Raw genomic sequence first — 72,089 nt, forward strand, 5'->3', positions numbered from 1 at the left:
GCTTGTTGGTCCAGCCTCAACAACAATAACTTGAGGTTTTCACTCCTTCAAGCAACGGATTTTGCTTGAAGATCCTCTCCAGGCTGCAGTTATCCTTGCTGCTGGTGCAGCTTTTCCTACCGCTTAACTTTATATCAATATGCTTGGATACAGCACTCTGAGCAACCAGTTTCTTTAGTGATGAGCTTTTGCGTCATTAACCGTCTTCTGGTCAGCAGATTTCCCCGCGGCTGTGTAGGAAATAACCTGTGAAGCTACAATCAAAAGAATTTGAAGAAATAAAGGTTGGAAATATGTCATGCTATGTGTAACAAATCTGAAATGAGTGAAAAATCTTTTTTCATATTTACATTTTCTTAAATGCACAGGTATATATATAGATATATCTGGGATACACCTTGCAAGAAAATGTCAGAGTGATGGACAGTTTTGCAAAATAACAGATTATGGGGCAATAGTTTTTTTTTTTTTAATTTATTTGTTTTACAAACCTCCGTGGACGGTGCAGTAAATCATCAGTGAACTGGCAGGTCCTAAAAATAAACACTGAGGAGCAATTTGTCATGTAGCCACATCCAGAGGATGCTTGGAGCTCTCATTGTAAGGTGCAGCCAAAGGAGTAGCTCTTTCCCCATGCTTCACCTTTTTCAGGGAATCAAAGAAGCGCCATATTTGTAGTACATCTCAAATTGATTACTTACATGCTCTAGCAAGCTCTGCTGCAGTACTACGATATCAGCAACAGAGGTAAAGCACTTTTTCTTTTTCTTCCTTCATGCCAAACAGCAGCACCACTGAGCACATTAAAATAGATTTTTTTTTCCTTCCCCCCCCCCTCAACTTTTCCAACCCCTCCAGCTCCTCTTCGGGCTGCTGCATCGTACCAGCCTGCTGTCACTGTGTAGTGCTTTTCCACTATATTTTGTTAATGTTTCAGTACAGCTGGGAAGTGTGGAAATGTGCTGATACAACAGCATAACCGTCCCCGAGTCCAGCCCACTTTCACAGGCTGCTGAGTGGGGGTTGTTCTGCAGCTGCCTTTGCTTGCACACGTATTTCCGAGCGCGCAGGTGGGAAAACATCTGGGAGCTGAAATTACACATGCAGTCGAGGCTGGTTTTAACGTTTTATGCTTTGAAGCAAAGATCTCCTGCAGTCGGCCTTTGTAAGCTGCAAGAAGATGAAGCCCAGATGCGGAAAACACGTTGCAGAAATGAAATCGCAGAGGAAAACTCTCTCTGAGGTCCTGATCTCTTCAGACGTGAAGTGAAGGTTTCCCCTCTGTAAACACAGGGCTGATCTATGACCGGGCCTCTATCATTGATTATCTGTAACCGAGGCTAAAAATAGAGCGAGCTAATCCACTGAACAGGCTTCAGATGGAGTTAACAGCGCAGCAGCATTCAGATCACGTTACAGCTCGCTGCAGAAGACACCGCACAACACGACACATCGCAAATCTATTTGTTTTTTTTACATCCGACACAGGGACCGACTCAGACGTCACAGTACAAACAGCTTTAATTATAAATAAAATCTGTAGAAATGATCAATCTTCTGATACGACAAACATTCAAGATTGTACCAGTCTCTTAAAGAATCAAACTAGATTAAGAGGTAGGGAGCTTAAACTTCCTCTGCTCAGTCATTCTTCATCCGACGCCTCCTGATCGGCCTGAGGTCCTGCGGAGCAGCTGCCCGCCGTTTTCCCATGTTTCTTCAGAGCTTTCAGGCATTTGTCGAGCCTCTTCACGCACAGCGTCACGTCGCCTCGGGTGATGCCCACGGCCGAGGCGGCGTTGAGGTACGGGCAGGGGTACGACTCGGAGTGCGACATGAATCCACGGAAGGTGTGACCGCTTATCGTCTGCTCCTTACCCAGCGGTATCACCCTGGAAACGAGGACGGGAGGGCAAGTAAATGATCAAATCCTTTGCAAAAAAAAAAAAGTAGGAATGTGTGGAGCCCCCTAGAGGCCGTGGGGGAAATCGTTTACTTTTGCGTTACTTTGCTAAAGTATCGCGTTCCCTTGCGATAAATGAGAAAATACAAGCTGGTCTACTTTGTATACAGGTAGTAAAGCCTATTAAATCTAAATAATTTTACATTTATCCATAAAATTATTTTTGTTGAACTGCACAGAACTTATTTTGAATTAATTGTTCAAAGCTTCAAAATGACTCATTTTTTACATCAATTTTTTTCAGCACAAGTGTGCGCGCTTTTTGTCCACTACACCAATAGCCATATGAGCGAAGCTAATGCTTCATTAAAAGTTATGATTCGAGGCACTTAGTGGTTTAATTTGGGGTTGCTTTGAAATGGTGTACCAAACTTTTAATTATTGCTATAGTGCAAAGGCTACTTTTAAGCCCTTTGTCTCACCTTCTAAACCAAACTCTGGCCCAGTGTAATGATATGCTTGCACCTCCGTCAGCACCACCAAGACTCACTTTAATGTTAAATCAATTAGGAACCAGCTCCTAACAACGATGAGAAACCATTATGGCGGAGAAATGCACTGTAATGAAAGGGTCGATGTGTGTTAATTGGTTTTTTTGGAGATGATTTGTGAGGAACAAAGAAGCTTCCCCTCAAAGTATTGATTCGGAGAATCAACTTCAGTCATTTCTGTGACTGTAAAACGTTATCCAAGGTGAGACAAGGGGACAAAAGGCCCCCTTGTCTCACCTTGGAAAGGGGCCTCAGACATTGTCCCCCAATGTCAGAGACGATGCCAATGTCTGACAGCTCTGACATTGGAAAACATTCCCAAGAACTGTTTGTGTCGATGCTTTCTTTCCCGGACGTCTTTCCGCTTTAAGCAGAAACAGTCCATTAAATTAGGCGCGGGCTCTGATAGAATGGACTGTCTAATCATCTAAAGTAGTTCCAGCTCATCCATTTACCCCAATCAGTGGCGTCTACGGGCCTGTGTTCTCATTCGTTTGGCTCATCCTAAATTCGTTTTAAAATTCAGACTTCTGTGTTAAAAAGCTCCACATCCTCTTTACTTTTCACTTCCCCGTTTTCCCCCAGTTTGTCACAGTACAGCTTTAAACATGAATGTATTTTGGGGACTTTTACTTTGTAGACCAACTCACGGAATAATTTTTGTGGGACTTAAGAGTTTTTTGTTTTTTTTACAAACCACTCTGTGGATATGTTCAAAATGTGGGATAATATTGGTTTTCAAGATGTAGTTTTTCTCACTAATGTTCAACAAACCTCAGAGGCCTTCACAGGCCTTCTACATTTATATCTAGATTAAGTTACACGTCGATTAATTATTAACTAGGCAAATCTGAAGACAAAAGGTCGCAGTGGATTTTATTTAGGAGTATCAGAGGAAAGGGGATCTGAATACAAAAACCTCTTTCAGATTAAATACCCTGAATTAAATCAAAGTTTGTGGTTGTAGTGCCAAAAACACAACAAAAAACAAGTGAAACAAATGGACAAAGGGGTGAGAATGTTTACGCGCGACCAGTTTTCATACCTCGCTCCCGACACCTGTCGGGTGAACAGCATGGAGCCGAGCTGAGTCACCGCCTGGTTGCTGGAGGCCTGGAGACCGTCTAGAGACATGGCTGAAGGAGGGGAGAGAGGTGCCACACCCAACACACAGACACACACAAAGGGTGACCCGGAAAGGTTAGAAACAAATTCTGACATGCTGGTTTGAGATCAGCACTTTGAACTTACCCAGAGATATGGGATTATGCGGGGTGTGAAGCAACCTCTCTCCGTGTGCAGAAGCAAGAGTCTTCAGCTCCTCAGCCAGGAAGGAATAAATCTCCTGCGGGCAGAAACATACAGACCATCAGGAAGCTATAAATATAGCAACAACCATGGCTTTATTTAAACAGCAGCAGCCTTTGGAGTTTTGTTTCCGTTTTCGATAATTCAGCAAATTTAGTAGCAACGGGCTAAATTCGTGTCCGAAATAAGTCTGTGTCCTCCCCCCCCATTCCCCCTCTTTCGGTTTCACTCAAGCCAGAGCGTCCACCGTCCGCCTCCTACTGGCTGGGATGTTTTGTTTGCATCACACTTCCACCTCCGGGATCAATTAGAGGAGCAGGACAGGAAGAAAGCATGCTACTAAACCGAGCACGTTTAAAAGATGCTGACAGAGTGTTTAGCACGGAGCGTCAAGCTGCTCCTGAAGGACCGAATCAGGTCGAATGGGTTCAGGACACCGAAGTTACGAGAACCAAACCTGCACAACAACGAGGCACAGTTTCCTTCCCCCCCCCCCCCCCTTCTGTTAGCATCAGAATACCTGCTGACGCTCTAAAAGGGCGGGTCGTCTGCAACCGCAGGCGTGCATCTGCTAAATCGGAGGGTTTTCTCCTTCAAGAGTCAAACACAAACAGTTCTTCAACCGCATCAAGGGTCCCCATGTGTCCCTTGTTCCTCAGGAACAAAGAGCAACTTTATTTTCCCAGGGCGGAGGAGGAGGGATGCAGCTGGCTCCGGCCGCCCAGACAATCTTCTCAGTGTTTGGGTCGAAAAGTTCCTCCGTGAAAACAACACGCCGGCCTCTTGGCCGTGCTGCGGACGTTTGCTAAATCAGTGCTACATGCGGCTTTAAGTGAACCTCAAAAGACTGAACGTCTGAATTATTTAAAGCTCGTCTCTCCCTCTGGAGAGAGGCGAGGAACTCTCCGGGATCTGCAGACACGATGGAAAAACCTATTTTGGACATTAATTATGCATTATGGTGGAGGAAATGGAAATCGATGGGCCTTAATGCTGCCGGGTCATACGACGGGCCAGAAGAGATTCAATTTTAAGGCTTTATGTTTCAGGACGTAATTACAAAAGATCAAATGGTCTGCACTGCATCTCGCAATTGAGCATGTAAACGTCAGATGAACCACAAAGCATCACATAACTTATAATTTGTTAATATATATAGTGAAACCTTACTATAATTAAAAAGAGGGCAAGAAACAAAAGTCATTTTAACTAAAAATGCACCCAATGGGAAATATTGAGATGACTTGGACTTGAATTTTATCGATGCAAAAACTAAAACTGTCATTAAGACAATCTCTCTCACGACTAAAAGAATCAAATTCTTCTACAACTGAAAACCATAACAAATAACTTTGCAATGTTTCAGAATAAAACAAATGCAAACTACTCAAAGAATCGCCATGCATTTTATTTTTTACATGGACAATACGGCTAAATGTGACATCCTCTCAAGTTCAGTCGCAGCATTGCGCCCCACTAATTACATTTACAAATTGTGCCATAAACGTGCACGTATTTACCATTTAATTCTTAAAGGTTTTAGATGTAGTTTCACAACTACTCCAAATCAAAGAGAGCCATGAAGGCACAGGAGTGGAAAAGCATCCAAAGCCTTGAGCATAAATGTCAATTTACGTGAAAGTAATAAAGCAGACTTAAATCGACAAACAAGCAGGAACAACAGTCACAAATGTGCTTCAAATGTTACCTTTAACCTATCAGAAGCCATGATGTCATCACCACCTCAGGTTTCCCTTTCCGTTTAAAGAGACAATAATCATTATATGTAAACTTCTGGTATCGGAGTCTTTAGCAATTAAATCTGAGACATGTTACTCATCTCATTATTGTGACATTTAGTAAATAGGAAATAATTTTGGTAATTCCGACTGACCAAAAACACATTTGGCCTAATTTAGCTTCAGACGGTGAAAAACAAAACGGTCTTTTCATTTGCTGTACGTACATTTCTGGTTTCAACCGTCTGTATTATTTTATTATATTACTTAGAGAAAATCCACAATATATTCAAGCAACTTATTGTTTGCATCCGACTTTGTATGATATAATACTTATTCCACCGAAACAAAGAGACTTTAAATAATTCATTAAAAAAATTATTTTAAAAAAGTGATGAGTTTCCCATAAGGAGTTTATGTAAACCTTTGATAAATACTGTACTTAAGAAGGTTGTCTCAGACATCGGCTTAGTTTTTGTTAACTAAATTATTCTCATTTCTAATGCAGTGTAGTTCATCTGAGGTAAAAATAAAATAAAGACAAATGAGGATTTTTAATCGTGTTAGGATACAGGATCTCATGCAAGTCACGTTTTTTTTTTTTTTAACCATAATGGTATATTTCTGCTACAAATCGAGGTGTCATAACTAAATCACTGAGTCGTGACAGTCTCCTGTGTGATTTTCTTTTTCTTTTTTTTTGAAGACATCATATAGTCTGCAATTTGTTTCAAAGAATATTCCTTCAGAACGACGTCAAGATTCCCATTTTAAGCGGATCTGTTGTTGCTGTTGTATTACGCGAGCTTGAAGGGAGGCAGATTTTGTTCAGCACATTTACAGCAGTGTGGAGGAGTGGGAATGCTGCAGTGCCTACGGTCTGAAGAGGGGGAATGCTGCATTGTGAGTAGCTCAAAAAGTTCTGGATCAATTTTATCTCTCTCCAGCACAGCCCTCCCTCTAACAAAGCAAAGTGCTTGCTCAAGACCAGAGTCCACACTTTCAGTCGGAGTGACGGCCAAAGCCACACGCAGCATTACAGCTGGAACTGGGCTCACCTTCTACAGGCTGAAGCAGCCATTTTAGATAAAAGTCAGCAATACAACATCAGAAACTAATTCATTCTATGCAAATTACTATTTCATTTACAGCTGCAGAAGTATTCACAACCCTTGAACCTTTTCATATTTTGTCATCTTTCAACTGTAAACTTCAATGTTTTTTAATTATGTGATAAAGTAATGAAGAATTTCTAAATCCTTTTACGAAGATTGTGTTAAAAAATTCTGAAAAGTGTGGCATGCCTTTGTACTTAGCCCCCACCAAGTCAACACTGTCCTGCAAAGTTTAGATGAATCTCTATTCCAGCAAACCTGAACCAAACGAATGACTCTTTACCAGGTCTCTGTAGAGCTAACCAAGATACTAATGAGGGATTTGCGTCATTTAATTCAGGTGTGTTGGAACAGGGATGCATCCAAAAATTAAAAGGATAGCAGATCTCGAGGACTTGAGAATCCCTGATCGAAGCCCTTCTATTGTAGCTCTGGCTGTATGCTCCAACTGGTTTGGATCCAGGATTTTTTTATCTCCATTTATCGTCATCTTTGACCAGGTTCACTTTTTCCTCCTGCAGTGTTTGGTCTTAAACACAAATAGTGTTTTGTCAGTACACTAAAAACCACCATAACCATTGGAGACTAAGCTTCAGGACAAGGGGTGAAATGGGATATAGGATGTTTGTTCACTAATTTCCTTTAAGAAAACTCTGAGACCTACATACTGGATTTAGACTGAGATTATATTACACACAACGACTATTTAAAAGGTTCATTCCTTCTGAGAAAAGTTGGCTGCACATGTCCCACTTCTCAGATTTTTATCTTGAGAAGGAAATTTTGCCTTGGCCTGTCACATACAATTTAAATAAAACTAATTTTTGTGGTTTCAACATGGTAACACGTGAAAAACCATTGATCTGTTGATGAAAATACTAAGAAGTCGTCCCACCTCGACACAAGAAGAAGCCAAGCTATTTTCAGCTTTAGAAAGGGCAGCGTCTGTTCTCACCTTTCTCTCCGTAAGGTACCTCTTGTAGCCGTTGGCTCCCAGAGTGAGAAGGGTAATGAGGACATCGAGGGAAGGTGAAGCTGACGCTCTACCTGGACGTAGGAACACCAGAGGAGGTTTGTGGGGCAGTTAAAAACAAACTAGGAAACAAACAAAATCTTCCCATAATCAGTTCCGATTTATGACTGGCATGTCAAATACTAAGAAAGGAAATAAACTTTATTTTATTTCTTGTTTGTTAAATATTTTATCTGTCAAATGTATAAGCACAAAGCATAATGTTCAGTTGTTTAATCAAAATAAAGCATAAACAAGTGATTTTCTTAACAATAACCGGGTAACGGATCAATACTGATCAAATGATTATAAAATAATTGGTATCGGTCTCCGACTGAACTCAAGTACTAGCATTTTTTTGTTGTCAAATGCTGATTTTTCCACCCTTCGCACTGTATTCTGTAATATCAACAAGTCCTACAAAAACTAAGTAAAGATGCTAGCATTAGCCTGTTAATTCAGCAAATTGCTCAGCCTGAAAAGAAATTTTTTTTTTTTTTGGACAACAGCTAAATGTGCCATGTTATACATATGATTAGTAACAGAAGACATAACTATGAATGTTCGGCTGACCACATGTTAGAGTATTACAGATCTGACCCGGTGTATAGAGGACAAAATTAGGTAAACAAAGAAATATGTAAAAAAAAAAAAAAAAAAAAAAAAAAAACATGGATCCTGTTAGGGAGTGAGCTATAACACTGACAGAGGTAAACGGGATGCAGACACATAAAACTAAACTATCCTCACTACCTCAAGTGAAGAAAAAGAGGTTAGCAATAATGGATAAGTTAGAAATCTATATGGGGTAAAAAGAATGGACATATATATAGATATATATATCTATATATATTACAGACAGACAGACAGATAGATATTTTATGTGAAATTCAGCTTTATCAAGAAAACTAGAGCGTGTATCTGTAAGCTTCTGTCTTAACATGGAAATGGGAAAGTCATCTTTTTAAAGGAAACACTTCTGAAACGAATCCTGCTTTATCAGCTGTTTCTGTAAGGCCATTCTGATTCAGATATGATTGGTTTGTTGCTCACCTGGGTACATCTTGCTTATCTCCTGCACAAAACACTCATCAAAACCTGCGATTATGGCGCCACCTACTGGAACCATAAAGTTCTTGTCCAAGCTCTGAACAAAGGCGTCGATTCTTCCCACACGAGCCCCCTGTTACAAACAGGAGACGTTCAAGACACAAAAATAACGCATGTTTCTAATTGGTAACGATTGAGCTCACAGAGTTCCATGGCTGTCAGATGTTAACATAAACACATATTAATAAATCTAAAAAAAAATTGGGCTTTTAATGATGCATTTAAGGTTTTTTTTTTTTTTTTTTGCAATGTGCAATGATGACACAACAAACACTATGTATAACAAAATTCTGGATTACACACACAGATTAAAATATATATAACACTTCACATCCCAACTACACGCGTTCCGTCACCACTAACAACTCCTGGCATAACTCTGGCTGAATATTCTACCCACTCTCCGTAGCATGATTTGTAAAATTCATGTGCACCACTGGCTTCTCTGACCTTTTAAGAATAATCCTTAAATTCCCAAAAGGGCTGAAGCTCTGCTTTATTCATTTCAAAATCTATTTTGATGTGCATTTATATCTCCATCAGATTTTCAGCCATCTGACGAGAGCTACCAACTTGAGGTGAAGATAATTTGGTCGATCAGGGTCAACACCAAGGCTCCAGTCTATAGTGAACTGGAAGAAACAGGAACACCCGTGTGACTGCACCAGGTAGAATGAGATTCACATCGCCATGGACAAGTCCAATGGCTTCTGGAGAAAAGAATTATCCTCAGACGAGGGAAAGATGGATTAATTGAACAGGAAGAAGATCTACAAGTCTGAAATTAAGACTTTCAAACCTTGAATATCGTACAAGTTTACTGTACCAACTGTCAAGCATGTAGGCGGAAGTTGTGGTGCATTGAATAAAGCAGATGGAGTTATAAAGGTGGAGGACATACCTCCAAATTCTTTTAAAGTGGAAGTTATTGTTGTATTGACCACTGTGTGGATTAGGGAATACACAGAGTAAAAATTACACTAAAGAAAATGTATTCAACTGCTTCACTCCCATCAAGTCTTAGCTGCTGATACCTGCTGTATAAGATGCATGCATTTGGACGACTGCACTCCGTACGCGTTGTTGACGATGTGAGGGATGTCATGTTTGGCGCACATAGTGGCCAGTTCTTCAAGCCTGGAAGACGGAACGAGACAAAAAAGATAAACAAAGCAGCGCTTTCTTTATTCACACTCTTGGAAAAAAAACTGAAAAGCTGGATATGCTTTGTCATGGAGATGCTGCAGAAGTTTGAGAGTACGACAAAATCTTCCACTAACCTGTCGGGGACCCGTGGAGCGAAGCAAGACGTTGTCGAATGAACGCACAGGATGTTTTCTGCTCCAAGCTCGTCGATCTTGCGTTGAACTGCTTCCAGGTCCGTTCGCAGCTCATCCCCCTCTGTGACGTTCTCCACAACTACGGGCTCAAATCCTGAAAACAAGAACCGCTTGTCATTAGAGAGGAATGCTGTCCCAAAACAGAGGTGGAGCAGAAGCAGGGTTTAAAAAATAGCTTAAATCAAAGATACTCTGTAAAGTAAATGGGAACTTTTCAAAAGGACTTGTTCGTTAAAAGGAGGTCAGGTTGCCGTGGATTTTGAACGCCGACCTGCTGTGATCATGGATTTGAAACACGACTTCTGGTCGATGCGAGGCCAGATGATGTAGCGGGCCTTGGGTCTGCGGTGACGGAGGGTCAGGAAGCACAGAGTCAGGCTCATTCCTGTTGCCATGGGAACAACAAAGCAGCTTGCCACACTGCGAACACCTGGAGTAGAGAGTAAGATTAGACCTTTCACACCGAAGACATTTTTAGACTTTGCTGCATACTGGAGTTTTTTCTCATCATCATCACAGGGACAAAAGTGTTTATTCTATAATCAATTTAAATTTATTGTTAATGTTAAAAAAAAAACACAACACAACATTTTTAATTCAACATTTTTTTATTATTTTTTTAAATGCTGCTGTTTTTATCTTGTTAAATGTTTTATCTCACAGGTTGACATTTCTCAGTGAACCTGCAGCATTCTCACCCGAAATCTTCAAGATGTCCAGAACAACAGAGTTTGTGAGCTTGTTGAGCAGACTGGATCCTGCGGCTTTGGGCTGAACGGCAGCGATGTCACCCGACCGACCGATGCCATGGATCAGCCTAAACGAAAACAGCAGCAGCGGACCAGTTAAGTTCACCAAGACTTATCCTGCTGCAGAGGCGCTGCTCTGTTCCGGAGTCAGCTTTGGAGAGAAAGCGGCATTTATCGATAGGAAAAAAAAAGTTTAACTCCCAACAAGATTTCACACATAGTGAGAAATTAGGGAAAAGGGAAACTTTTTGCACCGACACAGAGATTCACGCAAAACGTTGTGCAAAGTACACACTTAAATCAAATCTAAACTTTAAAAATGTCAGAGAAATATATCTCCACGCTTTGTGAGACTTTTTATCACTATGAATCCATATAAAAATTATATATATATATATATATATATATATATATATATATATATATATATATATATATATATATATATATGTATTAAAAAAAAGTCAAGAGGCATCAGGTCTGAAGAACAGTAAGATCTGGGTATTTATTTTGAAATATTTTCTGTCAGGGATCAGAAAAACTTCAAATTAACATCAAAATGCACATCTGGTAACCTCGGGAGGACTGGTTTGGACAGCTGGGTCTTTACACTCCTCACCTTTTTCAATGAACCTTCGGCAAGGACATAGAATGAGCCGAGAACTGCAGGATTTTTCATTAATGCGGTATCAAAATAACGATCAATGAGCAAGAAAAACTGTACTCAGAAAACCATCTTCACCTCACACCTCCCAAATATGAGCGTTTGGTCAGCTACGAAAGCGATCTGAACCTGTAATGTCTCCTCGCCACCAGGCTGGACGCCACGCGGCCCTCCCTCTCTCCGACACCGCAGTTGCCCAGGAAGTTGTTGCTGTCCATCACGGCCAGCTCGTTTAGGAACAGCTCCACAGTGCTTTCGCTCCATCCCTCCTCCGGACACTTGCCCTGCAGAAACACAATGTGAGAAGACGGTACAGCTGCAGCTGCAGCAAATGTATCTAACCCAACCTGGTCCAGTAAATGTCTGATGAGCTGTTCGTGGCCACGGCGAGCCTGAGAGCCCTGGCGGATGTAGGAGGACGAGACGGTTTTCTCGCAGAGGGTGACGTTTTCGCTGTTCATCCCTGGTGAAAAGCACATGACCTGACATCAGACTCACCATTTTATATCTTGGTTTTCTTTTGTATTTTGCGTGACACACAAAACTGATGTTTTGTCTAATAAAACTTTACCTACATACATCACTGATCTCCGTCTTTACATCTACAATCACTTGCCCAGACAGTGCAGGTTTTGGTTTAACCACAAAGCTGCAAAAATACTTTTATCCCAACAAAACAACAACAGTAAACGTGACACCCGTGACGAAGGCAGTATGAAAAGCAATGGGGCGTGGTGACCTGGAATCCTAAAATCATAATGTAATGTTTTTCTATAAAAGGACTATAAAAAAAATACAATGTACCACTTAAGCGGCTCTACTGAAATTCCTTCCTTGGAGCTAATCTATCCATCATCATTATGGTCTTTATGATGGAGGACAAAAAAGGGCCCATCTGTCTCACAATTCGAAGAGATTTGTATATCATGTTTTAGTAGTGTTGTTCTTTATTATTTATATTTTGATACTGACTCTTTTGTAGCTCAAGAAGAATAACACATGACCAAAAATAACTGAATAGTTTTTTTTGTTTTCATTAATGTTCACTCCCTGATTGCAGTTTTCTGGTCAATCGCTGATTACCGATCTCTAAAAACCGTGATCTGCCAATTCCGATTCTGGCCAACGGCAATTTTTCCCCCCGCAGAATAGGCAACAATGTGATGACTATTGATGACTGCCAGGTTGCAGACATGACCTAGTGGATGGGGTTGTCAGTCAAACCTCTCTCATGAGAGAGCAGAAGAGGACAGTGGCTGATTTTCAGACCTTTGCTGAGGTAGATGATATCTGCTTCACATGCAAGAATCAGCCGATCACCAATCTCCCAAAATTAAGGAAATCGGCAATAAATCGGTGCACCTCTACTCCAATGGTGCATCAATGGTACTCTTACGAAAACAAAACTGGAAAAAAAAGACAGGGCAGAAAAGTGCTCTTGGCAGCAAAATGAACCAGCACATATCAAACAAGGTTATCTAAATCCAACTGAGAATCTGAATAAAGAGATGGAAACTGGTGTTCACAGACATAACCTACTGCTTTTAAACTACACACTGCAAATAACGTGAAAACAACGCACACCACACTCTTCAGGTTTTGCAGAAAAATGATTGAAAAGCGTTCATTTTACTTCCAGATTTCTGCTACTCTATCACACAGCATTTCAAGTTAACAATACGCGCAGCTTTCCCGTACGTATTCCAAAAGTATTGAGCAACTTACCCGCAGTTGTGCATGCAGACCAAGCCTCTACTTAACACGTCTGGTTACAGTGTGGCAGACGGCTGCCTCATGCTTAGCTCAGCAGCAGGGCTAACACCCGCTGTTTGCTAAGCTAATGTTTACCCCCGTGAATCGTCACTTTGGTCACACTCTAAAAATGGCGCCCGCCTTATCGCGTCTTCCTCCTGAAAACCCTCTTGAGTTTCTGACTGTGAAACAAACCTCCTCACAATCTCAGGCGGCAGAGGAACATGTGCAACTTGTGCCGTGGTGGATAAAGGTTGAAGACAGAAAGCAGAGCACTGCTACGACAGGCCGTCACGTGACTTCAGCGCGCAGGTCACGTGATCACAGTTTGCCTGTCAAAGAAGCAAAGAGAACCGCAGGAGGTTTAAATGCGACTTTAAAATTCGTATTTTCTACAAACTGTCATTGTCACATTTTTACTTAAAAAAAAAAAAAAAAATTAATATATATATATATATATATATATATATATATATATATATATATATATCTGTAATGAAAACGTCGGATTTTAAACAAACAACAACATAACAGCAATGGGACAGTTTGCATACATGTCAGTCATGGTAATCCTATGATGAAATAACAGAAACACGAATTTATTAGTCTGAAGGCCTCGACAGCATTTCAAATTTGAAATCTAGATATTGACTGGACTCTTTCAGCATTACTGTCAGGCTGCCTTATATCACTTTAGAATACTTTAGTTATACAAGGGACTTAGTGGACTCAGAGGCTGCAAGATGCCCAGGTTCTGTGGCTGGAAAACAAGCCCAAATCATCACCCTTTCACCAGTGTTTCAACACTGATTTAGTCCCTTAAATCAAGACTAAACTTGTTTAGAGTTGACTTCAATTAATAACTGGAGCATCATAAATTGTAGTCAGTTATTGAACTTTTCACCACTTTGTTTTATTTTGTCGCTGTTGCTTGTTCGTTGTTTTATTTACTTTTTTTTTCCTCATTATGAAATTCACATTAAATTGCCCAGTTACTAAAATGTCCTGTACAAATCAACTTGGTTTCTCATTGTACTGGAAAATATCAAACTCATCTAATTTGCAAAAAAAGTACAAGATTCCCAAGGCCTTGTTGTTCATTTAGATGCAACTTTGCAAAAGTTGTGCAGCCATGTTAAATTTAGATCAAAGAAGATTCTTTTGGCAAATCTTCCAAAAATACAACCATTCTGGTCTTTTTCTTGTTAATATTTAACATGTCATCTCTGGATATTTCAGTATTCTTTCTGTTTCACACATCCAGCAAAAAAAAAAAGAAAAAAAAAGAAAAAAAGAAAAAAAAATATATATATATATATATATATTCATTTTGATAGATTAATATGATATATTTTAGTCCATCATTTTAGTTTCTTAACAACACTTATAATTGTCATACAAGAGGCCACGACACATGGACGTTCACATTCATCTTTTAATGTCAATTTCAAACCAGCCATTCCTAATCATCATTTAGCCTGGAAAATTGAAAATGTGACTTTTTAAATCCCTACTTATTGTACAAATCTATTCTAAGCAACAACATATATATTATATATATATATATATATATATATATATATATATATATATATATATATATATATATATATATATATATATATATATATATATATATATATATTTTTTTTTTTTTTTTGGTAAGTAAAAGTAACCATCTGTACCCTCAAACATGCGCTTACAAGCCTGAAAGAGCAAAGAACTTCAGCACAGTTTGCGTATTTTGATGTAACAGCAGGGTTTTACTGTTGTGGTTTAAACACTAATTTATATTGAGTAATTTGTTTAATGATTTGATTATTTCCTCCACTGAATAGCCTATTGTCTTATTCACAAAAGTCCAAAATCAATCCTACGAGTAAAGTCGACCACAAATACACAAATCTTTCAAATATACTTAAACATTTCTGTCTGATGAGGAGGCAAAAAAAGTTTCTCATGCACATTTTTTGAAAAACACATTAAAAACCATTACAAGTGCCCAGCAATTTAACCCCTACTTACTCCTCCAAACAACAACAACAACAACAACAACTGTATACAAGAATAACATGTAAATCAACACAAAATACAATACCACACAAAATGCTTGGAATCTTTTCGGGTCGCATACCCTGTTAGATTCAAAAGCCCAAAGAAAAATACTTTAACAGAGATTTAAATATGAAGTAACTCATAGCAACAGTGGACAGTTGATAGCATTAACTTGGTAACTTTGCATCAATTCTGTTTACCAAGCATGCATGTGTTTCGAAGTGGAAGATTGGCAAGACAAAGCAGACATACAAAGACACAAGCGATGACCCAGGAATATTCTGTTTAAAAACAATCTGAAGCGTTAATGGCAGCAGCACTTTCGTTTGGGGTCTTCATCTATTAGGAAGACAAGTAATATGAGCTTTGATTCAATAATAAAATCTACTGAACCAAAGGGCTCAGCATACTGTATATCAGGTAACCTTTAGCACATGCTAGCCCTATTTTGTCATTTTGACATTTTAATTTGGTCTAAATTTCATATTTTTGCCGAAACAAGAATTTGTTTTATTATTATTTTATAGCTAAAATAATAATTTTAGCTATAAATTTCACTTTGAAATTTCAGTGTGACACTCCAAGTTTCAGTGTGACACTCCAAGGTTTAAACTCTCTGGAACTAGAAAAAATAAATAAATAAAAGAACATATAATAAAAAACAAACCAAAAATAACAACAACAACAACAAAAAGCAATTTGAAATTATTTACATATAACTATTAAATGGGGGAAAAAAATGTTGTGTCAAGATAAGATGTCGTTTATATAAAAATACTGGAAATAATGTATAAAGCATTGAACAAAGGTTTTCCTTCTGGAATTCAGAAATTATTTAAGTTAAGAGAGAATAAATATAATTTGCGAGGTTTGTTTATATTTCAATGTGCAAAAGACAAGAGCCAGGTAAAATCAAGATGTGTTTCAGTTATTGGTGTGAAACTGTGGAATGAATTGAATGATGATTTTAAGTTATGTCCTTTCTTGGTGAGCTTCAAAGGAGCTCTAAAATATAAAATGACAACATCTTACGCTGTAAAGTAGATTTATAGATTTATATATGTATTGTTAAGATATCTTGTTAGGTTGTTGTATAAAATAGGGTAGAAAAGGATAAGGCTGGCTTCAGCCTATTCCTTCTTTGGTAAATTATGGGTTTGTTTATTGTTGTTTTGTTTGTGTCGTGTGTTTAATGTGGGTAATTTACCAAAATAAAGTATTGATTGATTGATAAGATTTTAGATAGTTTAAAAAAAACACACACACACATTGCTACCGCTTATTAACTTGTTCTGTCAGATAAAAACAAATGACTTTATTCTGTGATATGTTGACATTACACTGGATAGATAGATAGATAGATAGATAGATAGATAGATAGATAGATAGATAGATAGATAGATAGATAGATAGATAGATAGATAGATAGATAGATAGATAGATAGATAGATAGATAGATAGATAGATGTTAAGTGCGCTTACCTTTTTTGTCTAAATAAGTTAGGAATATTTCAGTGTCTGCAGGGACACTCGTATGGCTTAATGTGACAAACTAATTCTTATTGAATTATTCGAATGTGGCTGCAATTTGCGATAATATACAAATATTATAAATAAACAAAATTCATTCAGGTTCACATGACACAGTAGGTATTACACGGTGGAGTAAACCGACAGAGCTGGTTCTGGCTGCACCTTTCAGCCAGAAAAAATCCTGTTTGGCTGCAAAGGGGAGAGAAAGATGGCAAGTTGTTGGCATAGCAGGCCTCAGAGTTCAACAGCTATGCCAACATCTTGCCTTCCTTCGGGACCCACGTTAAAGAGGAAGCAAAGCGCTGAAAGTGTCCCTCCTGAAAGATCCAGACTCATCTTTCATCCAGATTGGAGGGGTGGAGAGGTGGTGGGGTGGCGAGGAGGGTTCAAACTGAGCGACATTTTTAGAGCGACGTGAAAACAAACAAAAAAAAAAAAGGTGGAGAGCCAGGAACAACGAGATCCACGTCAAATCTGAACCTTGGCGAGAGAGAAAGCTTACTCCATCTTCATGATTTTACGCGCGCCCTGAAGTATAATCCAAATCTTTTATTTATAATGCGGATCATTTTAAGTGGAATAAAAAAAGAAAACAACAGCAAAATACACTCCAAATTTGCGCAAAAAAAAGAAGAAAAAAAAAGAAGAAGTTCTGAATTGGAAGTTATTCCCACCTGCGCGCATGGATTAGTAACGCATCAGCCTGTTGATTCGAGAGGACTCCCGCATCAGTCCTCTCCTAATGTCCTAAGTCCTTGTGTGGAAGCGCAAAGCAGGCATGTCCGCCTGTCCTCCGCCTGGCTGGGGGTGTCAGCTGAGCGACTGCGGCACTGACTGCGCAGAGCTGGAAGGAGGTGTGCTTTTAAGCCATGTGGAGGCTTCCGGCAAAGGGTGGGAAAAAAAAAGAATAAAAAAAAAAGGGGCGCTGTCAAGGAACCCCATTGGTCAAGAAGGACCATTACATGAAAGGACCGTTGAAGACAAAATACAAGAAAAAGAAAAAGAAAAAAAAAAAGAAAAAAAAAACTTTTCAAACCTGTCAGGACCGAAAAGTTCCCCGGGCGTTTCTAACTAATTCCACAGGTAGATCGTTCCGTAAACACAAATCCAAAATTCCCTGTTCACCAGAACTCTAAGCACGCAAAAATAACTAATAAAAAGCATATAAATAAATGAAAAAAAAAAAAAATCAAACGGGCTGGGCTTGATAGTAAATGACTCAGAATGATTCAAAACCCCGTCTAGACCAGAATTAGGGTGATGGCCACCCAAACCATGATCATCAGATGGTGAGCAAACTGTGACTGTGGGCTTTTTAGACAACCTTGTCGTCTAAAAATAAATTTAAAAAAATCTGTAAAATAGTCAAATGTCCATGAATAAAAACATTTTCCCTAGAGCAGTTAAACGGAGCAAAGGAGAACTTGTAAATCCAAACAGAGTGTGAGGTTTATTTCAGAGGCATTATGCTTTATGTGTTTGAAGACAAAGCCATCCAGTTATGCTGCTGCTGCCTGACACCATTCTGATCTGAGGATATTTCTCAGGTTCAGGTGAGCTGAAGCATGCCCACAGCACAATGCTCCCACCAACGTGTTTTACAAAGTGGGAGGTGTTCTTAGTAAAAGCAATATCTGTACAGCTGAATGTGGCTTCCGGCATGTGTCAGTCTAGCTTGATAGTCTCTTCAGTGCAGCAGCTTTTCTTGGTTTACAACCTCAAAGAGAGCAAATTTTCGACTTGGCTGAATTAAAAAAAATTTTTTTAGTTCAGGATCTTTTGTATAGTCTCTCACATATTCCTCCATTCATGGTTTCTTCTGCGTGACTCCAGTTCCAGCACTCGGAAATCCTGTGATAACTTCATGTGTTCCCTCCCTCGACTCCTTGTGAGCAGCAATTTGTTTTCTCAAAGACTTCTTAGTTTATGAACATTGCACTCATTATTGCACAATGTTGCTTTGTGTTTTGCCTTAATAAAAAAAAAAAGTTTTTTATTTTTTTATTTTTTTTTTTAGAAAACAAGTATTAGAGGTTCTATGTTGAAAATTAGTCGCCGTGAAAAGACACTTGAAATAATTTGGAAAAATAAAGCAAGAATAATAATTTTTATAATCATCCTTTTTTTATATATATTTTTTTTCGTGACCGATTTCTGGTGTGTTGAATACCTTTTAGTCTCCTTTAAAAATGATTGAAGCTTTGTGCATTACGCGTACAATATTATGAAAACATGGCAACACCCTATCTTTTTTTTATTTTATTTGTTTTTGCCTCCAGGAAGGCAGACTGGGCTGTCTTTTAACACGGTCTCAGTCAATATCTTTGCAGGCATTTCTTTAAAGTTTGACTTCTCTTTCACTTGCTTTTTTTTTTTTCTCATCTGAAATGTTGTGCAATTTATCCTTGAATGAAAGGAAACTGTCAAACTGTATCATTTAGATCAGTGTTTCTCAACCCTGGTCCCCACCGCCCCCCCTGTCCTGCATGTTTTAGGTGCTTCCCTTCTGCCACACACCTGAATTGTATCTCTGGGTGATTAACAGGCTTCTGCAGCACTTGATGGTCATGCAGTCTTTTGAATCAGCTGTTCTGGAACAGAGGCTCATCTAAAACATGCAGAGCAGAGGGGCGGTGAGGACCAGGGTTGAGAAACACTGATTTAGAGGATGATATCGTTAAAACTATTATCAGAATTCAAAGATAGCACAGAATACGTAAAATACAATTTAAACTCCAATTACAACTCAGCTTCTTTTTTTTTTTTTTTTTTTTGGAATAAAATAACTTTATGCTCAGAATATGTTTAATACTCAAATTCTGTCACTTAAAACTGGGGGGAGGGGGGAAGCTGAGTGTTCTGTGACTTGCTGTGACTTTGAATCGATGTTTTAATCCAGTAATCAATGTATTCTTACTCTTTCTTTTGCCGCTGTTTTCCAACTTCTTTGTCTTACCTGTGAGAAAGAACAGCCTGAACCTTCGATGTGCCTCTTGATTGGAGTGAGCCGTGACGCCGTCCACCGTTTCTGCGTCTTGCTGTAGCTTGTAAATGTTTCCGGGAAACGATAAAGAACTCATACCATGAAAAGTGCTTATTGTTCTGTCATTTCCTTTGAGGGTTTGCTCTGGAAGACAGGTTACATGATGTAACAGAAACAGGTGCAAATTCTCCTTGTAAAAAAGAGATGGATTCCATATCAAGCTTTAGCTTAAGTTTAGTTTGGTTTAGTTTAGGCTGCCAATATGGAACTACATCTCTGACCAAGTGCATGTTCCTGGGTTGCTTTAAAATATTCAGCTCATGCTTGCATCTTAGAATTTCACACGTTCAATTGGTTACTGCAACGTTAAATATTTCAATATTTCCCTTTACGTTCAATGTGTTTATTTTTAATACAATCCTGCTAAATTTAGACGTTCAGAGTTCAGTTGTTGGGGATGATCTCTTCGTCAACGTTAGGAAGTTGTAGGAATTTGATGGAAGCTTGTTTATTCAGCATGAAAAGGCTTGTTTCAAATGAAATACACAGCGCACGTCCACACATATCTAAAATATTTAAAACATGCGACATGACAGAGTCAAACTCGACTCTCTACACACACTTAAATAAGACGATTTTATCAGACAGTTGGGATTATAGATACCTTTTATTTTTTACTTTCTATTTCAGGTTGTTGTTTTTCCTCAGCTTTAATGCTACATATTTGTTTTTATAATTTTTTTTTTTTACTCAACTCACAATATATTTATATCTTGTAATCTGCTGCTTTTGTCCAAGTGACTTAACAAAATACCCAACTTTTAAATGTAACATTTCGATACTTCCATGAAAAGCTGAATTGTAAAGCATACATTTTAAAAACTGACTTCTACAAAACCAGAAGACTTTAATTTAATTAAAATGTATTTTATGTACTTAAATAATTTTTCACACCTTATTCAGTTTAATTCATCCCCATGTATTTATTTTTTTTATTAATTTCAACACAGTTCTGTTCATCTGAAATGTGTTAATTCAATTAATTTGCAATATTTAAATAAAATACGTCCAATATAATTTAGCTGATTTAATTATTCTGTATGCACTACGTAAACACATATGTGTGTGTGCGTGTGTGTGTGTGTGTGTGTGCGTGTGTGTGCGTTTGTTTGTAATACCTTTGTGTGTGTGTGTGTGTGTGTGTGTGTGTGTGTGTGTGTGTGTGTGTGTGTGTGTGTGTGTGTGCGAGCATGCAAGCATATAATTACGATTTAATTTTCCAGTAAATATTTGAATAATTTTGTATGACTTTTGCACAAATTTAGCATATGCTAGCATTTTTATTGCAGAACATGATGTCAGAACAAGTATATTGGTATATAGTTAAACGTTAATTTTGGTTTATTACTTTCCCATTTCAATTCTGTTTAATATCATCTAACTGAAACCTGATTTGTCAAAGCAAAATCAAATAAACCTGTAGCTCGAGGAAACATAGTACACATTTACTTTTCTGTCTAAGAGAAATTAACTGAGGCTTTCTGAAATGTCGAACAGGCTTCCCTTTCATTCAGTTTATGTATTTAGTTTCATGAAACCCCTGACTTGCCTGTGTTTTGGAGTTGACTCGCTTGTTTTCTCCACATCTGGTGGTTTCCGAATCACGGTGTGAATGCGAGAAAACCTGAGTGCTTATTTTTGATACAACATTCTCCCCCGTGTTGCTAACGTAAGCTACACTTTCAGACATTGCTCAGCCTGAATCATGGAGCCACATGTGCAGAAGCTCCAAACCAGATGAACACAGGCCTCCGTCTGTGAGTCACGGCAGGTCCGCCGAGACCTCAGAGAAAAGAAGAAGAAGAAAAAAAAACAACAACCAGAACCCTCTAAACTGAGCAGTTCTCGGTGGTGACTTGCCTCCGTCTGAGATATTTTGAGCTGACTCTCTCACATCGTAGCCAAAGTCTGACTCCGACGAGTCTCTCTGCTGCCAGGCTTGTAAGCAAGATCAAACCGGCATGCATGACTTAGCTTGCAGCTTCCTCTGAGATTTTGCTGAGTCAAGCGAGCAGCAACTTCCTGCAGCGACAAGCAGACTAAAGTCCGTCCGAGTGCAGTCTGGCTGACCAAGCCGCCCCCACTCCCCCGGTTGCCCTTTGACCTCATCACCGTCAGCACGTGGAGTTCATTTAACGCCTGGCAGACGACCCAGAAACGACAGCTAAGTTCTGAACAGGCCCTCGCTGAACAGGGGGAAATCCCCACAAACTCCATGGCTGACTCATGGACTTATGAGGAATCCTGGTGAGGTGGGAACGTTTACTGTGGAAGTTTTGCAAAACTACAACACGTACTTGACGATTAGGGAGTTAGAGGTAAAACAACTTCTATGGATCCCCCCCCACCCTCCCTCCTCTCCCCCAGAGACCATTATTGAAATTATTACAGCGCCGGCTTATAATTTATTTTAGTTTGTAGTATTTGAGGGAAACATAAACGTAAAAGTTATTAACCTTGCAAGTGCTGCTGTGAATCAGCAACAGAATGAATCTATTGTTGAACAAACCACAGCGCGTTCATGACATGATGTATGTAAAAGTGTCCTTAGGCAAAATTCCTCACTTAATAATCTCGGATGGATGCTCATGGTTAATTTACTCGCTGCAGCAGTAATGATTCATATTCTTTCATTAAGGATCTCAGCGATGATGTGTGAGTTGTTGCTTACAAAGCTGCCTCTGCTGAAAATAGTTCACTTTTCCATTTCCTGAAGTAAAACCAGATAAACCAGCTTCTTCTTCTCAGTCACAGAAATAAATGTCTAATCCCTGCATTTGTGGATTTTTTTTTTTTTTTTTTTTTTTTGAGTCATTTTGTTTTCTTTCCAAAACTTATCTCACCACCTTGGAAGAGTCTCTTTTTCCTATCTCTCATCTTGGAGGCACACTGTCCTGCATGTTATTAGACGCATCCCCACTCCTACACATTCAGAGGAATTAGACACATATCGTCACCAGGATCTGCAGAAGCCTGTAACTCACCCATTAACATCTACCTGGTGTGTGTGTATGTGTGTGTGTGTGCGTTTGTTTGTAATACCTTGTGGGGACGATTTTCCTGACATATACTACATTGTGGGGACCAGTCGCTCCTCGTGGGGACCTGAGCCTGGTCCCCACGAAGGGAAACCCTGTTTTTGGGTCAGGGGTCAGAGTTAGGGCTAAGGTATGAATTGAGTTTTGGTTAGGGTTAGGTATGTGATGGTTAGGGTTAGGAAAAGGGTAAAGGTAAGGTTTAGGCTGTAGAAATTAGTAGAAATGAATGGAAGTCAATGGAAAGTCCCCACAAAGATAGCAAAACAAACGTGTGTGTGTGTGTGTGTGTGTGTGTGTGTGTGTGTGTGTGTGTGTGTGTGTGTGTGTGTGTGTGTGTGTGTGTGTGTGTGTGTGTGTGTGAGAGAGAGAGAGAGAAAGAGAGAGAGAGACAAAAAGAGATTTCAGGACTAAGATTGGGAAATACTGAATCTCAAGTACTCTCTGTCAAGTGAGAAAAAATAAATCATTGTAGTATTTTTTTAATATCTATCATTCAGCAAACAAACTGTAACATAACCCAGTTTATTACTGAATATGGATCTACATGCCACACAGGTTCACTTTTTATGGGTGTGAAAATGATCTGAAACGATCCAATAATTTAGATTAAACAGACACACCAAAGATTTTTTATTTATTTATTTATTTTTTTTGTGATGCTTTGAAAGGTAAGAGCAGAAGCAGCCACGAGGCTCAAGGTAACTCTGGAGGAGCTCACAGCTCAGGTGTGAGAGACACAGAAAACAACACCCACGGGTTAATAACTGGCGGTGGCAGCATCATGCTGTGGGTGATGCCTTTTATTAGCAGAGACAAGGAAGCCTGTCAGATTAGAGAAGATCAATGAAGCTATATACAAGGCAGTGGGTTTGCCTTACCTTGAGGCTATCCATACAACATACTGAACAGGCATAGATTGGTCTAGTTAAAGGTTAGACCACAAATGTGATTAAGAATGTGTGGTAAGACTTGAAAACTGAAGTTCACGGATGCTTTTAGTCTATAATCTGACTCAGTTTGAGATGTTTTGCAAACAAGAGAGGAAAAGAAATTTCAGTCTCTAAACACAAAACACAAAAGAACTGCAACTAAAATATCCATGAAAGGAGGTTGTGGAGAGAAGGAGTCGTCACAGATTACTGCTTAGATATGAAAAATATGGAAAACCATGTATTATCTTCCTGACTTCACAATTTCATCGGTTCGTGTTGGTCTATCACATTTTACAAGTGGCATAAGTGCTTTTGTAGCGGTTCTGTGTTACCAGTGTGAACAGTCAAATGTTACAGAAATTGCTTTCTTTGTCACATTACGCCAGGTAGACTTTTATTGATTTGTCTCTGACGATGACTGCAGCTGATACAGCCTACTAAAAATATTCCCGTGGCTCTGCACCTTTAATTACTGCACTCCCCTGCCCTACTATTAAGAAACAGCCCGGGGCAGCAGAACATAAGCAGAAAAACAAAGCTGCTCCTGGAACAAATCTATCTAAAGGCACAAAAGCACTCGGAGTTCTCCAGTAGGAATTTTATTTTGTTCTCAGAAGTGTTCAGAGGGTGTTGCACAAACAATTATACACGGCTGCCACTGTGTTGGCTGAATCTTAATGAGTTCTTTGGAAAACTCACCTGAAATATTCCACCAATAAGGTCTGCAGACTAAAATAGCCTAAATTTGAACAGAAGTAGTAATTAGATGCACTTCAATCGCAGCAACACCTTGAAACATTGTTGATTAAAAAAAAATAAAAAATCACACTCACATTGAAATCTTCTCTTTTTAGAGGATATCCAAAGAGAAAGAGAAAGTTTGTTTATTTAAAATAAATAAATAAAAGTATTGTGAAGAGCAACTTGTTCTGTCCCAAGGAAACGCAGTGAGTGTACTTTAAGGGTAATCTGCCTGTGTAAATATCTCCAGTGATCTGTGACAGTGCGTGGCGTCGGTTGGGACGGGCAGAAACAGTTTCCAGTGAAATGCAAAGAAGAAGAAGCCTTGTTACTGGGATTACTGGCAAAGAAAAGGAGTTGGAAGAGAGATTGTACAGACTTCCGAGGAAAGATCTGAGATTCGTTCCTGGCTCGCGTGATAAACTTTGTTGAGGGGATATATTTAATTTTTAATGTCTAGTTGATTTTCACAGAAAACTAGAATAAATGCTGAACTGAATAACTCAGCATATTTGAAGAGGTCCCGAATTCAATTTACTCTGACATGTGTATGAAACTAGAATCTACATATCTAGGATAAGCAGCATCTGTCTAGGTATGTCTACGATTTGACTTCTTATAACGCCACTTTTCACTCATCTATGAGGGGCTTCGTATTTCCTCTCTTATCTTGCCTGCCAGCTTCGTGAGGCTAGGTGGAGCAAAGATTAAGATGATGCCAAAGGCGAAGGTAAACACCACCACCCTACTGTGGAAATGCCTCCTTTAATCTTTCTCACAGCATTTTAGAAATCAAAACGAATGTAGGTCAATTGAGTTGTACCGGCACGATATTCTGCTTCTTGGTTATTTCAAGAAATAACAATGAGACAAAAGAAATACATTTAGTTGGAAAAAGCATGAGACATTGTTCTAGGGAAGAAAAACACAAACTAAAAAAAAAAAAAAAAGAAAACCATGGAAAATGCCGTAAGACACAAGAGTTTTCCAACTTAATGGTGGGCGGACTGTGTATGGCAAGCAGTCTGTGTACATATTTGAAATCCTTGATATGAGCAATATGTCCGACTCACAAGATTTTGACTGCTCTGCACAATTTGCTGATTTGCTCACACGAATTCATTATTTTGCTACAAACAAACAAATAAAACAAATGAATAAATCAATAATTCAATAAATAAACAATCTTAACCCGCTTATTAAGGACACTTTTTGCCAACCAGTGACGCTTCTGCTTTTTTGAAATACAGCAAGATAACAGTGAACTAATTTCAGTCAAAGTCCAACTAGCGCAGCGTCGCGGCAAACTGACAATCAAGCATTAAAGCTGTCATTCATTTCACATATCTGAATATTTACGAACTAGCTTGCCATAGCCTGGAATGACGGTAGCCGTTTCGTCATCGTTAACCAGAGGCAGCAAGGTGGCTCGTTGGACACTAGATGGCGCCAAACTCTACATTTTATTACCCACTCAACCAAACAGACTTGATAAACGAATAATAATAATAATAATAATAATAATAATAATAATAATAATAATAATAATAATAATAAAGGTTCATTTTATTTTTTTATTTATTTTTTACAGCTACATAATCTATTAAATTAAAACTATTATTTAAATCAGGCTCACAATAAAATGCCAGCAATTTGATCACCCTTTTTTGGGGGGGGCTCAATTCCTGGGAAGCGTCTACAATGCAGAGATCCCTAAAGATTTAGAGACAAACGGTCTGATTGTTCTTACAGCTAAATGAAGTGGGCAGAGATTTCACGTGAACCTCATTAAAGAGAACCAGGTGTGCATTACCAGGGCAATGCTTGTAGTATGATCACAGCACCATGATAAGCCAAGACAACAAACACAGAGCCCCTCGTCACATCAGAACCGATTATTTCCTATTGTGAGATTAAATAGTTAATCTTCTTTGAATGAGGACCTTAAGATATGAATAAAAATGTATGTATTTTGGAATCCTCTAAGGGTTTTTCTGAGAAATATGTTTTAGATTGTAAGTCTAATGTCTGCCTCTGACAGGGAAAAGGAAGGAGTTCATACTGTCAGTACAGCTATAGGAAAAACCAAGAGCTGCTTCAGTTTCCTACGAAACCCCCCCTGTATGAGCCATGCCACTCATTTTCTGTATGACTTTTATCAGTCTATGACATTCCTGTTAAGAAACTTTGAACCATTACTCTTTCTAACGTTGCAATTTAGTTTTTTTGAGACATTTGTAGTGCAAAAAGCTGTGTCAAATGACAGCTTTGCAGTTGAGTTAATGGCCGCTTGGACTCGGCCATTGCACCAGCTTGATTCCTTTCCTTTTCAGCCGCTCTGGTATGGATTCCCCTCCGAGCTCCCACTTTGTCTGGGATCGTTTTTCTGTTGATGACACAATTTGAATGAACTTCAGCTGCCTCTGGGCTCCCAAGAAGACTAACAGTTGGTGGTGAGGGGAAGACAAACACAGCACCAGTGGGTTGTAGAGGTCACCCAAAGGAACCTACATTAGAATAGTGGAGCTCCACACTTGTGATAGACGATAGATCTCCTTTTTCCAGATGAAAATGACTGAGGTTTGAATGGTGCAAGTAAGTATTTCGGCATAAATCTTTAATTTTGACACTCGATTAGAGAACGTCAACAATGAATTCTACCTAGTTCTTTTAAAAAAGTTTAAATTAGATGTTGTAAAAGTGGAAAGAGACAAACAAATCACTAAAAGACCTGAACTGAAAGGACTTTGAAGCCAGTGATTGGTGGAATAAGAACAAAAAGGAAAAAGAGAAAAAGAAGACACATTTGCATATTTGAATTAGCATCTTTATTTGTTTTCATTATATTATACTTTGTGGGGTTTTTTTTACATAAAGAGACATATTTCTTGTACACATATAGATTATATGGATAATTTGTTTCTGTTTACAGCATATGTACATGTTAAATAAATTTTAGATCAACACCAAGAAAATAAAACATTTTACAAGTGCAAGAATGCTCGTTAGTTGCTATCTTCTCAAGGTCGCTTACCCTTTTGAACCAGAATCAATTCAAAGCTCACGTGATAGATTTTTATTTTTATTTTTTCCTCTTCATTCACTAAAAATATAAAATAAAATGTGAAAATCAACTTGACGTGCTTTGGAAAAAATCTTACCTGTTGTTACATTCAAATGTCTCATCAGAACAGGTTGCAGTGAGATATCCTGGGTAATATCCACATTCATCTTCAATCTACTTTGAAACTGAGACTTAATCTAAGAGTTAAAGCGAAGACAAAACAGAGGGAGATGTCCGTTGGATTCATTTAGTCCACTTTTTTTTTTTTTTTTTTAGCATTTCCCGCCAAGCAGGCCCTATTTCTACTGCGCACAAAGTCTCAGCAAGAGCACGTAAAAAAATCAGATATTTCCTAAAGGATTCCTTTGAAGAAGAGCTGTGAAAAGAATCTGAAGTGAGATCGGATCAAACGGCGTGTGTGTGTGTGTGTGTGTGTGTGTGTGTGTGGGTGTGTGGGCGCTGAAGGAGGCTTTTCGTGGAAAACGTGCACAAAAGCACATGAGTCACTGCCGAGGCCGTACTGTAAATTGTCTCTCCCGAACTGAATGGTGAAAGAATGGCTTACGATATCTATTGTTACGATTTAGATTTGCATTGTGCATATACTAAAAGAAGAACAAAGCAAAAAAAAAAAAAAATAAAAAAAAAAAATAAATAAATAAAAAAAAAAAATATATATATATATATATATATATATATATATATATATAGAGAGAGAGAGAGAGAGAGAGAGAGAGAGATAGAGAGTGGCAGTGTAAATTAGTTGAATCAGAGGAGGCAATGTGGTTTTTAAAGCCCTCTTTTACTGAATGGAACCAGAATGGGCATGTTTACCGTTTGTTTGTTTGTTTGTTTGTTTGTTTGTGTGAGTTCGGTGTTTGCTTTCTCTCGGCGGTGCTGCTAAAGGGTTCCCTGCAACATTCCTCATAGCTTCCAGAACATCAAAGCAAAAGTAGTGAGTTAAATGTGTGTGTGCAACTTTTTTGTTTTGTGTTTTTTTTGTTTTTTTTTGAAAAAAAAAAAAGGAAAGAAAAAAGTTATTTACAAAAAAACAAAAAAACAAAAAAAAACAAAACAAAAAAAACAAAACAATTGAATTTCTTAATGTTCTTCCGCAAAAAATTTGGTGATCTTAAGCTGCGCTGGGGTGACCAGCCAGAGTTCCTCGCATGCATGCTTCTTCACGCATTCGGTGAATCTATACATATTATTATTTTACAGTTGACTCCTACGACGCGGCTTGTACAGAGGCTGAGGTAAAAAGGCGCGGGGAGGAGGAGGAACTGGTCGCCCGCTTTACCTCCTGTTGGGGAAGGAGGACAGGGAGGGACAGACGAGTGGGAGGAATCAGCCTCCGAGCGTGTCCTGATAATCGATGCTCTCGTCGAACGCCAGCGCTGAAGAACAAAAAGTGGCCACTGCTTGATTTTCGCTTGAAAGCACAAAATGTAAAATCTGAAATGTGAGCCAAAAATTCCAAAAGTTTCGTGGTCAAAATTAGAGTTATTTTTCAGGTATAAGATGATTAAAAGAAAATTGTCTGTGGCAGAGAAATGAAAGCGACTGGGGCTCAGTGGGTAGAGTAATCAACCTGGCTGTCAGAAATTCGGGTTACTTTTGACGTAAATGTTAAATAATAATAACAATCTTGTGTCAGAATTCACAATTTTTTCTCTTTTATCCTAGTTAAGGGATTAAAAAATTGAAAAATAAATCTTCTACAATGCAATTTAGATGTATTTAAAACATAAGAGAAACCCTACGTGGTGCATAGCTGTTCTAACATTGCAAACTTTAACAAGCACACAAATCTTTGTATACTTGAAGTATGCTGATGATGATCTGACTGCAGGTAGAATTCAGTGTAATAAAACTGGATTTCCAGTTTGGTAGCATGTGAGAAAACAACGAACTAGACATTTGTGTTGTTTGTGTGTTATTATTCTTGTGGCACCATATTTAAAACAGTGGTTGTTGTGATGGTAAAATCATTTACATTGAAAAAAATATATATATATATTTTTTTTTTGTTGTTGTTTTATATACTCTAGCCATATACTGTTTATAACCTAATCCTTGCCTTACTCCATGGAAATAAATGGGAGGTCCTACCTGTTTGGGCTAAGGGCTAAGATGGAGCTACAAGTGGTGAAATTGGATTTAGCCGCTAACAGCGTCTGATTTTTTTCTAGTGATCCTGTGACTGTAGGAGGTGCCGCTTCCTTCCGCACACACCAATAGTGTCCCATATGTCGTCTGCACAACTAACCAGATACAAAAAGGGAGAAAATAAACACATCTAACATTATGCTTCTACCTCAAGTGGAAGTGTCAGCATTTCTTTTTAGCTCCAATTTTATGCATTGTTATTCAGTAAAATCAAGCAAGACATATTTATTTCTTCTCATCTGTTTTTGAGCCCAAAAAAGAAGAAGAAGAAAAAAAAGACTCGTTTTTCCAATTTAACATGTCGCATTTTTTAACGATAATCAGTGTACCGCTTATTGTTGCCACTGATGGCGTCTGATGAGAAAATCCCAAATCGGCAGAACACGCCCGGAGCGATTATTACACTCTCAACGACGACATGTGGTATATTGCTATAAAGTCTGTGAGTTTTCCACATTCTACGTAGCTTAAAGAGAGACAAATCGGTGTGCGAACATTATGCAAAATGCCTCTATAAGTGAGTACATTTCAGTGTGGTGACTCCAAATGCACATTTGCACACATGCACACAAAAGCACCTTTAGAGATTAGAGAGGAAATGGTTCGATAGACAGCTTGATAGATATCGTTGACCGTACATAGAGATTGAGTCTTGATTTGCAAAGAAGTAGTTTAAAAACAAAAGTACTTTTTTTTTGTTGTATACAACTTTCTTAATGTTAGTTATTTTCTCACCCTGAAGGGTCTTTTTTTTATTTTTTTTATTTTCCCCATGCAGTTTATGCCTTGTTACTTGTACCTCAAACGGTTTGATTAGGTGACTTGAGGCAAGTTTTATGGTGAACGAAGCACTATACATTGACTAATCTAAGCCAACCATGTTGCTTAAACATGGTAAACATCTTTTTGATGTGGTACTTCTAGGTATTTAGGTGTGTAACTTTTTATGTACTCATGCATTTCTTCCAAACTGTGTGAGATATTTGAAGGCTTGTATCTAAACTTCAGTCAGGCTTTTTATTTATTTTTTATATTTTTTTTACTTTTTGCCCTTTTCTTTTTTCTTTAATCGGTACATGTGAAGCATGGAGGAATCTGTACAATCAGCGAGAGAAGAAGAGAAGCAGACTGTTAAGATGGCTTCACGTCGAATAATACTGTTACTGTAAACCTACTGCTACTTCTATTGAGCCAAAAAAAAAAGTTAAAAAAAAAAAAAACGCTCCGTGGAAATGTGTCGACGGCAATTGGCAGGACAGGATGGAGGCTGAAACGTGTCGTAAAGACCGAGCACAGATGGATCCGCAAAAAAAAAAAAGAAAAGAAAAAAAAAGAAAAAGAAAAAGAAAAAAAGGAGGAAAAGTTTGTCTGCAGAAATCTCACACGAGAGTCTCAGTACCGTCGGCTTTGGAGCGAAACACTCATCCGCAGAGTCTGCCATGTCCTCATGAATAAATTCATCCGCATCCAACATTTGTTTCGGCCTGCTGAGCGAGCTCGTCCGTTCAAATGTGCTCACAGTTGCTGCTCGTGTCGTGGCGGGTTTGTTTTTTTTGCTGCTAAAAGTGTGAACACGCTGCTACTCCAACCTGTCAGGCGACGACTTGAGTCCGGTTCCTCCAGTGGGCCTAATTGCATGCATAATACCTTTTGCTTGGCTCGCAACCCTCCTCAAAGAGATTATCCACAAAAATCTTTTCTAGATAAAACCTCGTCACCCTCCCCCCCTCCTCCCCCCCCGCCTCACCCTAGTGAGCCAAAATTGTTCGCAGATTCCATGTTTCGTCCCGTTTTTCTTTGCTCCTCGCGCGCGGTTCTTGTGGTGTGAAGGATCATAAGGGTCAGGTGAGATCGGCGGCAGGCTGTGTGGATGGTTTGTTGTTGGATGGTGACGAGGTGGGTGAGGAGGAGAGGGCACCCCCCTCCCCCTCTCTCCGACGGGCCTATCAGATGGACACGGGGCAGCTGATCACCCTGTCCTCCAGCATGACGCTGACAACCAGGAAGACGAAGTACAGCATGAACATGATGAAGCCCAGGAGCTTGCTCATGCGCCACTTGCACGCAGCGATGGAGATGATGACGAAGAGGAGCATGAGGAAGAGGAGCACGATGGCGCAGAAGAGGCCGTTGGAGCTGACCTGCACCGGGATGAAGCCACGGAACATGGACCACAGTAGCCAGGGAAACGGCAGTCTGCAAAGACACGAACATGCTGTTGAGGAAACGGCTGCAATGAACGAACGAGTTGCGTTCAAATCCCTTAATAAAATAGTTTTTAATGTAGTGACATAATTTTACACTGAAAAGCTTGTCAAATTTGTAAAAAAAAAAAAAAAAAAATTCAAATTATATAATGCAATGAAACTAAATTGATTTAATTTGACACATTTTGCATGACCAGAAAAAACAAATACACGTAGAGGCTGCTATGACCAGATGCAATCAAATTTCCAGAGTTGACATGAGGAGATAATAATTGTTTAAAAAAACACAAAAATCTGATACGTTCAAATAAAACGACATCTTGGAGAGGATCGTGATCGTTTCACTTCGAGGGTTCGCACAACCAGAAGTTGAGCGCAGGCTTAAAAACGCTCAGATGTGACGTACCCAACAGTGATGTCGAAGATGTTGGAGCCCACAGAGCTGGATACGGCCATGTCGCCCAGCCCCTTGCGTGCCACGATGACACTGGTGATGAGGTCGGGGATAGAGGTTCCAGCTGCTAATATAGTCAGACCCATAATCTCCTCTGTAATCCCGATGGTCTCGCCAACCTGCAAAGAGAGAAATAAATAAATAAGAAAAAAAATAAGCTTCGGGGTAAATACAACCTCATCTTTTGTTGCGGCTATTTTTAAATTCCTTGTGATGCTTCGGCGCTGCAAAACTCAGAGAGTCAGCTATGTTTTGAAAGAGACGGCCGTAACGATGTTTAATCAAATGTAAAGGATGTAGAAAGGGGATGGGGGGGACAAAGAGTTTTGTTTACTAGAAAGGGATTATGCTTACTGAAAGGCATTTATTATTTTTCTTTGTGTATCCGCACCGATACTTTCAAATCAAAACTCATTGTGCTGTGTGTACCTGGTGAGCCCACCACACCATTAGGTAGGAGAATCCAGCAATCCAGCAGATGGCCCCCAGGAATGTAACGGGGAAGAACTTTTTTGACGACTGAAAAGGAAAAAGAAAAAGAAAAGGTGGTAAAAAAAAACAAACATAAAAAATCTCGTCTAAGAAGAGAGGAGAAGTTCTCTGAAAAAAGTTTCGGAAAGTCACCGTTTTCCTGACGTCGGGAAGAGTCAGCCACAGGGGGAGGACGATGGGCATGATAAAGAGGTAGGTGAAGCGCTTGCGGTTGGATTCGGGCCAGGACAGGCTCAGAGGCTGGTCCTCCTCTTCCTCATCTTCAGCCTGACAGCAGATGTCACAAGATGAAGAAGAAGTAGAAAAAAAAATGAAACAGCTGTTATATTAAAATAAACTGAATGAAAACACCCATTACACACATTAAAACATGCTGCGTTTTTTGTTTTTGTTTGTTTTCAGTCTCAGGCTGTCTCGTATCGCTGCCGTGCCGGTGTCCACATAATTCAGTCCACCATTTGGAAATAATTAGCAGCTAAACACGAAGAAAAAAACCTAATGGGCTGAGTCATGCTTTCTGCCTGTGCATTAAAGGGTGATGGAGAAACAAAAATCCACTACAGTCCTTCAGGTTGATAAAGAGTCTCATCAGAATGCATCTTCCCATAGCAACCGTCACAAAAGAGGAAGGCAGCAGCACGACGACGCGCAGAGGTCTGCGGGCCTTCGCTTACCTCTGACGGACAGCTCAGGATTCTCAAAGAAAGGTTCTGAGGAAAGGCTATTAACAGTTAACATCCTACCTGGAGAAGACACTCTATTGGCATTTTCATATAAATCCAAATAAGCTTGTCAGGGAGGTTGAAACTAATGACCGATCCAAGCCGTTTTGTACATTTCCCACTTTTAGAACCTCTAACCTGTCACAAAGGTTGCATTGATCGGTTAATTACGGCGGCACACAACCAAATATCCCGTTCTGAAAACAGAACAAAAAAAGTGTGAGAAGAAGACCGCCTTGGTCCAACTGCGTGTCGGCCATATTGTGAATGACAAGTTCTTCTTGGAGCCCAATAGATCTTGGTCTTTCCAAGTAAAAGTGGCACTAAAATGTACATTTAACTTACTCTGATCATTTTTTTTGTTTTTATTGCAAAATAATTTATGTTTAATGTACCGTTAATGAGAGTAGCCAACACTGTGCCAAAGATGAACAATACGTCCAAATTGTTCTCATAGTGAGGTAAGAAAGTTTCAAAATCAATAATGAACAACTTAAACATCTTTAATATTTTTATTTTTGCTTTTCACTATGGTTTGGTCACATTATGCAATTACTCTGAAGAGAAACGCTTTGTGTGTTTTAGTTCGCTTTCCACGTTCCAGTTTTACACTGGTGGATCATCAGTGGTGCATCTCCAAACTCTATTCCTCGTATAAATTATCTTCAGTTTGTGAGCAAATAGCTGCCCAATGCAAATTTAGAAAATTTAAAACACTGTTTGGACAAATCTGTGTGATACTTTTGAGTTTTCATTTGTTTCAGCACAGTGCAAGTTTGCATTGGTCTTGGCTCCTCTTGGACAAGCCACCGTCTTGAGCCTCCAACCAACTAATACATCAGGAGAGGAATCTAGCGGCTTCTAACCTGGAACTTCTCTTCAACAATCCCCAATCTAGCCCTGTAAGACGCACACACCTGATGACCGATTTGGGTGATTGCGCGGAGCTCAACGGGCTCTCTGTCAGCAGCGGGACTCATCAGCGTCGACTGCTGATGTCGGCCTTGCGGCCCCGACCCCCCTGGGGGGCTCTGACCGGACCCGCTGCCAGAATGCCAAGTAAGCCACAGAGAGTCGGTGATTACCGCGAAACATCCCCGCGGCTAAATCATATTTTCTATTAACTCACAGGCTCGCCTTGCCTCTGAAGCGAAGTGGTGCGGCCGCAGACACTTCTGGCAGCAGATATTTGTCTCTTCTCCTTCGAATCCAATTACAGGAGATGATAACAGACCGCGGGAACGAGCGAAGAGCGCGTTCGCACGTGCACGTGTGGATGACCTAGAGCTTGTTCTTTGCCCTTGCGTGAAAGACGTTGTAGAGGCATAAAAAAACAACGGGAAGCGGGACGTACAGTGAGACACCTGCTGATAACAGCTGCTGCATCGTGGATTGTGATTACTTCAATAAATCCTTAACATTCTCAATTAGATCTGCTCTGCATACCATCAGAGCGAAGCAGCAATCTTTGAAAAAAAAAAAAGAAAAAGGAAAAGGCTTTAGCACGATTCATGAATCATGTGACGCTGGTCCTGCTGTGACAGCTACAGCTGCTAAGCATCGCTCGGTAACCTTGGTAATCAGAGCTGCCTAACAAAAGGCAGCGCTCGCTTCTCTCCTGCTCTGCATCCACATCTCTACCTGTTCTCCATATCCAGATGGCTGCATTGTTGTCTGGATTGGATTTAATAAGACTTTAATAATCCCCAAAAGGGAATTTTATATTGCTGCATGGTAGATTATTTAGGAGGAGGAGATAAAAGACGGAAAATAACTGAAATACGTTGACCACAGACGCATCCATCTCAATTCCACCGGAATTGTTATGGATGTAAAGTGGAGGGTTTTTTTTAGGGCAGCTTTAATGCACCAATGTGGAAGATTTGGTCAGTTTTCAATAATATTCAGATTAAGCTCCAGGAACACTTGGAGTAAACAACAATTCATTCCTAATTTTTCTACTTATTCCTTATTTTGGCAGAGATGAAGATGGATGAAGTGAAATTTGACATTTAAACCATCTTGTTCTCTGTTTCATGGCATCTTTTATTTATTTATTTTTGTTCTTCTTCAGAAAGCTCCACCAGCTGCTCCCATGACTAAGCTCCTTCATCGTCAGATGTAACAAAAACAATTAATTATTTTTCAGAACCTCACTAATTAGCTATTAAAAAATATAGAGAACTTTCTCATAAAATCTTAAGATAAAAAAAGGATAAAAGTCTGAACAAAAATCTACTTCTCCTAATAAATCTCCTTTTGAATAGTAAATAAATTGAAGATGGTTTTTTATGCCATTTTTCTCCAGATGTATTGACACCTCAGCTCACCGTGAAAGAATGAGAGTTTACCAGCAAGGGTGTGAATAAGTGTGAGACTTTTGATTGGATTAAAAAAAACAAAAAAACAACCAAACAAAAACAGAACAAAAAAAAAAGAAGGGATTTTTAAATTTTTTTTTTTAAAATCAGCCACCTCTCGCAGGTTTCACAAATTTCATCTTGTACCTGTCACCTGTGATATATTCTTTGGATTTGCAGAGCAGCTTCTGCATGGATTCAGGTTCTAAACCGTAACTCTGCCTGTGTGTGTGATGTTGCTCAACATGCTTTGTGAGCTAAAGCGTCCCATGTTGCTGGTGCCCCCGACTCTAGCCTGGTTCTGAAATGCCAGCCCCTCGGGGGCCTTTCCTGCCTTGTGGTGCCTCAGTTGGTAACACTGCCAACTCTGCGCTTAAAGGGACTGACTTTTATCAGACACCACAGAGATGCAAGGGGTGGCCTGACATTTGGCTAATGTTTTTTTTTTTTTTTCTTCTTCTGGAGGTGAGCGTTTGCTCTTGGCACCTGGTGTTAGACCAACATTACTCGGGCTAAAATCGTTCAAAGAAAGTGCAAGTAAGCCATCAGACGTGACGCATTTGTTGATTCAGCTTGCAAGGCAACAAGAAACGGGCAGAATACAGCGACCTGTCTGCAGAACGCACATACTGTACTTATGTGGGATTAAAGTCAGAGATACCAGAAATGTTTTTTCTTTTTTTATGTCAATTTATGTCAAAACAGATTTACTTCAACACCTTCAGTCATTTTCTCACAGCATTCATCAAGGCTTGGATGTTTTTTTGGTTTTTTTTGGTTTTTTTTACACGTTTCATTTAGACATGAACTTCTCCTCATTTTCTTCAAAGGAAAAAGCAAATCTGGCATTAAATCCTGTCATGACACACGCTGCACGGACTTCTCTGAATCCCTTTTATGTGACGAGTCACAGGATGCTCAAACTTCTTTGCTTTGTGATCGAGACGGGTCGGAAATCCAAAACGTAGAACGAGATTTTGCTCTGAATCACACTCACTCTCGATCCCACTTATCGTCTTATATTGTCGGAAACATGTCATTTGTCTCTTAAGAGTTTTATTAAGAAACTGCACAACACGTCTGCCTCGGGTTTGAATTTGACCTTAACAATCCCCTTAATGCCTTGTTGCCAAGGCTTCGGAGGAGGAATGGAACAGCCAGTACGACGGGGCCTCTGGCGGCAACACGATGGCGTGAGCAGTTTCCAGTAACTTCCTGGGTGACACAGACGGGTGCACTGTGGGACGGAGGTCTAAAAATAGCAGCATGTAAGAATTAGGCGTGCCAATAAGCATCCAGGTCTATCAAAGTTAGTGAGTCACCGCCTGAGAAATGCTCTTGTATATGCACACAAATAAGGAGTCTTCACCGCTGCGGTCCTGAAGGGATTGTTTTTATGGAATCACATCAGAGGCTTTTATGTGATTCGGGAAAGATGAGGGATTGTTTTCTCTTTAACAGAAGTAGATATTTTTCTACAGCTAGAGGGCTGTTGCTTTCTTTCTTTCTTTGTTTCTTTCTTCTTTTTTTCTACTATTTTTAACCCAAAGCATTACTGGAGAATGTGAATATAACTTGCAGTGCAGTGGATCGATACAGACATGACCGTATTTTGTACTCTGATATCCTTCAGTGCGACTCCCACACCAGTTTGGCATTTTTAGTCTCCGGCACTTGCACAGGAATAGAAAACGGTCTCCCAAACCAGCACAGCAGCAACGTTTCATGCAAAGAACGATAATGTTTTACACTTCAAGCTGAAACAATTCAAGGGAGGATAATTAAACTGTATAATTTTACCTGGGTATTACTGAAACCAGTTTATGTAAAGCTGCTAATCAGTTTGCATGCTTTAAAAATACTCTGAAACACAAGGCCATCTTACTGAGGTAGAAAGAATATTAACATAGTGAGTTATTATTCACAATTGAGGTAAAATGATTGATTTTCTAGACAACAGTTGATGAGAGTTACATAAGACTGTAATTGTAGTAAATACCAAGAGTACGAAGCAGATCCTGCTTAGCCGTACCAATGACCCCTTTATAGTTGGAATACTTTAATATGACATAACTCGGAATCCAATTTTTAAAGTTGTTTTCAACTACAGTTTATCTTGCTTACATTCCTGTTTTTGTCCTCAATCGTTCTGGAGAAGAATATAGGAGGGTTAACAGTTAGCAGTATAGGCCAGGGGATTTTTGTCCCAGTGAGTATTGGTGTTTCTATGTCTTTTTATTTTTTCTTCAACATCTTGTCATCTAAAAGAAAAAAAAAAAAAAAGACAGCGGTGCATATTAACCAAGCTGTCTGCTTATCTGCCCACTTCTTAGACTGCGAACAAATAAAAAGCCTAAATTCTTCCTGTTTCTGGGAAAGAAATCCATCGAGATTATTAATTTCTTTGGTAACACTTTAGTTGAAGGGGGGTGAATAAGACTGTCATGACACTGTCATAAACATGTCATAACACCTGTCATGGACATGAATAAGCCTTCATGAATATTTATGACTGTTGTCATAAAGCGTCATTCGGTAAATTATGACACTTTTAATACAAAGTTGACATTATTCAAAATGTCTTTGTTATGACAACTTGACATTAACCAAGAAATCATTACTGACATAAATTTGTTATAAAAGTATTACTGATTGCACTTTAAAAATTAGGTAACTTTATGTTATTAAAGGTAAAGTTTAAACAGTAATGATTTCTTGGTTAATGTTATAAAATAAAGTGTTACCATTTCTTTTACAAAGGTGTCAATGTACAGAAAGTGTTCATCTGGGCTCTTATGGAAATAAGTTATTTTGACCAAAATTCAGTCAAGTTATAACAGATTCAACAGAAAATGCAACCCATTAAAATGTGTTATGGATGAAGTCTGCAGTAAGAAATCACTGAAAACAGGTGTGCTGTGGTGGCGCAGGGGTTAACCACAACCCATGTATGGAGGCCTTACTCCTCGATGCAGCTGTCACAGGTTCGATTCCTGGCCTGGTGACCTTTGCTGCATGTCTTTCCCCATCGCTCATTACCAACTTTCCTGTCAATTAACTATCAAATAAAGGCCACTAGAGCCAATAAAACCTTTAAACAGAAATAATTGAAAATGTTCGTAGCTTATCTGGTGCATAGCAAGTTTTTTCATAACATTGAAGAGTTTTTTAAACGTGGCTCTAAAGCCAAGCCGCCCTGCATGTTTTAGATGCAATCACTTGAATCAGGTGAGTTAAACCTAGTAAAAAAAAAATCTATCTATTTTAACTCATCAACATGGGTGCCAGGCTAAAACATTTTTGCTGCACGAAATGTAGTCTAAAACAGTATCAGAAAAACGAGGAGCCTGTGTTTAAGATGAGTTTAGTAGATATTGACTACAACGAACGCAGATATGCTATCAGTTTTGCGCTTACATGACAAAACGATCACAGGCGAGAGAGCAGAGAGATGGCCAAAATCTTTCTTTTAAGATTTGGTCAGTTGGAAAACCATTAATTTGACAACAAAAAAAACAAAAAAAACAATTACTTCTTGGTAAACATGTCATGACTTCCAAACACGGAGGAAGGAGCAGAAAGCCGAAGTTGTTTTCTATACGTCGCCAGAAGAGGAAATGCAGCTATCTATTGTAGCCACACAAGCACACCCACTAGATATTATCAAGCGCACCCGGTGCAACGCCGTCATTCTATTGGCTGTGATGGTTGCTAAGCGACGGTGCAGGAGAGAGTAGAAAAGAATTTGGAAAGGAGTGGAGAATTTTGCGAGCGCAGAGTTTGATTCGCGCAGAGAGAGGAAGTCTGCGTGCGAGGAGAAAATTTGAAAGAGCGTAAAAGTTTTGAGTCCAAGCATTGCAAGTTTCGAGAGCAGAGAGATGAAATCCTGCTCTCCAGTTTAAAATGTAAGCTCTCAGCTTATGGCAGTAAAATTCTCCCACCCCCTCATGGATTTGTGGCATGATCTTTTGATGTTATTATCTGGAACTCCAATATATTTTATTATTATTTTCTGCTTGGTGCCAGAAACATGAATAAGTCAATCCAGGCGACTGAGATTTCACCAAGTTTGAAAATGCCTTGTGGTTTAGCTCATGTTCCCAGTTACTGATATAAAGGGAGAGATTCCAACACATCTGTTGTCTGTTCTCTTCGAAAACATGTGACTTTGAATCGCTGCCCATCTGTGCCAGGACCGTCTGCTCGCTCGGCGGGCCGCCACGTCCCGCCGCCATTTTTAATGCCAGCACAACCTGCTGAAGGTTCGGTGCCGCGTGTGGCCGCTCGTCAAAGGGGTCTCGCCTGGAGCGCCCAGCGGCGGCGAGCCGCAGGTGAGCGAGGACTCTGTGGGAAGAGGCGGGGTCGTCGGCAGGTCCGGCCACAATTGGAGGGGTGCATGCTGGGAAATTATCAGCTGCGGTGGCCTGTGCCGTAATCTGCGCCACCTTTTCACACTCGCAGAGGAACAAAGGAGCAAATCAAAGGCATAAACTATTCATAAATGTCTCCCTAACTGCGAAATGGTCTCACTGATCCGGTCTAAACGTTGCTGGTTTGCGTTTTAATGGTTTCTTACCGTCTCTCCCTCTTGCCCCGCTGTTCCGTTCATAGGTGGGGTCACCTCCACTTCCACGCTGGAGCTGTTTGGAAGATTCTTTTCTACAGAAACACACGTGGACAATCAATGATTGAGTTCTTCGGAACAATAGAAGCTCACACTAATGGATGAAACAATGTTATGTTGTTTTTCCTAACTTTTCACCTGTTCATTAGAAGTATTAGGGTTTGATGTTGTTCACAGCTGCTAATTTAAATGTACAACTTTCTTTTCTATTCAACCGTCAAAACCCCTGATATTCTAAACTGATATAACATTTACCATTGACAGAAAATAACAGCCACAATCCCTGCCAAAATAAAAAAATGTATCTTGAAGGTTTCTCATCACCTCTGACCTCTCTAAGTAAACACGTGGCTTCAGTGTGCAAAAGCTTCACATTAGAGAGGAAGGTTCTTTTTGCAGATTCTGATTTCCAATTTCTATAACACCTTGAGCTGCACATATCAAATGCCCCGGTTGAAATTTGTAACAGAAATAGCTTCAAAAAAAAATAAATAAATAAAACGTGGAAACTTAAATGGAAATCAACAAGCACAGACTTGGGTCCAGTCAAGTCTGTGTGTGCCGACAGGCGTGTGCATGACTGCCGCTGCCTTCATTCCTCCTGCCTTGGGTCACAGGACTCCATTTCACTGGAGGCCGGACTTGTTTAACAACCCTCGCTGAAATACAGAAAGCCTAAAGCCATGTAATCAGATGATAAACCTGTAATTGCTGTGGAAATTGCTTTAATCCAACTGTGGTTGTGACACAATTAGGATGAGTCTCAGATAGGTAATGTGACTTAATATGACAATATCCCAACACATGACCTCAAGCGCCCCCCTCTCCCTCCACCCTCCCGACGTTTGGATTGTGATTTTGCCAATCAAAATGAGATACGAAGGAACTGTTGCTGCATTATGCACACCGCGTTACACGGCGATACTTTTGAGATTGAACTTAACAAATCAGAGTCCTGACACTGCTCTTATGACCAGCAGTGTTGCATGTTGAATAAGAGGATAATATGTTAATGCAGCGCTGTTAGCATACATTTATGTTTTTGATGTCGCTTTGATTCTCCTGCTCCGTCAACAGCGAAGCCATGAAAGCGCCTCCGTCGGCCTGTGTTTGTTTATTTTTTATTCTTTGGTTCGGTGCGCTTTGAGGGGTGGGGGGTGGGGAAATAAAGCACACCCCGAATTACTCTTGGCAGTGAGTGTGATTGATTTAAACACTGCTTGAAGACAACACTCGCGATCAATTTGGCTGTCCTTGGTAATGTCATGGTTGTTTAACGTCGGCTGTGATCTCATTAATCATTTCAGTGGGGAAAACTTAGCAAAGGTTTTATAAAGTCGGGAGAAGTTTCAGCACATTTTTGTAAAAGGTAGAGTAAGCTAATAATAAACTAGCATCTGTAGAGCTATTTCCTTGACAAAATGTCTCACAATAACAGACCAAAAATAAAAATGCATTAGTAGATATTTTGAAAGCATTATCAAGGTTCATTGAGGCCCAGCACTTTTGATTATATCTGGAGGGGGGTTGAGGGTGCAAATTATGAAATGCCAAAAGCTGGAATGTTCTCATTCTTTTCATCTGAATAAAAGTGGAAAGATGGAAATTTGTTCACCAACAGGAAGCACCAGGAATACCAATGGGGTGACCATGACTTTGACACACTGGATTATATTTGAACGTGTCTCGATTGTGGCAAGTTTGGAAAATCTAATTTCATTGTGCGAGCAATCGCAACCCTTTAATAATTGGCATCCTGACCCTCTTACAAAAATATTACTGCCACTGGTAGCCTTTCTGTAAAATGACATTTGGTTAAATCAAATGTCATTGATTAAATCTGCACAGTTATATGGTACATTTCATAGGAGGTTCCTTCACTTCTGCCATCAGTTATTTTCCAGCAGAAATGAATCCATGAGCGTGCCATCCAGCGTAATGAATACAAATGTGCACTGTTCTGTGGGTGTCCGCCGACAGGGGTGGTCAAAAGCAAAAAAAAAAAAAAAAATCTTACATTTATTTCAACAGGCACACTATGGACACCAAAACTCTGAAGCCTGTTGTTTATTTTCAAATTGAGATTTATTTAAAAAAAAATGATTTTCTTCATTCTCCGACTGTCTGAACAATATTAAGATCATTACCATTGTTTTCTTCAAAAGGTATAAAGGTATAGAAGTCATATTAAGCATTCATATTAAGCATGTCGTCTAAAAAAAACACTCACAACCCCTAACAACCACCTACTGCCCAATTTGGAGGTGTGTGTACTAACTACACCTGCTGCGGTTGCCAGACTAGGAGCCCTATTTACGTGGGCGCCTGCATGTATGCGTCACCTTGCGAACGGGCCCAGTATTTGTTACTGTGGAGATTGTGGATTGTTGGTTGCAGACATTTGGTGAGATCCGTTGACTTTGCAGCCAGAGAACAGGTGAACTGGGATGTGCACACCAGCTGTCCCACAAAAAGCTTTACAATAATTAATTGGAGAGCGACAGCCCTGGTGTGGACATGATGGGGTTTCCATCTTGCAGCATGACCAGTCCTGATTTTAATTCTCTGATTAACAATCTGCACTACTCGAACTTTCACATAAATCAGGAGTAATAGGAACTGAATTACATTTTTAATGCGCCCCGGAGAACATCTTCATGACCCTGCAATCACAGTCCATGTAGCGGCTGATTTTTAATCCTTTAGTGTGGTCCGAGTTTGTTTTAAAGGTCGCACTTACAAAAAAGAGAGCAGGTGACACATCTTAACCACAGGTCACAAGTACTCAAATTAAGGTTCTCCAAATTAGGTAAAGAAAGTAAGTTAGAGAAATTTCAACCAGTTACTTGTAACCAATTAGCACAAACACTTTTAGGTTACTGCATTCTCTTTTTTTCGGCGCGTAAAAGTCACTTTAAGGCAAGAAACACCAGAGGTATTTTGAAGAAATACCTCATCTAAACTTTTTAAATTCCGACCTACAAAAGCAACAGTGGGTTGACTTCAACAATTGGCTTAATATACCAGCAAGCAGGTGCGATTCAGGCACAATAAACTCTGTAAATGGGATTTTTAGTGGACTGGGTACAGCTAGTTCCAGCTTCTCGTTCGCTCGCTTTACTCCTCGGAGCTCCGAATCACCGAGTGACATTCTCAGAAGGATGGCGAGTTCATGAGTGTTCTCACAACGGCCAAGGTTTTTACCTGCACGGCTTGCCACTCCGTTGGCCTTCTCGCTGTCCTCCACTTGGCATTTCTTTTTAGCGATCTTGTGAAGGATAGACGCCTTCTCGCGAAATTTACCTGCATGCACAAACACAGAAGAGGAGACTTGCTGAGATTAAATTCAAAGCAGCGCATCTCCAAACATGCTCAGTTTCGCTCCTTCGTCGTCAACTTTGACCTGTTGCAGGCCACATTGTAGGAAGCACGGGACAAACAGGGAAGCAGTGCTATTGTGTTGTTCGAACAATATGGCGTCAGTATGAGGAGGAGTATCAAATATGGTCGACATTTGCAACGTCTTGATCCTAGATGGAGGCCGAGAGAGAAATCTGTCTTCTGGAGGTCAGACTCATTTAGTCCTTATCAGCTTTAGGAAAGAGGAAACAAAGCAAAGTTCTTCAAAAAAAAAACAAACAAAAAAACAACATCAACATGGAGATCCTGTTTCATTCCCAACAGAAACAGAAAGCAGAACACACTCCAGACACCCTAAAAAAAAACCTGAGTGGAATCAAAATTTGTGGAGCATGTTTCTGACAACAAATTTAATTTTTATGGTTGTGTGCTTAGCAAGAGAAGAACGTTTTTGAGTAAGCAAATCTACAAGTAAATATTCACGCGCATTCATGCAGACGTCTAGCTGGATATCTGCATATCAGACCCCGCGTGTCTGTTCTCCCCACGCTTGATTTCCACCACTGAAATCGATGCAAAAGATTTTTTTTTTTCATTTATTTTATTTCAGACAGCACGGCTGATTTGTCAGTGCTCAACACGGTAAGGCGTCAATATGTACTCCACCCAGCCATGTCGACACTGTCTGTGACCTTCAGGCAAAATCATTAATAACCCCAAGTTGGCTGGCTGCTCCTCTGCTCCCGTTTCCTCTCTCTCACTCCTCGTCTCTGCATCGCTTCTCTTCCTCTTCGCTCATCCATCTTTCTCTCACCTCGTCTTTCCGTTGTTTGGCAAAGCACGACCCCACCCCACACCCCGCCTCCCCGTGCCAAAACGGCAACACGAACACACACGGCACGCGCCACATTTTCACAAGACGGCGTCACATGTTCGAAAGCCCAGACGTCACTCACCTCAGGCGCTTATTCTCAGTTGCTTTTTGTGTTTGACAGCGAGTGTGAATTTGTGTAAAATGTGGGTGAGAAATCGTCGACGAGTCGTGCTTTCGGCCAGGAAACACTCGAAGAACCCAACCAAATTTATGATCAGTGGACTAATTTTAATCTGAGCAAATTCAAAATGCAATTTTCAAGAGATGATTGTCCAAACCAATCTGACTGCTTGGGAGAAAGAAAGAAAAAAAAAAGCCTCCAAATCTAAAAACTTACTGTGCCATCCTTGGCTGAGGCAAATACCGTCAGAAGTTGCACAGGAGTTTTTGACCTCTTCTTTGCATAATTGTTTGGAAATCAGTGAAATTGGATGGTTTCTGAAGCATTAATGGCATGACACAGCATATATGTCAGAGTCCAATTCAGAGTTTGCTTAGGTAACATAATAATAATAATAATAATAATAATAATAATAATAAAAAAAACTATGTTTTGTGCAAAAGTCTTATGACTGTGTTAAACTTTGGTTTTAAAGGTTAATAACTGTCTGAACTTGGGGTTTATGTCACACCTTTATTTGAATTATTCTGCGTATGATATAAACTTCTCTGGAAGGCCCACTTTTCAGGTCAACTGTCCAAGTTTATATCTGGAGCTGTCCAATCTCACAGCAGCCTGTTGACAAGCTACTTTTTTTTATAGCTTGTCTTAAAAATATTATTGAATTAAATTTTTCCTTGGGTATAAAAAATATAGATTTGGAAACTGACTCTTTGTTTCATCTCATCTTGCTCAAGATTTCTAATAAACCCGACTGAGACCTTTTCATCTTAACAGTGATTGGATAAATGAAATGTTTGCCCAGCACCTGCCCAAAACCTTCAAAGAATTTATATTTCTGAGGCGTTCAGAGGTGATTCGTTGTTTGCTTCTCAACATTGTTCTGCAGGATAACCCAAGTACATGCGAACTTAAAATTCACATGCTAAACTGCAGGACCCCTGGTTATTAAGCACTGGTTCTACCACCACCATGTGTGAAGGTATGCTGCTGCTTTCAAAACTTTTTTTTCCCCATTTATGCCAGTAATGGGTGACACACCTTCCAAAGAGTTCATCAATATGTTTGTTGGAAGTAGCAGTGGTTTTTGTCTTGGAACTCTCCCGCAGTGCTTAATAGCAACTTTAGCTAATGCTAATGTGCTAACACAGCCATCTTTTAAATGTCTTGTTGAGTGAATATGAAGAGCACGTCTGTAAAGTAGATCACTGAGGGTCTACCCAAGGAGAAAGTGCAATAAATTCATCATCCAGCTAGTATCTTTTTATTTCACTTGTGTTATGGAATCATAGACCATTTAGCAATTTAGCATTTGGCATAGATGGTTTAGCTCTATGCTAAACCATCTATGCCAAACGTATAGATGGCATAGATGAGAAAATTAAATATGGAAGAAGGTTTATGCTTTTAACGATGTTGCAAATATATGAAGGAGATGTTCTCACAGGCCAACAGGACTAGCTTTGATAACTTCAGCAAAGAGTAAAGAAAAAAAAACTTCAAAGACTTGCTTCAGTGTGTTTTTTTTATATATATATTAATCAATTCTGCAAGAACTATTTTCTCTTTGCCAAAACCACATATAATTTGTGGAATATTTAAGAGTCTTTGAGAATAACCAAACCCATTCCTTCCCTGCCTGCCTGGCTCTGACACAGCCGCTCCGTTTCCCTGTCAGCTCCACTCGTTACGTAAGCGGCGGGCGGATGAGTCACTCCGGTTTGCCAAATTCAGCAACGTACGTCTCAGGTGTGCGCACCCGCTGCTGGTGTAAGTGAAACCTCCAAGCGGGCGCTGAGGCGTGGATGATGTATTTCTCAGCAACGCAGATGGGTTACAGAAACAAAGAAACCGAGCGAGAGCGATGGAGGGGGGAAAAAAGAAGAAGAAGAAAAAAGATCTTTTTGTTTCTTGAAGTCTGAACATGAATGTGCATGTGTGCGCTTCACGTTTTTAGCAGCCTGCGAAACAGATTATTTTAGTACATTCACAGAGTTAAATCACGGTTCCTTGCAAAAGTATTCACAACCTTGGATATTTTCCACATTTTTTATTTTTATTTTTTACAGTTGCAACTACAAACTTTAATTCATTTTATTATACTTTTGTTTGACCAACGGAAAGTATTGCAGAATCACAAAATAAATAATTATGGCTATTTTTTTATTTATTTTTTTTTTTTTATACATTTTATGATAAAATATAAAATGTCTTTTTTTTAATTCAGCCCCATTATTCTGTTAGTCCTAAATGAAATCCAACACAAGCAATTCAATTGAGACATTACTTCATTATTAATATTACAGTGCACCTGTGTGTAATTCAATTTTAGTACAAATTGAGCTCTTCTGTGAAGACCTGGGGAGGTTTGTTAGCGTGAGCAAACAGTATAACGGAGGAACACGGCAGAGAAGTCAGGGAAAATGTAGAGAAATCTGAAGCAGAGCTAAATTAGATTACTGTCCTAAACTGAGAGGCTGAATTAATCAGGGATACCAAGAGAGGTAGAGTAACTCTGGAGGCCGCAGCTCTTGGACAATTCTGACAAAATGACTGTTTGTCCTGTACAGCACAAATCTATGAAGAGATGGCTAAAAGAAAACTATTGAAAGTCTAAAAATTGGCCACAAAACATCCAGGGCACATTCGTCAAACTCAGCCTGCCATCGCTTTTACAGATTTTATCTGTATACTGCCAAATTTAATCAATGTGAAAATATCTCTAGCATTACTTAAAGTCAAAAATTCACTGAGTGTAGATACAGATATTTATTAACATTTTTGAAACTTCTTAATGGGTTTTATCTGCTTTGTTCTTCCACAACCAGACCTTTGATCTCTTGATGAGGCTCAAAATGAAAATGAGTTTGACACCAATGCTCTACGGGGACATGACAAAAATATGCAAGTAGGTTTTTGGTCAGAGGAGAGTTACTGAAAACGTCACTTTTAGGTTTAGCTGAAAAGCAATACTGCACATTACTGTGTGTTAATGTGTTAGACTTAAATCCAACTGAGAGTTTGTGGCAAGACTTGAAATGTGATGTTCACAGATAATCGTCATTTAGCCTGATTGGATTTGAGATATTTTACAGAGTGGACAAGCATCTCGTTCTCTACAAGGACATTGTAGCTTTATTTGCACTAAAATGATGATCTACTAAGTATAGAGCTGCAAGAGAATTACACTAGGAAGAACATAATTCTTTTGTTTGTTTGTCCAATAAAATCCTAATGAACTACATTAAAATCTGTGGTTGTAACATGGCAAAATGTAAATGAATACATTTGCAAGGCATTGTGAGAAACATAGGACTCTTTGGCTTTTCACAACTACAAAAAAAAAAAAAAAAAAAAATGAAAACACCTCACAGAAAAACACATCCATTTTTTTGATAGCGACAACGAAGCTTTAAATGAAAAAAAAAAAAAAAAAAGCAAACTTAAAATGAAAATTTTAACAAAAATGGCACGGACACCATGATTTGCACTTATGTCAGTGAAATCTCAGAGATTGTAGTCAAACTGAAAAACAAAACTATGCAAAACGTGTGTCACGAAAAGCAGGAACACAAAAATAGAGGGTGGAAGCAAAGTGCCGATTCATTGTGAGGAGATGAGGAGGAGAGGGACAAAAACCAAGAGGTGATGACGGCAGCTGAATTACACAAGGAAAAGAGTGAAAACTTTTGGGCTTACCTTCCTCAGTCATTGAGTGATAATATTTTAGTTTCCCATAAGTCCCAAGCTCTACAACATCACAGCAAAAGACACAGGGTAAGGCAACGGACACACAAAGAAAAGGGAAATAGTGAACATGACAGAAAGAGCACAGGTCCGCTTGGCTCAACGTAGATCACGCACTGTGCAAAAACACTCACACAAGACACAAGACGTGACAAACAGAAAGAAGAAAAATCTCTCTGAGTCATCGCTGCATAAGTGCAAAACAAAGATTGAATTGCATATAAAATACTCTGGACCCTCACAGTGACTCGGTCAGAAGGAGAGCCTCCCGGTGGCAGAGTGTATTTAGATAGAAAGTGTGTAAAATAAAAAAATTTAAAAAAGAGTGGGATGAAATTATGACACTCATAGCGGTAAATTAAAAACAAACAGACTGAACGAGGATGTAAAATATACCGGGTCGACATGCAACAAAAAAAAAAGATGAGTCCTCCTCTCCTCTGTATGCGACCTTTTTTCCCCCAAATAAAACCTCGTGAGCCAGCGTTTTATTTCAACAATGAAACCACAATGGCTAATTTGATTCCCTTACTGAAGCAGTTCTCCGTGCCACAGGGACCAGGACGGTCAGCACATCTGCATGATGAATTAGCCAGGAACACAAATCTGCAGCAACAGCTGAACGTGAAGCAGGAGAACACAGACTCCTGCCTCCCACGTTGCTCTTTGCCTCAGAAGTTAAAAAAAAAAAAAAAAAGGCATCTCACAGCTTGGAGCTTTTCTGTTCCAACTATAAATATGTTCGCTTGTCTCCCAGCAGAGCGTTTTGGGCTGTGTGCTCATTTGATGATACACACAAGAATAAACTACTGCCTGAGTACATCTGTTAGGACAGAAAATCATTTAATAGACAGCAAACCAACGGTACGTACAGTGCAGAGTCTTAAAAACAGAGATCCCACCGCTAACCAGCTGGTGGTCATGACTGCAAAGGTGCTGAATATAAACAAAACAAAATCTAAGGAGCATATAGAATTTCAGATTACATGATTTTGCACATTGGTCACTTTAATGTTTGTAAAACAGCTTCTACTGTCAAAGATAACCAGAGTAAATTTTAAATGGAGAACATAGTTTTTTAAACCTACCTGGGTCTGTAAAGTCATGAATTACCAGCATTTTTTGGTTCATTAGCTATACCTTATTACTACTACACAGGACAATTTAAGAACTATCTTAAATAGAACCTGACTGACAACATGAAGTAGGCCGAAAATCTCAAAAAGCAACACGATTCTCTGAATTTCAAAAAGAATGCAAGATCAGAAAAAAGCCATTCATCTATTAGTCTGGGAAGGTTTACAAAGTCGTTTATAAGGTTTTGGGATTTCAGCACATCCCTGTCTCCATTGCCTATGAACGGAGAAAGCATGAAACATTGGTTAATAGTCAAAGAAGATGCCAGTCTACCAAAACCACTTTAAGGGAGCAACGGAGATTCATGCAGGATGTCACAGAAGAATCCAGAACTGCGTTCAGTGCAACACAGGTAAAGGTCAGCGTTCAAGATTCAAACAGAAGAAGCAAAAATGGACAAAAACGACTGCTGCTTACTAAGAACACAGAGGCCAGTGTCACATTTACAAAATATCATCTTGATGATCCCATATTTTAGGGAAAATACTTTGTGGACACTCAAGACAAAAGTAGACATTTGTGGAAGGTGTGCAGCTTGTTCCGCTTGCAGTAAAATTGACCAATCATATCAGAGAAGAAATGTCACACCTACAGTCAAAAATCGAAGTGACAGAGTGATTGTTTTAGACTGATTTGCTTTCTCTGGCCTTTAATAACAACAACAACAAAAAACAAACAATAAATCATTTCTGCTCTCCACTAGAAGCTTCTGAATCTCCAACCATCTTAGACTGATGCGATGATCCTTAAGCACACCATCAGCTCCTCCTCTGAAACTTTCAAGCTTGGCTAAAACTTGCAGCTCCCCAAACGGATGAGCTTTAACTTTTGTTAGTGTTTCTTGTGGATTCATATGTGCTGGATATTATTTATGTTATTCCTGTGTTCACGGTGTTCTCCTTGTGTCATTTTTATTGCTCAGCCTCCCTCATTACTCAGCCACCTGAATCCCTCCCAGCTGCAACCCTTCAATAATCTCTCACTTGTTTTCCATCCAGCAATCATTCTCCCTGCGACATAAGACTCCTGGTTTCATCAGTTCTCTATCAGACTTTTCTTTTGCCTTTTGATGATGAAGACAAACCATTTTTTCCCCAAATCAACAAGAAGAATGTTTGAGGAATTCAAGGAGAAGTTTTCAAGATCATCTCAAAATCTGAGTTAGATTGATCAAAAGTCTGTTGGAGCAAACAAAATTTAAAAATGATTTTAGAGAGCATAAAGTTGACTAATACTACGTTTCTGAAATTAGGGCTTTTCAAAGCCACAGGCTTCCTGATGTCTACTAAAGAAACTTCACAAAGATTTAATCTAAATATCAAATGTCTTTGAAAATAATTTTAAAAAATGGGCAGAAAGCAGGAAAAATCTTATAAGGCCTTGCGAAATCAAACCAAGCTGATTTAATAAAAAAAACTTTAGAAATAGGTGTACCCGCTGCCCTAAATATTATAATACTCAGCTTTTAAAACAACTGTGCACTCAGAACGTCCTAAAGTTAATAGGTATTTAGAGAAAAAATGGCATAAAACCCATCAACAACTGAAAGACTAGATTATATTTGCCGTTGTTATATTTTGTACTGAAATATCTTGCAACTATTTTGAACCAAACCATTTTTAGCATGTTTTTATTCTGCTGCTTCAAAGGTGGCAATGAATTTCAGTCTTTCTACCTACTAAACTCAACTTCTTTCACCTACAGTTATTAGCCAACTTTGTGTTTTTTTTTGTTTTAAGCCTTTTTTTTTACCAGTGTAGTGCTCAAAAACACATCAGCTTTGTCCAAAAAATGACAAGCAGCTGACCTCGTCATTGTTATGCTAAAAAATGTTTTTACTGAAAACGAGCAAAATCTCTCTATTGTGGACAAAGTTTTTTTTTGTTTAATCTAGAAAATAGGATGTTAAACACTGAATATATACTTACTAGAATGACATGCTTAAAAGTGATATTAAACAGCCTCATTTTTAAACTCTCTCAAACTAAAGTTATTTTCACAAACAGTTGAGTCTAACGTAACACATCTGAGTATAAAAATCTTCTTCTGATTGGCTGAAAAGGCTCTCGTGATGTTTCCCTCAGAAGCAAAAGACTATTAACTGATAAACTCTCTATGTCCAACAAGTCTGGTAGACAGGAGCTGTTGCTGCAGAAGTGGAATTGCACAAATAGACCTGCAATCTTGTTCCATAAGTGAGTATAACACTGCATGTATGACCAAAGTTATCAGTCTCCTTAGTATCTTTTATCGCTTCGTTTGAGCATAATCCATATCTCATGACCAGAGGTGAGGACTACAATCTGACATGAATATTGTTGACTTTGTTCTTTTTCAGGAACTCGTTCACAAGCCTGTAGGTAGCAGTCCACCTATTCCTGGTTGAGAACCAATAGGTTATGAGGCTGATTGGTTTTTGACAGATGCTCACTATTAGGGCTGAAACGATTCCTCGAGTGATTCGAGTACCTCGAGTATTAAAATTCCTCGAGGAAAATTTACCTGCCTCGAAGCTTCGTTAAATTATATTTTATTATTTAGCGCATCGTGTTCCGGCCGGGTTATTACTTGCGTTGCACAGCGCTCTCACTTCCGCCTGAGTTGTTGACGAAAGCTAAGTGTTAGCAGCATAACGCCCAGCTTTCAAGTTCGGCCTGGGAGGATTTTATTGATTCATGGTTATGTCCGGGTTTTTGTCGTTTTTCGGGGGACCAATAAGCATCCTTAAAATGCCTGGCGTGATGCCTGGAGCTTTTCTCCTCCCGGAGCTGCTGCCTGGTGGCTGGTGTTCAGAGCGAACGGCGGGGACGAGCGCTGAAAGTGTATTTATACAGGTGAGCGGATATTAACACTGCGCATTAGATGATTAACGCAAGTGTAGCTTTGCGGACGAACCGGAAAATGAATTTCACATCATCCCGGTCGCAACAAATGGGTGGCGGAGCTCATCGCGGCGGCACGTAGCTGTTAGATGAGTTTCTGTGTGCAACGAACTAAGAAGTCAAATCCCGTCGCTAACATGAACACAAAAGCTATAAATGTCTGGGCCAGGAGAGAGTTAATCTGTTAAACTGACTGGAGATGAATACATAAACGCAAAGCATTTTTTTAATAAGTGTATTTGTGAGCCTGCCTCTTTATTATTGAATTGAATATAATTTCAGATTGTTGTATAACTTTTCTTCAGGTTAACTTAGAAAGTGATATATATATATATATATATATATATATATATATATATATATATATATATATATATATATATATACATACAATTTTAAATGTATGCCTGATAAAAGACAAAGGGATGCAGTGCTTTGCTACACTATCACTAGATAAACAGGTCAGGAAAAAGGTAATTAAGAAAAAAATATGGAGGGAGAGGGAAGTAGTTCAGTTATGCTAGCTTGACTTTGACAACCTTAACATGGCAGTTTTATTTACATATATATACACACTTTTGTCATAGTACCCCCAAGAATTTAAAGCTACTTTCACCACTGGCTATTATTGTTACAGGTAAATTTTCTAAACTACAAAAAAGTTATTGTTAGAGAAGCTCAAATGCAAAATTGGATTGATGTTGATATCTGATATTAACTCTGCCGTTATGCTAGATTTACCAATGTTTTATTTTATCTTTTTATTTTACCCGATTACTCGATTAATTGTAAGAATTAATTATAAATAATAGATTACTCGACTACTAAAATATTCGTTTACAACAGCCCTACTCGCTATCTATTAAAAACCAATCAGTCTCATAACCTTGAAATAATTTGATTGATCTTAATCTTCCTACACGAGATTGTCATTGCAAAAAAGACTGTAAATTCCTTCATGCGCAGATAATTTTTACATAGAAAAGTGTTGCAGCAAAAACTTAACGGTGGTATTTATCATACTGAGCGTGCAGCCGCTCTGCTCAAGTGATGAAATTATTGTGAAAATCTCACGCTGCACAGAAGACTGCAGTTCTGAAAAATCAGTCTAATGAGATGAAAATGTGTCTCACTGCAACACGCCTCGCACTTCTGCTGCACTTCGTGAAAAGTGCTTCAATCTCATTTGATTAGATGATTTCTATTTAAATTCACAGCGAAGGAATTCTGTAACTGAGTCCAATTAATTCAAAGTGAAATTACTCCCTTCGCACGCGGCGTCGTGTTCGTCCTCTGCAAGTGTGGAAAGACAGCCAGGTTTGTTGTTGTTTACAAACCAAACTCTCGTCCTTGCAACGTGACCTCCAAACCGTGGGTGAGCCAAGCGTGAGAGCGTGTACGTGTCCAGCTTGTGTGCCGGGGGCCGGAGAGTCAGGGGATTCACAGTCTATGCAAAAGCAAAAAGGCTTTTAACATTGATTATATCACCCAAGCGGTCTGGGCTGGCTGCGAGTTCTAGCATGTGTGGGTATGTGGTTTGATAGCAAGAACGATGGATTGACGGATGATGCGATGGCTGGCTGAGCCCAATTACATAATACACTGGAAATGTGATTAGTTATCAACTTTAAGTGAAGCGGAACAAAACTTCAAAGCCTTTTTTCAATGATAGGATCCATAAGAAGGATATAAATTATTTATCTAAAAAAAAGTGGGAAAGCTTTTAGGGAAAACACACATTTCCATTATTGCTGAGAGAAAACAGCTACCCACGTTGAACTTTGAGCATACTTTTTTTAACACAATTAAAACAATTTGAAATTCCAACAGAGGGTTAGTCCCAAAACACAACGTCTGCGTCCAAATTTTCAACACACCAACGGACATAGTGAGTATTCACGTGAGAGTATGCACCAGAAATCCCAGTAATGTAAACACAAAGTGGTCTGTCAGTAAGCAGAAAGCTGAGCAAGACCATTGTTTCCCTCTTTCATTTTTTTCTGCATTTCTGTGTTCCAACCATTAGTAAGTACCCTACTTTTTTTTTTCTTTTTGCAATATTTTACCCCAAAGTGGATGTGTTTTACTTTGTCACTTCCTGTCTCAATTATGACCTTCCCATCAAATTCCTGAATAGCTCCGGACAAAATACACCCCAGGTCCTTAAGATAACAAACGAGCATGGATGACAAAAATTGATCTGAGTTTTGTGCCTATGGTAAGGCACAGACCCAGCCTGGATTGCGTAGGTTTGCTACGTCAGAACTAATTCTAATGTGTTTCCATCTCCCCCAAGTGCATTAACTCTTTATCAGAGAAACTAAAACCTCCTCAAGTGAGTGTAAAACTTTTTCAACTGCTTTTGCTCTCCATTTGTTGAAATTTTTAAGCACAGTAAGCTGTTGAGGTCAGATACAAGGATTGGGGGAAAAAATGCATTAAAAAGTAGCAAGAATCCAATGAAAACCAATAATAAAATACCTTCAGGAGACTTATTCAGCAACTGACCAAGAATATGTAAAAAAAAATATATATGAGTGGTTTAAAACCTTTGCACTGTACTTTACATAATGCACTAATTGTAGAATATCTAAGTCCTATCTGGAAACATCTACCATCAATGTGATGTTATACTATGTTCTTTCTACTGCTATTAACCATGGAAGAGTTGTGTTGTGTTAATACAACATTAAAGTAAAAAAAAAAAATAAAAAAAAAAAAGTCAATGTGTTATATTTGTGGAAATGGAAAATGCATTTCCATTGCCCAGGGGGTCAGTGACAGTGAGTGCAATATTGAACTGTGTGATCAATGTGGCCCTGGTTCACCAATCACACACAACTGCTGGTGTGTGAAGCGTTACCTCCTCTCTGTTTATGGTTGTAAAATTGAAGAGAAAACTGCCATTTTCTCAATATCATTTGTGCGTATGAAAGCACAGACGACGAGATCGTCGGGCGTCCTTTGATTAGCATCTAAGGTTTCCAAGGAAACAGAAAGCTGTGCCCTCTTTTCGTGCCACCAGCTTACTCTGTAAGCAGTTTGTCTGCCAATAAGCGTGCATCATGGTTTACACAGATGACCTTCTCTGGTCTCTACTCGGACCACTGACGAGCTCGGTGTGACCTGCGCTCAATAAAAAGAAAAGAAAAAAAAAAAAAGACCTGACATCAACAAAGATGCGCAAGGTCACTGTGGCAGGGTGTGTAATCTTTCTTGTCTATCTCAGTGAGATAGCAATCAACTGAAGAGCGACTGAACAGCCTGAGCCACAGCAATAATGCTGCACACACAACAGGGCTGTGAGCTGGTGGATATTTAAAATAAACAGCAAGTTAAATAATTTTTTTTTTGTCTTTCTATCTTTAAAACATGCATTTAGTTTCATCTGCAGTTCTGGCCAAAAGTTAACCTATAGTCAGGATGGACAAGCTGACTGTTAATTTGGAGCTTTTATTGATTTGTTTTAATCTTTCTTTTCCTAGCATGCAATGATTATACAACTTCAGCGATTTTTAGAAAACCAATAAGTGGGTGCAGAAGTTTGAATTTGTTGTGAAAGTTCTCCACATGCGGTTGGTTTTAGGCTGTTGCTACTATATTTAACCACAGCAATAAGGTGTTGTTTTCACAACTGGGAGCAGCTGACCAGCATCTAAAAGTTCAAATACCACATGAACTATGTATTATTTTGGATCGCCGTCCAGAATGACCCCAAATCCCAGAGGAGCTGAATGGGATGCCTCGTGGACGAGGAGCAGAACAAAAGAGACAGAGGGAAGAAGTTCAGTCCACCTCTTTCATCGATTGTAACGGGCAAACGATCTTATCCCCAACTCCAGCATATCTCTGTCCAACGGCCAGAAAGAAGAGCAGCAAAAACAAATGAGGTGGATTAGCAGTGTTTGCCAATACCTGACGATGTCATCCAGGACACGTTGCTGTAAAATATCGCTCAGGTATCGAGCTTCCAGGAGGACAATGACTGTCATGAAACTGCCACACAGCTCCAGTATTTAGTAGGAGCCCTTTGGTTTTGCATCGCCATCCAGAATGACTCTCAAGATACTCAGACAATAATATTTAATTTCAATATTTAATTTCTGTTTGGGGTAAAAAGAAAAAAAAAATATTTTGGAATTTAATAGAATTTTTGGATAAAGATTGAGATGTTTGGACAGAATAATATGAAATATGTTAGTCAGTGTCATAGTAGGAATTTCTAACCAATGAACACTGTACCATTTGTCAAGCACGGATGTGGCGGCGTCATTCTGTGGCCCTGCTTTGCTGCAGTCATCCTGGGGAGATCAGATCGCACTAAGTCGATGGGATAATGTAGCAGAACTATCTCAGCAGCTTTTAGCTGTTTTCTGCATGTGTTATCCTGTGTGTATGAGCTCGAACCTGCAGAGATTAGAGAAAATCCACCCTGTTCTTGTGCGTGAACTTAATTGAGTTTGTTGGCTGCATAATAAATGTATAACTTAAAAGCCACAAATTAAGTGACGTTATAAAAATTTAGCAATCTTGAAAAGAAAAATTAAATAACCCCCCCTCCCCCCAAACATTACTATGCCACAATATGACGTCCTGTTATCCTTTCATGTCTGTCCAGCATACATGAAACACCCCACCCAAACTCCACCCAAATCAATTCATTCCATTTCCAGCTTACCTTTACTATTAGGTACAATCCGCATCATCAAATGTGACCTTAATGCCTGTAATGAGCACATGTCAAACCTGTGTGATAAATCTTATCGAAGAGCTTTAAAGCAAATTCAGGAATGCCGCCTGAATCCTGAGTGGGGTTCTTAAGAGACTCGTCTCAGACGGTCGAACGAGCTCCACCCCTCCCCTCTCACTCCCGATATCTCTGTGCCGTTCAATATTTAATGGCGTTCCTGAGTGATTTTGTTTGTAGCTTCATATGGATGGAAGAACTTCATATCGAGCCCGAAACAAACTGTCCCAGTCCATTACTACGCTTTTTGTTTTTTTCCCCTCCAAGTAGACCTCAAGTGTGTCACAACACTAAAATACATTTGAATTCAGAGGAGCACAAGACAAACAGATGGGCAAAGAATTTGACGCTAAGTAAACACAGAATCTGCCAGGATCAGGTGAATGTGAGTCAATAACAGTTTAATTAAAAAAAAAAGAAACTTAGGGAATAAAAAATTAGATTTCTCTGTTGAGCTCTTATTGATTTTAAGTTCTGATGTCAAGGATTCAAGAAAAATTGCACGTGTTTATAAGCTAATGGCAAGATACAGAAACCGACACACCATCTTCTTCATACTGGAGTTCCACACAGAAAACATTGACGAAAAGCTGAAGCATTCGCGAATTTAAAAGAGGAGAGAGAGGATCGGGAACGATGGGGGGGGGGGGGCAAAGGGGAGGCTGAAAAAAACAATGCAGAAATGATCACAGAGGGGGTTTCCAAGCAGAAAGCATCCACAGAAGAGAATGGCATATTTAAGGGAGAGAGCTGACATACACCACAGAGGCGTTAAGGACATGTATACATAAGAGAGCACGTCGGATAAGAGCTGCTTCCCAGATGTTGGAATGAGAACAAACATATCTGCTGTTGGCGTATACAAGGGGTGGGAAGAGAGGAGGAGGACGACGAGGAAGAGGACGGGGAAGGGACACAGAAATTAGAGGAGTAACTCACCAGAGTCAGCAAATTCTGAGGGGACAGTAAAAGAAAGAGAAATAAGAAGAAAACAGAAACAGAGACATGATAAATCCAGGTGATCTTCAGTGAGAAAGCGAGAACTGAACAATTATCGGGCAATATTTCAAGATGGGAAATATTGTAAAAAGGGTCAACAAACCTTTTTTTTTTTGTTTGTAGTTCAATGAAATGATGCAAACTTAGAGAAATAATTCTTACATCTGGGCACAGAAAGTTAAATTAGAAGTAAGGAACCACTCTTTCAAAATATAAAATATGTCAAGGTGCATCTCCATAAACTATATTATTATTATTATAAAGGTGAACTTGTCAAAGCGATTCATCTCAAAAAGTGAAACGCCTACCCTGTACACACTTATTACACACTTGCGTGACATATTTTCAGTGTCTCTGATGTTAATTGTCATTACTTATATTTACGACAAACCAACATTTAGTGTCTCAGAAAATAAGAATATGACAATATGATCAGTATCAAAATAAAGCTAATCTTCAGAGGGAAGGCTGCAGCTATCCTGTTACTTTAAATTCTTATTTGGACCACACTTTTTACTTCCACTTAAACTTTCCAACCTGTAACCTGTTGTTACTCGTGTTGTGAGACGTTCTACTGGCCGGGTCATAGCTGTAAAACTGAGTTCATGTAAACTATAATCACCAAAGTTATTTGAAATAAATACTTGAAACATGGAAGAAAATGTATAGTTTGTGTTTCACTTGCTGAATTGAATTCCTGAAACTAATTAACCTTTCAGTGATCTTAAAAAAAAAGAAAAAAAAGTGATATCCCTTGTATGCTGAATTGCAGTGCGAAGTGTCCTGATTCCTTTTTTTTCTATGTTGAACATTCGCAAAAACACACACAAAAATTCAAACTTTGGGTGAAATTACAAGTAATTAAATGTCTTAAAAACACAGACCCACACACACACACACACACACTTTTGCCATCTATCCCAAACATGCCTTCACTTACATAAGACACTGAACTGTTACTTCAGCTGTTTCAACCATGTTTTTTACTATTGGTTCATTTAAATGCTGTGCTTACGTTTCAAATTATGATTTGGTGCTGTTCAGTAAAATAGCAGCACTGCTTGACGTACTAGATGCAGCTATTGAGCCTATGTGATAATGAATATGTTTTATTTCTAGAGCAATCGTTTCATTTCCAAGGACCTGAATGTACGGATGTATGTATAAAATACTTAAAGCATAAAATGGGATTATTATTCAGATAATTTAACAAATAATAAAAGTAAATTTCAAGACATTAAGAACAATAAAACCGATGTGTGCGATGCCCGTTCGTAAACTGGCAGCAACAAATCGGAGAAACTCGGAGTCCCTTTAAGCTGATCTCCATCAGCTTTCTCAAGCTCTGTTTGAGCTTTTCTTTAAAGCATTTTCACTCGTTTTCTAACCAGTCTTTATACTTGGCTGACACAATGTGCTGTGTGGTTTGTGCTAAAAAAAATTTAAAGACAAAAGTGAACATAAACAAAATTTCTGATATTATCAGGTACCAAACATAAAACAAGTGAAAAAGCAGCCAAGGAAAAACTTTTTCTTAAAAAAAATAAATAAATTAAAAAAAATACTAGAAATCTTTAAAATATGCTGTACAAAGCCATTTTACGAGGACCCAAAAAAGTCTGGTTTGTTATATATAATATGAATATGAAAAAAGGAGGGACTCGAGACATTTGCACAGTATTTGCACGTTGCATTAAATGTGTGGCTTTGATTCCTCTAACAAAGAAAAAAAATATCCCAGATACTCGCTGGCCACATAACTTCGGCTCCAGAGCCCAGATCCACTGGTGTCAGCAGAAGGTAAAGGGCTGAGAAACAACAAACCTGAGTGGTAAAATCACGAAAGACAAAACTGCACACGCTCACACACGCACACACACACACACACACACACACACACACACATATGCATGCAACACAATTACGCCAACTAACCCCTCTCTAAAAGTCTAACAAGAGGAAAAGCATTTCCGAGAACTGGAGAAACAACCTCAGATGTTTGTTCGGCATGGAGGCGCAGACAGCTTATTTTGAGAGAGGCCTATAAAAAATGAATGGATGGAGTCCTGCTAGCTCTCTGCAGCCCTGATGAACTGCTCTTAAAGGCCGAGAACAGACGAGGACAAGCAGCGCGGTCTCCATCTTTGATGAATACACTTGTTTATGAGTCTTCATGCTGTGAACTCATCAGCAAAATTGTCTTTTACTTCGTGAAAATCAGTAAAAATGTGCCACCGTCGATCTAATATATGCCCCAAATGTTATCTGCACACTTTACGAGGTGAATTTTAAAGCAACACACTTATGTTAAAAGACTAATATCATTTTTATATGTCCTCTGGAGTATGAGAAATCTTCCCAAAGTACTACATGGAAATACCTAATTAATACATCCAAGTGAGCCGAAGCCTTAGGTGTTGTTTTTGTTCTCCTGAGTAATTTATTCATTGTGCACGTCGTGTCACACTGTACATGCTGTTTCAGTGCATTCAGTTCTAGTCATTTGTTTGGCAAAAGACCCGTCAGTCAAGACTGGAATGATTTGTTCTGCATTCATACCGGATCTGCTGTTAAAAGTCTTAAGCTATTCATCGGCTCACAGGCACTTAATTTAAAACCTGAATAGCACAATGTTTAACAGGGACTGAAACCAAAAGCAGTTCACTTTTAATGACATAAACCCCGACGGAGATTGGATTGGATGTAAAAATCTGCACAAAGTATGCACAACATTCTGCAGATATCCGTAAGTGATATTTATTCGTGATAACGAAAGGATAAGCGGCGCAAGGTCACAGGTTGCCTTGTGTTCCTAGCAGAGATGCGTACAGATGCGTGATTCAAAAGCCCATCTTTATTGTTTGTAAATCCGCTCAGAAGATGAGTCATGACATGTTTTGGATTTCTGGAGAAGCAACGTTTCTTGGAGTAACGCTTAAGTGCCTTCTCGCTACTCATTAGACATCTGCTAATGTGATTCCATGCACCCGCGGGAGAACCCTGGGGTCTATTGACTTTGGTTTATGACTGTTCTTTGGAGTTGATCCAGTCAGGTATTATGTTATGCTGTCATGCTAAGAACCGTGAAAACGACATACAGAACCTTATAGTACTCGAAGGTTTTCCTGTTTTGTCATGTTGCAATCACCAACCTATTTGTTGTCCTATTGGGATTTTCCGTGGCAGAATGTAAATATGAGCAGGAGGGGAAATAATACATGGTTTTGAATTCTTCTACAAATAAAACTGAAAATTGTTGTATATTTTAATGGACTACCTTTTGAAGCAGTCACAATCACAGGTATTTTGGTTTACGCTTCCTCCAGCTACGCTCATTTTTACTTTTCCAAAATAGTTCCAAGTTTCATCAAATTTATAGCATTTCTCATTTAGCTCAAAAAATGTTATTCTTAAAAGAACATCTACTTCCACTGTGCCCACATATATCTCTGTATCATTTTCCTTCCACTTTATAAATATACACTGCTTTGTATTAATTTACCACATAAATTCCCCAAAAACACATAAGTCCAAGGTTCATCAAGAGCTATAAATGTTTTTGTATGGTGGACAGCAGGTTTTTTAAGTCCCAAGCTGTATTAGAAGACACCAGCCTGCAAAATTTGTGCATACTGTCTGTTCTAAATAAAGATAATGTTTCTGATTTTGCCCCTCGTCTTTTCATGGTGGGACACGAATGAGATGACACAGCACCTCTACTGAAATATTAACATATTTATTCCCTCCCCCAGAGGTCTGACACTGCTGTTTTGCTGTCTCCTTAGCTGAGCTAATAGGCAATCATCTTGGATTAAAGACAAATGATCTACCTACCACCTCAGCTGTGCCGCAGAACAAGTGTGATAAATTACTCTCGACATACACAACACAGGGACTTCACTGGTCTTTTTTTGAGGTTTGATGGATTTGCAGGAGGTAAAAATAAGGCTCTTGTGGAATTATGTTCATTTGACAATTACATAGGACAATTGGTGCTGCTGCTCTTTGTTGGTAGGATTGTGAGCTTAACTGTAGTCGTACAGAAAGGGCTTTACAACTCCGGACAACTCCAAACTCGCACAGCTGAAAAGAGGATTACAGTGAAAGTTCAGTTTTTTTTTTTTTGTTTGTTTTTTTTGGAGTGGGTTTCTGTGAAGTAGTTATTAGTATGTGTTGCTTTTACCCACAGCAGCAAAAGTGGAAGAAATCAGAATAAAGATGATCATACTAGAGTACAGCCAGTCAGATTGTGAGTCCTGATAGTCAGGTGACCAATTTAAGAAACGACTCCACAAGTCCACACATGTGCATGTGGCTGTTGTCATTTTGCAAAGTGATTTTGAACAGCCACTGTGTAATGTTTACAAAATCCAAAATGTGGAAGTCTTCCACTCAAAGGTTGTGTTTTCTTTTCTTATTAAGTACCAATCCAGGACCCTTTCTGAATTTTGCATTTGAACTTGAACCTGAAAAACCCTATTCAACCCTCAGCAATCCCTCTGTATGTGCAATTTGGACGTGTGCGTCACTTCTGCCTTTCTTGGAGGCAGAAGTGAAGCACATGCCTTGGAGTGAAGCACATGCCGATCCCTTTTTTGCAAGGCTCCTGATCAAAATATTGTACTTATTGGAATGTGGTTTGGTTGAATTAGCTGCTCGATCCAAGTCTTCCAGATGTCAATCAGAGCCGTGGCAGGTTCGCACTCAAGAATGATCCGAACAAATACTCTGAGTGCTGCGATCACATTGTTCTGATTGGTTTTTGTGTTGGCGTGAGGAAAATATAGCTGTTTAAAAAATCTAAATCTCTGATGTCCAAATCAAATGCAAAGCCACATAGTAAATTAGCCACCACTGGCGGTACCAGCCTCATCCACTCTGAACCAGTGCCTCAAGACGGACCAGTTGTCTGCACGATCGAAACAGCTGGGAAAGACTCATAAGCAAACAAGTTGTGTTCTTAGAGCACCCTACAGAAGTCATATTCTGGTTGGTGTCTTATGTTAGTTCAGACTCATTAGTTGAGTCTGTCAGCTGTTATTACTGTAAGAAATTCTTCTATTTCTTTAAGCTCAGTTTGTTACGACTTCTGTCCCCTGCAGGTAAAGTACAAAATACCAATAATTTCTCTACAAACCCCCACTTCAAACAGTTTATTGGAAGTAATTTCAAAAGAAAAGGTCAAGATTGATGACACATGCCAGGCTCCCCTCAGTCTGACCATACAGATTCATATTATGTCTGTTCCTCACAGTTAGAATTTTTTATTTTTTTTGCTTCTGTTGCACAAGTTACCTTACCTTCACTTAAAGGGTCCAGTGTGTGAATCATCAGTTGGAAAATGCTGTTTCTCATCAAACTGTTGTGCAGAGAAGCAGAGCTGCCTCCCCTTTGCAGGCGAGGCCTGGCCTACGAGAGAAGAGACGCATCGTCAGTCAAATGTGCTGCTCCCAGTAATGAGCTCTTTCACTTTGAACTTTCATCTCCAAGTGAAAATCCCCCATTTGCTACATTGTGTGGATTTTCTAAAAACTTGAGTTACAACGCTTAGGTTCCGCATTAGTGACTCTCGAACTGAATCATGTTGCTCCATGTAACAACCAAAAACCATTTTGGCAATTTGCTGGGGTTTTGTATAAAAGACCAACACAAAGTAATGAATAATTGTGAAGTGGACAGAAAAGGATGCATATCTGGAATCTATGTGGAAAAATCGTGTTGCTGCAGATATTAGGGCAGTGCTTGTATAAACTTTGTACATTTAAATACTGCCCATTGTTCTTTGTAAAATAGCTCAAGTTGGATTGTCTTCAAGTTGGTTAAAGACAATCTTTTATCGGACCGTTTTAACGCATTAATATGATTTGATTTAAGCTGAAATCCTTATTCATTGCTGCCCTATCTCTTTGTTACACAATTTTGGTCCTTATCATATGCCTTTCTATAATTTTTCTTCCAGAATTTATCTGTATTTAGCATTCCCATAGGATGATGCTGCCCCTTTTTTTGAATGGTCTCATCTGATCAGAGATCCTTCTTCTATGTTTCTTACGTAGCTGTGACTAACTGCAAGAACACCTTACATTTGACAATTTACCAATCTTGCAGTTTTTCCATGGTTCTGGGAGATATTCAGAGCTTTAGATATTTATTTTTAATCTAACTTTATACTTTATGACAACTTTATCCCCGACCTGTCTGGTGAGCTCCTTGGCGTTCATGGGAGGACGTGGATTTGTGTGTGTTTTGTCTGTTAATTTGTTCCATGTGTTGCGTGTCCTCCCCCTGATTGATCCCAGCTGTTTCTCTTTCCCCCTGATTGTCCCTCGTATATTTAACCTCGCCTGTGTCCCCTGATCCCCACCGGATCCTTTTCGTGGTTTGTCCTCCCTGCCATTGTCCAGACTGTGTCGTGTCACCTGTGCTTCCTGGTTCATTTTGACTTCCAAACATCATTAAGCTAATTTTTTTTGCACCAAACCTGGGTCTGATCGCGTCTTTTTCTCACCACAAAACCTCCAGTTCATGACAGTTTATGATGCTGTTTGTTTACCAATGTCGTCTAACAAACCTCTTAGATCTTCACATGACAGCTGGATTTGGAAAATCATGCATCATTTTTCATCCACTTCACAATTAGATGCTACTACTCTATTTTGTGCTGGTTTATTACAAAAGCACCAAATAAAATACATTGACGTGTACGGTTGAGACAGCCGAAAATATGAGAAGGCTCAATGTTTATAAATGCTTTAGGCTAGGACCTTTAAGTATTTGTTTGAAACCTTATTTGCTTTAATGTAATAGCAAAGGATAATTGAATAAATGTATTCTATTGAAGTGCTGCACAGTTCTAGTTACAAAATGGATTCAAGCCGCTGCATCATTTACTCATAAATGTGCTTCGACCTTGGAAAAATGACTCCCTATAATCCTCTTTTCCATAAAAACCCCTGTGTGTAACCTGAAACTAAGTAAAAAAAAAAATCATGAAGCACTACAGCTTCTTATAAACATAAGCCCCTGCTGGTTGAGACAGGAGTGCTGAGTTGGAGTGACAGTTCAGTTTCTTCCTCTGAACGAATCCTTGCCAAGGTCACCTCCAGCAGCTGAAGCTGAGCTAGGGAAGAAGGAAACAAATCAGGCTCCATCACAGGTGACAGCTGTTGGGAATGTGTCTGCCTTTGGGTGATCGCAGGTGACGCGTAGGCACCGGAGGTGTGAGGTGTTAATTCACAAGTCTGTATGGGTGTGAGCGGGAGGCGAGGGAGACAATGCGCGATTGCTAGGGCTTGCCGGATGCGCGTCCTCTCTGCCTCTTGGTTTTATTTTCCCTCCTCCTGCTCTCTGGATGGAAGCTCTCACACCAGCATTAAAACAGTCTGCAGACTGCGAGACACATGCTCCCTGCTTAATTGCCTTTTGCATGCCGCGTGCAAAGGCAAACGGAGGGAAAAAGCAAAGGGCTTCAGAAACAGACGGCGCTACTCTGCGCACACAGGGAGGCTGAGGAGGCTTGGAAGTAGCGGCGTGCCATGTTTCGCTCACAGTGTGGCGGGAGAAGAAGTTACACAAAATTTACACTAGAGACATCGACACAGAGAACGGGGGACAAAGACGGAAGCGAGAAGGCAAAAAGCGTCCGTCAGACGAGACCTACCGACAACTTGCCATCGTCGTCTGGCGCCCCGGGGCTCAACTTCTCATCCAACACAAAGAGAAGAGGAAGTAAAAGAGGCGGGGGGTTGGGGGGGAGAAAGGAGAGAAAGAGAAAAGAGGACAAACATGTGAAGCATGCCACACACATAACCACACGGACCAGATGAAAAGACAGCAAAAGAGATAGACAGTACTGCACTGCAACAGTGAAGACTGACTGTGATGTTAGTGGACGAGACTTTGAGGGACAGATTCCTCTCCTGCCGCTGTGGCTGCCCGTTGAGTTGGGCAGGACCGGACTGCATCTGCTCGAATTTCCTTCAGAAATGTCACTTTAGGTTTTCATTCATGTCACGGATGTCAGCTGTATTTCAATCATTTCTTAGTCTAGATTTTGAAACCTATTTATTCACATTTTCATTCTAGTGAGAGAGTTTCTTGTAGTCGTTTCTGAACTCCTTTCACTTTCCTAATTTTTCTGACCATTGTCAAGGAAACATTTTATTGAGTTTACTCTGATTTGTAGTTACTTAAAATGTTTACACTTAGTTTTCCAGCTTTGTAGGGGTGGGGGCAATGAGAGGTAATCATGGTGGTTCTTTTACTCATAGCCGTCAATTATGCCTCTGACATATTCAACGGGAACAGGATCCATGACACCCAAGCTGGATGAAAACTTGTCATGCAGTGGTGACTGGACTTTTGCTGCTTGGTGAAGGCCATGCAGTGACAAAGAAATCATTTCCATTTATTTAGTCAAATTAATCATAAGACAAGGTAAAAACCAACAAGATGATCCCCAAATAACTAGAACCTGAAAACTTTACATTTGTTCTTCTGCAAAATATCTAAAAAAAAAAAAAAACACTTGAAAATCTATTCTATCTATCCAAGCTGCTTGGATGAAAAGTAAAGAAGAGGCTTACAGTCTTTGCTCGGTAACTGAACATACAGGTGGAAAAAAAGAAAAAGAATATTATTCGTGGTCTAGTAAGGCAAGATTTTGTTATCATTGAAAGTGCCCCAAATCGCTGTAGCCTCCATGATTTTCCTTTTTAAGTTTGGCCCCGTCGAACTGAGTAATCGGACAATGAAAGGCCCTGGTCAGGAGATGCAACTGAAAAGCCAGTGGACACCTTGAAAAAAAAACTCAGTTACTTTTCAAAAAAAAAAAAAAAAACATGATGGAAAGCCCATTCTTGGTACAAGCACTCCACCAATTGTACTGTTAAAGCGCAGAGGTCAAAAAGTAACTATTTGTCTCTAAAAGGCACATCAAAGAGCCTTGGAGGAAATTGAGTGTCTATAAGGCTACAAAAAGCTAAATCTTATCAGGTAATTCGATGAAAGGACATATTTGTTGGAGAATCCAGGATTTCAGCTTTCACTGGTTTTAGTTAAACTTTGCTTCCGTGTGACTAAAGATACATACGTATCTAGTGCTGTATGTTTACAAAAGATCACCTACATTAAAAATCCAGCTTTGTGATTTCCAAACATTTTTAGAAAGTACACAGAAAATAATTTGCCCGGTTCTGCTTTGTGTGTATTTGGGCTGGTGATGACATCAAAAACGGCGCAACGATCAATATTTTAGAAATATACAAGAGACATTTTTTGACATATTTCAAAGCTTTTTAGTTGCGTGAGCCTCAATTTGACTCTGATTGTCCCTAAGAATTGATGAATCCTGCAAAGAATGTGCAGTGGCCTGGGATTTTTTTTATCTTACTACTTTCCTCAAAAATGATAATAGTATAAAATGTACCATAGGGCTACTTTTATAAGGCACTTTAATGTGAGGCCAATCATCTTCCATGTGTGTTGGTTAGAACCTAAAAGCCAACCGTTTTCTATTCCTGTCAAGACACAAAAAGCACCCATTCTGCTCGACTTCCTCTCAAGTTGTATTAAATCAACATGCTGTACTTTCTTTGCTCACTTAGTTTGGCAACCGAAGCAACAACTTGACAAGTTGCGCTTTCATCTTTGTGCAAGAAAGCGAAATTAGAGCCTCATGCCAGCTTTTAATGTGATAACTTTGTCGCAGAGAATGTGCCACAACATGCCAAAGAGACTCTTGTCTTTTAACAATCCCTCCATTTTTTCACCGCCGTCATTCTCAGCACGGCTCCAATTTTTTTTGGCACGTTCGATTGCTGCAACACTTTTTATTTTTGAAACAAAAGACGTTCTCCAGCCGACTGACTGACTGAAGTGCGTTCACTTCTTCGTCTCCAAAAAAAACCCCGGGTGGGAAACAACGGTTGCCCGAGGCCCCTCCGACTCTAAACGCGAGGGGAGCAGAACCCATAAAAAGGCTTTTGTCTGGATCCTGGAATATCAAGGCATTGTTTGCCTGCCTACGTGGTTTCAAAGAAGAACTTGCAGACCGTGGAGGCGCTGGTGTTCGCTGATAAGCCTCCCCGATGTCCAATGAAATTTAGAAAGTAATCCGGTTTGATCACAGTATTTGAAAAAAAAACAACAAAAAAAAAAAAAAACGCGCAAATTCCGAGACAGGGCCTTATTGCTCGTTAACTCCGTGATTCATTTGCATGCTAAATGACACAGCTTTGCACCGAATACCAAATCCGCTGACGGCAGCAGAGGGCTTCAGTTCATGAAGTGAAAACATCAGGGGGTGTTTAGTGCTTACTCCCAACAGATTACTGGGTTAAAGAGAGCAATTTAAATTGTTTATGGCCGCCTTAGTGGATTATCTCGCAATTGCAAAGTTTAAAGATTAAATTTGCTCAAACTTTTCTTTGTGACGTGGATTTTGTGAAAAATCACTGAGAATGGCAGCTCCCACTGCATATCAGTGTTTCTGTTTAGCAGCTCATAATTTACCACGTGTCAGCTTTGCCTCTGTGGGTTAATTACAGAAGAGAGAAGGATGCAAAAAAAAAGGGGAAAAAAATCTAAAATCTTTTAAAAATTCAGCAGAAGTTGAGCTAATGCTGAGATTTTCCACGGAGTTATTATAACCCCCTCTCCCTATTCCCGTCTCACGTTTCCGGGTTAATTCCCTGCACACTGCGGCATAATTATCTTATTTCCCTCCATAGCATCCAGCTCCAAAGCAAGTCAGGAGGTTTAGGGTAGAGCAGGTGAATATGCCGGATGGAAATTATGCCATGAGCCCCATTAAGCCGGCGTTAAATAGTATGACTAATAATCGCGCAGGAAGATTAGCATGTTCTCTGGAGTTTTTCTGTTCCCTAATACCAGCGGCAGCGAAGCCAAGCTCTTGCGTAATGTCACGTCAGGATCTTTCTTGGAAGCGGATCAGCTAGAGGGGTGATAAATGTCCCTCCGGCACCGTGTGCGTCTTAACACCATGTTATGGAGATTTATTGATTACAGCTTGACTGGATGCAAAAAAATAAATAAAAATAAAATAAAAATCTACAAATAAAACAGTTCATTTTTCAGCACTCATCCACAGCTTAACGTCAGGAAGTCTTAGAGGGATGCGTGATGAAAAGCTGAAAGCCGAGCCGGAAGTCCTGAATTTTGAATATCAATGGTGGATTATAGGTCTTTACATATGAAATCTGGGAGCATAAAACTATTTCTATTTACGGAGGGATCTCATTTGCATTTCCTTCATGCTAAATCTCGGAAGCAAAATGACACAGAATTACAGTTTTGAAATGTTTTATGCCTTGTTAATGACTGACTTTATTTAAATTCGTGAATCTGTCGGTGCCATTTATCCTTTGAACAAAATGAATCACGTCGATTCTGTTTTTGACAGTGACGTGAACATATTTCAGTGGGATGAAAGATTAATCTCGGCTGACAGGTGAAGCCGGTACCACAATGTTCCAATGGAAAGACATGTCATGAAAAATATTTCTAAAACCTGTAGTTCTCCAAATGAATTGAGCTCTCAAGAAAAATTGCATAGCTTTCGACAGTTATCTGTTTGACTCAAACTCATCAGACTTTCATCATTCGTGAGATTCTGTGGTTCGTGGTTAGTTGACCTTGTCTTTTAGAGCAGATCATTTCACTGAAATAAGACTTAAAAAAATGTTGGTTTCACTTTAACCGTTGCCCAGCAAAATCTAAAGCAAGAGTTTTTATTTTACTCCGACAAAACGCTCAGTGACCCATGGCTCAAATGATCTGAAATTTAACAGCACCCCAGCTAAAAAGCCTAAAACTATAAAACCCCCGACGCTGTGCAGCTCTAGGCATTTCCCGCACCTGCTTACAGCAGCCACCCCGTCCATCAGAGCGAGACAGAACCTCCTTTGAGATTCCTCCACCCAGATTCGTTGCATTGGAGCTAAACTGTCGAGTGGCACGACGGAGAAGCGCCGCCCTCCCCCCGTTTTGCCTGAGAGACGATAATGATGATCTTTTAAGGAAAGAAGCGAAAAGATGCACAACAAGTCAAGAAGCCATCCACTTGCTAATTAGTAACCCCTTCATTTTTCCTAACAAGCAGAACTAATTACAGGAGCTGCCATCAGGCTGATTTCCCACAAGGCGATCCTTTCCAGGACACATGCTTCCCTGTACTCAGCCAATCAGCCTCACAATTTGAAGGGATTAAGAGTGTAAAAAAAAAAAAAATGCTGTGTCACTTTTGCAGGTAAATGAAGTCATGCAGTATTGGATTTATCAGAAAACTGTCACCGTTTTATCTATTAGCTACAGCCGTTTTTTTGTGCAGCAATCAAATACACCTTTTGGTACAAATATAACTCTAATATTTTAAGATTAGAGTTATAAATGTTCAGGATTTAGTGGGGACACACTGAAAATCATGGAAATATCTGGCACAGCTACGGTTACTCCTCACACATTAACTAAGGAAGCCTTCAGTAATTTTCATCCTGATATATTTATACCAAAGTGTGTAAAAATCTGACTTCTTTATTAATGCATTAAATTACCTTGGAAATGCATTGGTGACCATGCTGAATGGGGCAGCATCTTTATTTTAATACTGTTAAGCCTGATTAAAGTTATAGCAGGTATATTATTACAATTCAGACATTTAAAAAAAAAAAAGTAAATACAGCACAAAAACGACAAGCTTTGTCTTTGTTAAAATTACAAATCTTTTGCTAACCTGCTAAATCTTTTCATAAACTTTTTTTTTTTAAATGTTTTATAATTCCACCAACAACTGACCCATTTAGTCCTGCTCTTAAATGTCCCCAGCTATAGCCCTGCATATGCTCTTTAACCTCCTGCTGTGAAACAGCTGGGCAGCGTTGTTTTTAGTAAATGTTATTCAAACAGCAATAAATAGGGGATTTGTCAAGGCTATTTTTAACTGGGGATTACTGCACTTTTGCTGCTGTGGTCAATTTTTTACTTTTTTTTTATATCAAAGGGACACTCTATTCCAGGGGGACATGAAAGTAAAGGTAAGCATACTCTCTCTGCCTTTCTTTCAATCTTGCTACTAATGAACAAAAGCAGCTTTTATTCATAAAATCTTTGGGAAAGCTTTGACATTGGATTTCTCGAATCAGCGTCCACAACAACGGTGACCACCGGATTCCTTTGAACTCATCTCTAATCTTCAGGCTTCTGGGCAACAAGAAGATGTACATTGAGGACCTGGAGCTGCAAGTACGCAGAGGAAGCTCACTGCCTGCATTTCACTTTGCCTGTGGTCATTTAATACAGACAATAATACGCTGATAGAGCCCTTTCCAGGTCACCTTGGCGGGCTTGGGAGGAGAAAGGGTTTTGAGCTGATGGAAGCCTCCTGCAACTCCGATCGACGTAACGAGTGAACTATCCCCGGATGCAAAACATGAAAGAGAGGCCGATTGACAGAGGCCTCGCTGGAGACTTGGTTGCACTCACTTTGATTCTAAGAGTTGATGTCTCTTGGAGATGATTTAACATTCC

General features: G+C 39.4%; 3 protein-coding genes across 4 annotated transcripts in view; all 3 read right to left on the minus strand.

Annotated features, from left to right (window-relative positions):
- Positions 1-109, minus strand: part of lgi2a (leucine-rich repeat LGI family, member 2a) — a 6,456-nt gene extending 6,347 nt beyond the window's left edge. The window contains exon 1 of the mRNA XM_015006114.2: positions 1-109. This exon is cut by the window's left edge and continues 1,361 nt beyond it. The gene's annotated coding sequence lies outside the window, so the exon portion shown is untranslated.
- A 1,394-nt stretch (positions 110-1,503) lies between these two features.
- sepsecs (Sep (O-phosphoserine) tRNA:Sec (selenocysteine) tRNA synthase) lies at positions 1,504-18,139 on the minus strand. 2 transcript variants are annotated; one of them, XM_088015462.1, is made up of 13 exons: positions 17,506-18,134; positions 13,217-13,575; positions 11,839-11,954; positions 11,621-11,775; positions 10,777-10,895; positions 10,350-10,508; positions 10,019-10,172; positions 9,773-9,875; positions 8,682-8,811; positions 7,572-7,663; positions 3,706-3,799; positions 3,500-3,590; positions 1,504-1,892 (listed from the first exon to the last, which is right to left on the minus strand). In XM_088015462.1, the coding sequence occupies exons 3-13, from the start codon at positions 11,950-11,952 to the stop codon at positions 1,646-1,648; spliced, it is 1,458 nt and encodes a 485-aa protein (XP_087871588.1). In that variant the 5' UTR covers positions 11,953-11,954; positions 13,217-13,575; positions 17,506-18,134; the 3' UTR covers positions 1,504-1,645. The 2 variants fall into 2 exon arrangements, with proteins under 2 accessions (XP_087871588.1, XP_087871587.1); XM_088015461.1 differs by having other exon boundaries at positions 11,621-11,954; positions 17,506-18,139.
- Positions 18,140-31,561: 13,422 nt separating this feature from the next.
- LOC106929288 (sodium/potassium/calcium exchanger 1-like) lies at positions 31,562-33,491 on the minus strand. Its single transcript, XM_088015338.1, has 2 exons — positions 32,432-33,491; positions 31,562-32,014 (listed from the first exon to the last, which is right to left on the minus strand). The coding sequence occupies exons 1-2, from the start codon at positions 32,563-32,565 to the stop codon at positions 31,765-31,767; spliced, it is 384 nt and encodes a 127-aa protein (XP_087871464.1). The 5' UTR covers positions 32,566-33,491; the 3' UTR covers positions 31,562-31,764.
- Between the last annotated feature and the right edge of the window lie 38,598 nt (positions 33,492-72,089).

The sequence above is a fragment of the Poecilia mexicana genome, unplaced genomic scaffold, assembly GCF_051168715.1.
Source record: "Poecilia mexicana isolate PSO_F unplaced genomic scaffold, ASM5116871v1 scaffold_18, whole genome shotgun sequence".
Taxonomy (NCBI): Eukaryota; Metazoa; Chordata; class Actinopteri; order Cyprinodontiformes; family Poeciliidae; genus Poecilia; species Poecilia mexicana.

What these genes read in the sequence shown, in the direction of transcription:
- sepsecs (XM_088015461.1), bottom strand. Translation starts at nt 11,952, where the DNA reads ATGAACAGCGAAAACGTCACCCTCTGCGAGAAAACCGTCTCGTCCTCC. An exon ending in GCATGCATCTTATACAGCAG is followed by an intron (nt 8,812 to 9,772) that starts GTATCAGCAGCT and finishes TGTTTGTAACAG; the next exon opens with GGGGCTCGTGTGGGAAGAAT. An exon ending in GCATAATCCCATATCTCTGG is followed by an intron (nt 3,591 to 3,705) that starts GTAAGTTCAAAG and finishes CCCCTCCTTCAG; the next exon opens with CCATGTCTCTAGACGGTCTC.
- LOC106929288 (XM_088015338.1), bottom strand. Translation starts at nt 32,565, where the DNA reads ATGGGTCTGACTATATTAGCAGCTGGAACCTCTATCCCCGACCTCATC. An exon ending in ATCTTCGACATCACTGTTGG is followed by an intron (nt 32,015 to 32,431) that starts GTACGTCACATC and finishes GTGTCTTTGCAG; the next exon opens with ACTGCCGTTTCCCTGGCTAC.